The sequence below is a fragment of the Rana temporaria genome, chromosome 12 (genome assembly GCF_905171775.1).
Source record: "Rana temporaria chromosome 12, aRanTem1.1, whole genome shotgun sequence".
In the NCBI taxonomy this organism is placed as follows: domain Eukaryota; kingdom Metazoa; phylum Chordata; class Amphibia; order Anura; family Ranidae; genus Rana; species Rana temporaria.
The window spans coordinates 129582372-129654460 of record NC_053500.1 but is presented as its reverse complement, the minus strand read 5'-3'; the positions used below and the strand labels follow the sequence as shown (position 1 = coordinate 129654460).

Below are 72089 nucleotides of genomic sequence, written 5' to 3'. Positions count from 1 at the left end.
ATGCGGCCGGAGGACGGATTCGTGGTCATAGAGTATTGTCATAGAGTAAGCTGAAGTCAGCAACTGTGAAGTCAGACAAGAAGCAAAGCAGCAGGAAGAGTCGTGGTTGGGAAATAGTTCACATCAGAAAGGCAGATAGGCTGAAACCATGGTCAGGGGCTAGCTGCATTTTAACAGAATATAAATCCTTGGTCTTCAATTAACAGAGAATGATGAACGTCGGTCACTACTCTCTGCTCTGCCCCTCTGGCACTCACTGGCGCGCTTTGGGCTGTGGAGGGAGTGGGAGCGGCTTGCTCAGGCTATCAGCAGCTCACTGAGAGGCTGAGCCAGCTGCCGGCCAGCTGTCTGGGTGGATTCTGACTTTAAAGCCTGACTTCTAACGATATGGTTCCTCTTGATGTAATCCCCCGTGGATTTTGAGGTGTGTTTTGGATCATTATCCATTTGTAGAAGCCATCCTCTCTTTAACTTCAGCTTTTTCACAGATGGCATCAAGTTACCATCCAAAATTTGATGAAAATGTATTGAATCCATTTTTCCTTCTACTCGTGAAATGTTCCCTGTGCCACTGGCTGCAATACAACCCCAAAGCATGATTGTTCCACCCCCATGCTTAACAGTTGGACAGAGGTTCTTTTCATTAAATTCTGTGCCCTTTCTTCTCCAAACGTACCTTTGCTCATCCCGGCCAAAAAGTTATATTTTAACCTCATCGGTCCACAGAACTTGTTTCCAAAATGCATCAGGCTTGTCTATATGTTCATTTGCAAAGTTCAAACGCTGATTTTTGTGGTGAGGACGTAGAAGAGGTTTTCTTCTGATGACTCTTCCATGAAGACCATATTTGTACAAGTATCTCTTTATAGTGGAATAGTGTACCACAACTCCAGTGTCTGCCAGATCTTTCTGGAGGGATTGTGCAGTCAAACGTGGGTTTTGAATTTCTTTTCTCACAATCCTGCGAGCTGTTCTGTCTGATATTTTTCGTGGTTTTCCAGATCTTGCTGTAACTTCCACTGTTCCTGATGACTGCCATTTCTTAATTACATTCCAAACAGAGGATATTGACATCTGAAAACGCTTTGCTATCTTCTTATAGCCTTCTCCAGCTTTGTGAGCGTCAACTATTTTCAGTTTCAGTTTTCTAGACAACTGCTTAGAAGAACCCATGGTGCTGATCAGGGATGGACTGGCCATTGGGACTACAGGGAGTTTCCCGGTGGGCTGATGGCTCAGTGGGCCGGCTTCAGTGACAGCGGACCGCCGCCCCCTCCGTTCCTTTGTCTCTCCCTTCCCGCAGAGCTCACCTCCTCTCCCTCCCCGCAGCGCTCACCTGGGGGGAACAGAGAAGCAGGGGGAGGACCAGAGGAGCATGGGGGGAGGGGACAGACAGCTGACTCAACAGCCATGACCTGGGAGGTTCTCACTTCTGCCTAATCATGTCCCATAAGGGGGAGCACCGAACTGATTCTTTGCCCCGGGTGAAATAATGTTTAGCTTCCCCACTGGTACTGCCTATAAGTACCAGCCGTTCTACTCTAATAAAGTAGAATGGATAGTGGTTAGTGAAAGGGGTGAGGGGGCATGGGTGGCCAGGAGGGGGGGGGTGCGGGAGTTGTCCGGCCACCATGGGAGAGACCTGTCAAAATGGGCCAGTCTGGATGAAGTCCAGGGCCAAATTTCTGTCCCAGTCCAGCCCTGGTGCTGATTGTTGGGGCAAGGTCAGATGAGTCTGGGCATTTAAAACCTTTGAGATTGACATCACCTGGTCTTCCCAGACGATGATTGAGAACAATCCATGACACTGGCAGAGGTCTCAGCTTTGCAAAGGGGGCAGTGCATGCTATAAATTCTGCAGGGTGCCCAAACTTTTGCAGACGCCATTTTTTTGTTTTCTGTCATTTTGAAAGTGTAAATGATGGAAATAAAATCTAACTTTTTTTGACATATTATAAGAATGTCTAATCTGTAATTTGATGCCTTTTGGAGATTTTTCCATCTTTCCTTGGCTTCGTTATGCACATTAATACAAATTTTTACCTGGGGTGCCCAAACTTTCGATCCCCACTGTATGATTCTGCACAGATCGGCCGCCCTGTAGCAGTAAAGCTGCTATAGGGCAGTCGGCAAACTATTTTTTTTTTTAGAAGAGAAAGGAAAGGTAGAATTGCCACCAGCTTTTTATTGCTGTCTGTGTCCCTGTTCCAGGCTTCCTTTTCTTCCTGTCTGGTAAAAACGTTGTCTCCTGGACAAGAAGGGAAAATCTCTCTAAGGAATCTTCAGTTAGTAGAAAAAAAATGCAGCTGGATGTTTAAAGTGGAACTCCAGGCACACTGGACCGCACAGGAGTGTGGTCGGGTTAACAAAAATAAATAAAATTAAAAACTGGCCTTTCCACCCAAATCTTTCTCCATTCTGTCCGAAACTAAAAAATAAATAAAAAATAAATAAAATAAAAATGTTTTGCTTACTGTGGACATACTACTTGTATGTTATATCAGTTATCTTTAGAGAGTGAGTACAGCTGCTTTACAACTTGTTTTACTGCCCTCTAGTGGTTAGAAACAAGTAAGCACCTTCGCCTCTCAAATTGGTCATCCACTTCTTAGACTTGTGAGTCACAGATCTTTGCCGCAGGGAGAACATCTGGAATCACTGTCCAGCAATAAACTCATTTAATAAGAGAAGCCCCTATTTCCTCTCTCAGGTTATCTAAAAACCACTGACGTGATTAAATCATAATTATTATTTATTTAGCAGATGCCTGATAAATGGCCTTTAAAAACACAGCTTAACTGTTCCCGGCTCTCCAAGAGCAAGGTCTGAGCCTCCGGTGCATTTGTATAATCTTTTCAAAGTTGTGGTGTCATTTTTCACCCATATAGTGTAATTACCAGAAGTCTTTCTATAGAGTTGTCCTACTGTATACCAGCAGAAAGTTAAAATTAGACTTGCAGTGGGAGCTATGGACAAAAATGTGTTAGCTTTTGTTTCATTTGTTTTTTGGGTCGATCGTTACGATCGCAATTCATAAATTTGAAAATTCGTAAATGCAAAAATCCGAAAATAAGAAAGAAAATCAGAAAATTTGAAAGAATAACTAACTAACTAATAACTAAATATTAAATTATAGATGATTTCCTTTGAAATTTAGCTGAACGTAATAAATACAAACTTATATGAAATTACGAATTATCCAAAATAAAGAACGCAACATCTAAACAAATGGAACAGAATGAATTAATAAATAATAATAATAGTAAAAAGTTTTTATTATTAATATTATTTTATAATGTATTATTATAAATTTGTTACGTGCCATTCGTTTAAATACGGTATTTGTTATTTTGGATTAATTTTCGTTACTTTCACTAACAGCCAAATCGAAAGAAAAATTCCAATACCTATAATTTAATAGTTAGTAATAGTTAAGTTATAATTGGTTAGTTATTATTTAATATTTTCGAATTTACGAGTTTTCAGGATTTTTGAATTTACGAATATTAGGAAAAATTTGGTAAACGGGTTTTCGATAATTCGGAAATTTCAGAATTAACGAATTTGTTAAAATTTGTTAAAAAGCGAATTCGGGAAACGAAACAAATTGCACATGTCTACTAAGCTACAAATATACCATATAAGTCGGCAGAATGGCACGGCTGGGCACAATTACGTACCTGTACGTGTCTCTTTTAGCGCTCGCGACCCGGTCCTAAGCTCCGTGACCGCGGGACCCGATCGCCGCCGGTGTCCCGCAATCGATCACCGAAGCTGAAGAACGGGGAGAGGTGTGTGTAAACACACTTTCCCTGTTCTTCACTGTGGCAGTGTCATTAATCGTCTGTTCCCTGGTATAGGGAAAGACGATCAATGATGTCACACGTCCAGCCACGCCCCCCTACAGGTCACACTTGCCCCATAGTGGTTAACTCCTAAACTGCAATTGTAATTTTCACAGTAAACAGTGCATTTTTATAGTACTTTTTGCTGTGAAAATGACAATGGTCCCAAAAATGTGTCAAAATTGTCCGATGTGATATTATAGCAAAAAGTAAAAAAAAATAATTTTTTTTCAAAATTGTCGCTCTATTTTTGTTTATAGCGCAAAAAATAAAAACCGCAAAGGTGATCACATACCACCAAAAGAAAGCTCTATTTGTGGGAAAAAAAAGGCCGCCAATTTTGTTTGGGAGACATGACGCACGACCGCTCAATTGTCATTTAAAGCGACGCAGTGCCGAATCACAAAAAGGGGCAAGGTCCTTAACCTGCATAATGGTCCGGGTCTTAAGTGGTTAAATGCAAGTAGTGTACATACCTGAATATGGTTTGATGTAAGACTCCTGTAATCCACTGTACAGTAGAGCTCAGTCTGGGGAGGTAGAAGCATCACAAAGAGACAATCAGTTGGGCTGCAGTGAAAGGAGCATGCTGATAGGAGAAGAAAGAAGATTGGCAAAGAGATCTGAAAATAGCACCACACTGAAATATAATACTTAAAGCGGTGGTTCACCCTCCTTAACAACAGTATAGCATTAAATTCGGCATAGTAGCGCGAGCTACAGTATGCCTGTCTGTATTTTTATATCCCCGTACTCACAGTGCTATTGTACATTGAAGATTCCATCTGCCGCGGGGAATGGGCGTTCCTATGGAGAGGGAGGATGATTGACGGCCGGCTCTGGCACGTCACGCTCCCCGAAGACAGCCGGAGTAGGTCTCGGCTCTTCACGGCGCCTGCGCACAGGCTATGCGCAGGCGCCGTGAAGAGCCAAGCCTATTTCGGCTATTTCCGGAGAAGCGTGACGTGCCAGGGCCGGCCGTCAATCACCTTCCCTCTCCATAGGAACGTCCATTCCCCGGAATCTTCAATGTACAATAGCACAGTGAGTACGGGGATAAAAAAATACAGATAGGCATACTGTAGCTCGCGCTACTATGCCGAATTTAATGCTAGAGGAAAAAAAAAAAAAAATTTTTTTTATATAGGGTGAACCCCCGCTTTAAGGTAGATGTATGAATAGTACCCCAATGATAACAGAAATATAAATACAATGCAATAATACAGCAAAAAGTTAAACTATAGCAAAGAATATAATTATAAAATCTGCCCATGCCTATGCGATCCATCCTGAGTGCAACCTGGCCTTCGTGATTTTATTCAATTTTGGAGGGATGGTAGCGGTGATGTGTGGAAATGTCCATAAAATGTCCCTCTTTCTCCATCCCTCGATAGGACACAACCTCTTTTTATTGTTTTTCATTTGTATATGTGTAGCGGTTAAATTGAACTGAGCTTTGAAGAACTGATGGACTAAGGCCCCGTAGACACGACCGAGTTTCTCGGCAGAATTCAGCCAGAAACTCGGTCGGAGCTGGATTCTGCCGAGAAACTCGGTCGTGTGTACACTTTTCAGCGAGGAACCCGTCGGGCCGAAAAGAGAACATGTTCTCTATTTTCTCGTTAGTCAATGGGAAAAGTCGGCCCGCCGAGTTCCTCGGCGGCTTCCACACTGAACTCGACGAGGAACTCGATGTGTTTGGCACGTCGAGTTCCTTGGTCGTGTGTACGGGGCCTAACATTCACAGTCACTTCCCCAGCCTAACCCATGCAAACTGTTGCTCCTCCTCTGCATCAACTCCTGCAGACTGTTACACCCAGGACTTCTCTCCTCCTGCACTAAACTTCACTGTAACATAGTGTTAGTTTTTCCGCCCCATCATCTTCCTATCACTCTGAATAATCCCAGGTGCTGACTGAATTGCTGAACTTGCTGGCTTGTTAACCCCCTGGCGGTATTCCCGAGCGTGACTCGGTGTGGATTTTTTGTGCTAAAATCGGTAACCCCGAGTCACGCTCAGGGTAGCTATGCAGAGCCTGCAGCGCGCGCTGGCTTACCTTGTTCCTGGATCCAGCGATGCCACCGCGCTGTGTGAGCGAGCGGGACCTCGCTCGATTCACACAGTGTCCTCCTGTGCCGCCGGTCTCCGTTCCCTGCGACGTTACAACGCACAGGGGCTGAGATCGGCGCCAAATTAAAAAAAAGTAAACAAACACATTACATACAGTATCCTGTAATCTTATAGATTACAGTACTGTATGTAAAAAATACACCCCCCTTGTCCCTAGTGGTCTGCCCAGTGCCCTACATGTTCTTTTATATAATAAAAACTATTCTTTCTGCCTGCAAACTGTAGATTGTCCATAGCAACCAAAAGTGTCCCTTTATGTCAAAAATGGTTTTAGAGCAGCTAGAAAACAGCGATAATAAATTATAATCACTTGCAGAATTGTGCGGTAGTGATTTGTGGGGAAATTCGTCATAAAAAAAATAATAATGACAGCAACAATTCTGCAACTGAGCAAATTTCAGTGATTTTGAGTTGATTACATTATTGAATAATTTTTATTAGAATTATATTATTATTTGTTATAATTATTTATTATATTATAATTTATAATTTTGTTTTTAAAAAAATGTCATACCCGGGATGCCTATTAGACTCCTGTTTGGTCAGATTTAAGTGAGTTATTCCTAAGAAATACAGGCCTACAGTATAAAACACCAAATTTCCTTGCAAATAATGGTACCGCTTTCAGCACCTTTTATCTGAAATAATCATACCGCCAGGGAGGTTAATAGGCCAGGGGCCTCCCGTACCCCTGCAGTACCTCTTCTTGTGGCCTCGTAATTAGCAGCTGGAGTTAGTTGGTGGACCACTGATCCCAGCTAGCCCGATTTGCAAATCCTGCGCCTGCAGGCCACATCGAGTTGACACAAAACCCCACAGTCTCTCCTCTCCTCAGAACATTCTCCCTGGAAGCAGGGGAGGCATCCAAGACCTGAAGCACAGGCGGTCACACCCACTGCTACACTAACCACTCCCTGCCCCCCCAGATCAAAACAAGCAGGCCTAGCATGCATCATAAGCCTGCCTAAATTTGCCTGCCTGACAGCTATCACAAAAATCCTCACTCTAGTACCTACCTAAGGTAGAGGGTGCTACATATGTTTTCTCCTTTTTTTTCTTGGTACTACATTGATCTGTGTATATGCTCACTGCTCCCATGTGCCCCTAATGAATCATGCATCTGAATAAGTCATGTTATTCAATCTTCCTAATGCCGTTTTGTAAGGGGTCTTATGATTGGCCAACAAGTGGCTCCAATGCACACAGGTTGTTTCTTCTTGGTTAGAACAGGGACCCACCTAGTAAAAAGTCAGCTGGAAAACCCGAGGGGAAAACCAAGAACCTGCTTGGTAACTTTTTCCCCTTACACAAGACCGTGTTTTCCGACAGGAAAACTGCCATGAGAGCTTTTGGTCGGGAATCCCGGCCGTGTGTATGCTCCATCGCAGTGTTTCCCATAGGAAAACTGCCGGGCTACCGGTGGGAATAAAGAGAGCTGGTTCTCTTTTTTTTCCGGCGGTTTTCCTGTCGGGAAAACTGCGATGGAGCATACACACGGCCGGGATTCCCGACCAAAAGCTCTCATGGCAGTTTTCCTGACTGGAAAACCGGTCGTGTGTACGAGGCTTAAGCCTTCACCATATTGTGTCCAACTACTTACCAGAGGCCTTCCCAAGACATCCTCAGCCATTATCCTTTTTATTCAGAAGAAAGGAATGACCACACAAAAAGAAGAAAGATGTGCCTCTGTGTAAATCCAGGAAGTGAACAGGCAGCAGCTTCAGCTGCCCACAGTTAAAATGACTGCAGCCAGACTCAGTGGAGGGAGATTTCTGCAGCATATTTGGCAAGTACAGAATCACAGTATATATAAAATAATATACAAAGTGGTTGGAGGGAAGCTTCAGAATGGCAAAGATGTTTTTATTATAAATTATGTGAGCAGACTGCAGTTCCTCTTAATTAGCTAGATTCAGGTAGAGTTAGGTCGGCGTATCAGTAGATACGCCGACCTAACTCAGAATCTGCGCCGACCTATGTTTAAGTGTATTCTCAAACAGAGATACGCTTAAACATATCTAAGATACGACGGCTTGCGCCGTCCTATCTTAGGTTGCAATATTTAGGCTGGCCGCTAGGTGGCGCTTCCATTGCGGTCGGCGTAGAATATGTAAATGAGTCGATACGCCGATTCACGAACGTACGCCCGGCCGCCGCAGTACATTTACGGCGTTTACGTAACGCATTAGCAGGTCTAAAGTTATTCCATCAAATAGATGGAATAGTAATGTTAAAGTATGGCCGCCGTTCCCGCTTCGAAATTCGAAAATTTTACGTCGTTTGCGTAAGTCGTCCGTGAATAGGGATTTACGTAGTTTACGTCCACGTCGAAATCAATAGGCACGTGCGGCGGACGTAGCCGCAATGCACACTGGGAAATGTAGGCGCACGGCGCATGCGCAGTTAAAAAAAACGTCAATCACGTCGGGTCAAGCCTCATTATCATAAAACACGCCCCCTCAGACAAATTTGAATTAGGCGCCCTTACGCCCGCCCGATTTAGGCTACGCCGCCGTAACTTAGCAGGCAAGTACATTGTGAATCATGTACTTGCCTCGCTAACTTACGGCGGCGTAGCTTAAATGCCATAAGCTACGCCGCCTTAAAGTTGCGGCCATCTCTGTGGATCTAGCTGTATGAGTTCAGCTTTAGTTTTTGTATAGACTAGACCCGATCAGCAGTTGCAATATACTTGTTATCCACAAGATGGTGCAGAATTCACAGCCATAACTGAAGTATTAAAATAGAAAGAGTAACAAATGGGAAATGGGAACCTGCTGTGTGCAAAAATGTTCTTTTCTTTGTTTCCTTCCTCTTTCCCATCCCTAATTAGAAGGTTTAGTACATTTACAGATATAGTTAAAGATTTCAACCTCTGTAGTGAATATATATATATGTATTGCAGGTTTTCATACTTACAAAGCATTTAGAGGTCTGTAATTTTTATCATATGTACTCTTCAACTGTGAGAGACAGAATCTAAAACAAAAATCCAGAAAAATTACATTGTATGATTTTAAGTAATTCATTTGCATTTTATTGCATGACATAAGTATTTGATACATCAGAAAAGCAGAACCTAATATTTGGTACAGAAACCTTTGTTTGCAATTACGGAGATCATACGTTCAGAGGCGGCTCTTTAATTAGGCAAATTAGGCGGTCGCCTAAGGCCTCGCACTCACAGGGGGCTCGCCTAATTTGCCTCTGCTTACTGTGTGCTAGATCCATGCATCTTTCTGCAGCCATTTTTATTTGCTTGAATTTTTTTACCCATTATGGGCATGAGTGGGGCCCCCTGTCTAAGTTTTGCTTAAGGCCTCACAAAGCCTAGAGCCGCCTCTGTATGCGTTTCCTGTAGTTCTTGACCAGGTTTGCACACACTGCAGCAGGGATTTTGGCCCACTGCTCCATACAGAGCTTCTCCAGATTCTTCAGGTTTTCGGGGCTGTCGCTGGGCAAAACGGACTTTCAACTCCCTCGAAAGATTTTCTATTGGGTTCAGGTCTGGAGACTGTATAGGCCACTCCAGGACCTTGAGATGCTTCTTACTGAGCCACTCCTTAGTTGCCCTGGCTGTGTGTTTCGGGTCGTTGTCATGCTGGAAGACCCAGCCACGACCCCTCTTCAATGCTCTTACTGAGAGAAGGAGGTTTGTCATGAAGATCCTGCCAGAAACAGGCGCCTCAGACTCTCTGAACGTAACCTACGCACAGCCCCATTCACGTACAACTTACGTAAACGACGTAAAAAGATACGCTTGCCGACGTCCATACTTTGCATTACCTACGCCTCATATAGCAGGGGTTACTTTACGCCGGACGTAAGCCTTACGTAAACGGCGTAGCGGCCGCAAGTACGTTCGTTGAATCGGCGTATCTACCTAATTTGCATATTCGACGAGTAAATCTACGGAAGCGCCCCTTGCGGCCAGCGTAAATATTGCACCCAATTTCTTGTGAAAAAAAAAAATATTGCACCCAAGATACGACGGCGTAGGAGACTTACGCCGCTCGTATCTTGGCCAAATCTATGCGGAACTGATTCTAAAAATCAGGCGCATAGATACGATGGCTCACATTCGGACTTACGACGGCGTACGCGGAGATACGCCGTCGTAAGTCCGCTGTGAATCTGGCCCTAAATGTCTAGCAATACACACCAAACTGAGCATGTGCAGCTTGACCCCAAGGCTCTGTGCTATCAGCAGATTGATTGGGGACAGTGGAAGAAGGGGAGGATCAGAGAAGACAGGATCAAACAGCCTTTTTACACAATGCAGAGGATTAACCCCTTAGGTTCCACCGTGAGTATAACAAGCATGCTTTACTGCATATACAGACTGATTTTACTGTTTGTGGGTTTAGTAACACTTTAAGTGGTTTACATGGCAACCTTCGCATCTCCACGATGAACGTAAACCCCTCCAGATGTTACCATGGCGACAAGTTCTCCGTTCAGCCAGTTATCATGACAGCAAGCTTCTCTCCCTTTGACTTCTCAGCTGAAGGGCTGACACACGCTGCTTTGTACAAAACTATCTTAAACCACCCGGCAGATTCAGTACAAAACTCGTCACCCGGAGTCAGAACTATATTAGTATTAATGGGATTCAGATACGGCTCCGAAAGTCATTTCACAATGCCAACTTCTCATGTAACTGACAGCTCAAAGCCCAACTCCGGGAAAGGTAAAGAATTATCCCTTGCAGTGGTACTGCGCCTCCAGCCTGCAACATGTGGCCCTCCAGCTGTTGCAGAACTACAAGTCCCATCATGCCTCTGGGAGTAATTGAAACTGCCAGCCTTGCAATGCCTCATGGGAAATGTAGTTCCACAATAGCTGGAGGGCTACTGGTTACCTACCCCTGGTCTAGGGGTCCTCTGCTCCTCCAGCAGATGGCGCTTCCCCAACTGTCCCTCGGCATCATCACCCTGCATTGGTCTTTATGATGCCAGGACCTTAGACTGCTGCAGTATTAGGGGGGGAGACATTGCAGGGACCAGTCTAGCAGCATGGAGGAGTGGGTATGTAGATCGTCTTTTCCATGTCCCCTAGACCAGTGCTCTCCAACCTTTTTGGCACCGGCTGCCAGTGCCATCAGATGAGGAATGCCACTTGCCACGTCACCTACCAGTGCCATCAGATGAGGAATGCCACGTTGCCTATCAGTGCCATCAGATGAGGAATGCCACTTGCCACGTCACCTACCAGTGCCATCAGATGAGTAATGCCACGTCACCTATCAGTGCCATCAGATGAGGAATGCCACTTGCCACGTCACCTACCAGTGCCATCAGATGAGGAATGCCACTTGCCTCGTCACCTGCCAATGCCATCAGATGAAGAATGCCACTTGCCACGTCACCTACCAGTGCCATCAGATGAGTAATGCCACGTCACCTATCAGTGCCATCAGATGAGGAATGCCACTTGCCACGTCACCTACCAGTGCCATCAGATGAGTAATGCCACGTCACCTATCAGTGCCATCAGATGAGGAATGCCACTTGCCACGTCACCTACCAGTGCCATCAGATGAGGAATGCCACGTCACCTATCAGTGCCATCAGATGAGGAATGCTACTTGCCACGTCACCTACCAGTGCCATCAGATGAGTAATGCCACGTCACCTATCAGTGCCATCAGATGAGGAATGCCACCTGCCACGTCACCTACCAGTGCCATCAGGCCGCTGTGCAGTAGTCATTCTTGAGTGAGAGCAGGAGAGTGGAGATGCGGGGCGGGCGGTGAGAGATGATGTCATCTCTCTGCTCCCTGCCACACCTCCGACATTCCGCATGCTGTGAGGGCGGAAGAGTGGTGATGCTAGGTGGGCGGAGAGAGATGATGTCATCTCTCTGCTCCCCGCCACACCTCCGACATTCCGCATGCTGTGAGGGTGGAAGAGTGGTGATGCTAGGTGGGCGGAGAGAGATGTTGTCATCTCTCTGCTCCCCGCCGCACCTCCGACATTGAGGATGATAAGGCGGAAGAGAAGCGATGCCGGGGGCATCACCCAGTGCTTATATGCCGACTCATGCCACTCGCCCACACCCGCGGCCCAGCTGCAGAAAGACCACGGCCGATATTGGGTCACCGCACGGGGGTTGACGACCCCTGTCTTAGACCAAAATGATTACTGTATGACACTGGGAGGCGTTTCTAACTGTGGGGGGAGTGTAGTCCTGATCACTAGGAACAGCAGATCTCTCTTCTCCCCTGTCAGAATGGGGATCTGTTTGTCTACATAGACAGATACCCATTCTGGCTCTCTGTGGAGTGATTGCAGGTGGCCGGCGGACATCGCGGCTGCCGGCCACATGCATCAGCTCCCCCGCCGTGCAGTGGGCGTGCGTGCGCCTGCTATAGTTCTTAAAGGGACCGCTGTACCAGTACAGCAATTTGCGGGAACGAGTCGAACTGCCGCCGCATAATTACGGCGGCTGGTCGGCAAGCGGTTGAAGTGGAAGTAAACCCCCCTATCGTTTTCAGCCAAGGAAGCTGCCATCTTGGCCTCTGTTAAATCTTCAACTGCCATGATGCTGCACATGTGATCAGTTATGACACCATCCATTGGATGGTTTGACAGTTTGGTTGAGAGCACAACCAATGTGACCAATACATTCCTGGCATGTGACGGAAATGTAACAGTTTTTTACCACTTGCTGCCCGCCATATAGGAAAATGACGTTGGCAAAGTGGTTCTGTTATCCAGACCGTACGTCATATGACAAGCGCGCCCCCAGGGGCCTGCATCGCGCCGATTGGTGGTACGGTATGTCAGTTCAACGGAGACTCTTTACCACGTGATCAGCTGTGTCCAATCACGGCTGATCACCACCACACTGGACCACCAGGTATGCCCCCCTAGACCACCAGGGAATACCAATCTGTGCCCAGGCAGCTGCCAATCAATGTCCATGCAGCTGCCAATAAGTGCCCACCCACAATGCCTACCACTGCCAGTGCCACCAGGGATGCCTATCAGTGCCATCTATCAGTGCCCATCAGTTTCACGTATCAGCGCCCATCATTGCCCAACAGTGCCGCCTAATAGTGCCACCCATAAGTACCCATCAGTGCAGCCTTTCAGTGCCCAGTGTCGCCTATCAGTGCCCACCATGAATGCCCATCAGTGCCGCCTATCAATGCCCATCAGTGCTGCATATCAGTGCCCATCAGTGCCACCTATCAGTGTCTATTGTCAGTGCCTGTTAGTGCCACCTAATTGGTGCCACCTCATCAGTGTCGCCTTATCAGCGCCCTTCAGTGCTGCCTTATCAGTGCCCATCAGTTAAGGAGAAAACACACTTATTTACAAAATATAACATCATTGTTTAGCAAAAAATAAAAACCGCAGAGGTGATCAAATACCACCAAAAGAAAGCTCTATTTGTGGGAACAAAATTATAAAAAATGTTGTTTGGGTACAGTGTAGCATGACCGCGCAATTGTCATTTAACCACTTGCCGACCGCTGCATGTATATGTACATCCACAGAATGGCACGTACAGGCATATGGGCGTACATGTACGTCCCCGCCTTTCCGCGGGTCGGGGGTCTGATCGGGACCCCCCCCCCCCCCCGCGCGCTACATGCGGCGGTCGGATTCCCGCGGGAAGCGATCAGGGACGACGGCGCGGCTATTCGCTTATAGCCACTCCGTCGCGATCGCTCCCCGGAGCTGAAGAACGGGGAGAGCCGTATGTAAACACGGCTTCCCCGTGCTTCACTGTGGCGGCTGCATCGATCGAGTGATCCCTTTTATAGGGAGACTCGATCGATGACGTCAGTCCTACAGCCACACCCCCCTACAGTTGTAAACACACACTAGGTGAACCCTAACTCCTACAGCACCCCCTGTGGATAACTCCCAAACTGCAACTGTCATTTTCACAATAAACGATGCAATTTAAATGCATTTTTTGCTGTGAAAATGACAACGGTCCCAAAAATGTGTCAAAATTGTCCAAAGTGTCCGCCATAATGTCGCAGTCACGAAAAAAATCGCTGATCGCCGCCATTAGTAGTAAAAAAAAAAAAAATTATAAAAATGCAATAAAACTATCCCCTATTTTGTAAACGCTATAAATTTTGCGCAAACCAATCGATAAACGCTTATTGCGATTTTTTTTACCAAAAATAGGTAGAAGAATACGTATCGGCCTAAACTGAGGAAAAAAAATGTATATATGTTTTTGGGGGATATTTATTATAGCAAAAAGTAAAAAATATTGCATTTTTTTCAAAATTGTCGCTCTATTTTTATTTATAGCGCAAAAAATAAAAACCGCAGAGGTGATCAAATACCACCAAAAGAAAGCTCTATTTATGGGGAAAAAAGGACGCCAATTTTGTTTGGGAGCCACGTCGCACGACCGCGCAATTGTCTGTTAAAGCGACGCAGTGCCGAATCGCAAAACCTGGCCTGGGCATTTAGCAACAAAATAGTCCGGGGCTTAAGTGGTTAAACAGCGACAGTGCTGAAAGCTGAAAATTGGCTTGGGCAGGAAGGGGGGGTAAGTGCCTGGTATTGAAGTGGTTAAACTGTTAAATCAATGGGTTTTCTTCTGCTTTTGAAGTTGTCTGGTGGCCCCTGAATAAGGAAAGGTCACGGCTTCTAAATCAACTTTTACCATACCCAAGGAACTTTCAACAACTTTCTTCTAGGTTTGCCAGAACTTTCAACAGGTTTCAATTGCCGGAACATTGAGATGCCATGGCCCCCTTGCCCACAAATTCACCTTGCAGGGTCACCATCCAATCACTCTAAAATAATCAGAAAATTCATGTGGCCAACAATCCCATATTTAATCAGCTTTGACGGGTGATATGACGACGCTTTCGCCGCAATCAGGGAAGTGCATCTCCACCGTTGGTCTTCAAAGGCCGGGATTAAGTTATTAAACTGAGCCGCTTTAATCATGCAGCCTGGAAAATGAGTGTAGAGGATTAAATGTATTTTTACCGCACAATCCTGTGTGTCCATTGCCGTCCATTCACCCGCTGCTCCCTGCTTCCCCTCGGACCACAGGGGTCTCCCAGCAAGCCGTCTTCCTCGCTCCCGGGGGCGGAATATGGGGCCGTAATGGAGTTTTACTTGGAAATCGACCCTGTGACTTTGAACTTAATTATCCTGGTAGCTAGTTATGTCATCCTTCTGCTGGTCTTCCTGGTGTCTTGTGTGCTTTATGACTGTCGGGGCAGGGACCCCAGTAAGGAGTATGCCCCAGAGACCATGCCGGAGAACCGCTCTCCCATCCGCTTGGTGGTAATGCAGCAAAGTGCTACGTGGAGCAAGGCCTATCAGAACAAACCCGATGTTCTAGAGAAGAAAATTACGGTTGTCTAAGGAGATTATCGGGCACCCTATATGACGCAAGCAAGTTGGATCTTCACAATGCTAGCTTTCAGGACCAACAAGTGAGTAGACGAGGCGATTGAGCTTGAGGCATTGCTATGCTGGGCTGACACATGTATAAAGAGGAGCCCCAAAGCTAATTAAAGGCCCATCTTACTTTTTTACGAATCAGTTTATGTAAAGCAAGTTTTAACAACATTTTTTAATGAATGAATTTTAGTTTTAGGAGAATACCAGAACAGATGATGTTTGAACTGAAGATGTTATAGTAGAGGGGGGTGGTATTTTTCAGCACACCATTGGCTTCCTGTCATTGAAGAAATGTATCAGCTGGCATTTTACTTCCTTCCTATCCTGTTAATGCACAGTTGGCATCAGGCCCAGTCTTGTATCTTGGTGATCTGTCCCGATGGTGTTGTGTCCTGCGAGGGCCCAGAAGGAGAACATAATATGTGTGTGCCATGGGCAAAGATGACAGTGTCTAGAGGCAATTAGGTTTGGGGCAGAGGCGTTGCTAGGGGGGGTGCGGTCCGCACCGGGTGACACCCGCTAGAGGGGGTGACACCACCCCTTTTTTTTTTTAGCTGACATGCTCAGCCTGCCCTGTGCAATCCCAGCCTGCCCTGTACCACCCCAGCCTGCTCTGTGCCACCCCAGCCTGCCCTGTACCACCCAGCCTGCCCTGTATCACCCAGCCTGCCCTGTACAATCCCAGCCTGCCCTATACCACCCCAGCCTGCCCTGTACCCCCCCAAACAGCCCTGTACCACCCCAGCCTGCCCTGTACCACCCCAGTCTGCCCTGTACCACCCCAGCCTGCCCTGTACCACCACAGCCTGCCCTGTACCACCCCAGCCTTCCCTGTACCACCCCAAACTTTCCCATGCCACCCCAACTTGCCCTGTGCCACCCTAACTTGCCTGTACCACCCCAATCTGCCCTATGCCACCATAACTTGCCCTATACCACCCCAACCTGCCCAATGCCACCCTAACTTGCCCTGTACCACCCCAACCTTTCCCATGCCATTCCAACTTGCCCTATGCCACACTAACTTGCACTATACCACCCCAACCTGCCCTGTACCACCCTAACTTTCCCTATACCACCCCAACCTGCCCTATGCAACCCTAACTTGCCCTATACCACCCCAAACTACCCTATATCACCCCAACATGCCCTATACCACCTTAACCTGTCCTATACCATCCCACTACACCAACCTGCCACTATACCACTCTATACTACCCTAATCTGCCACTATACTGCCCTATACTATCATTTACAGGGGCTGGTTTGGGGTGCGCCCCGTGCCCGTGCGCTGCCTGCTTGGTGCTGGGCAGCCTAGACAGAGGGGGGGTGACACCATGTTTTACCGCACCGGGTGACACCAACCCTAGTGACACCACTGGTTTGGGGCACCCAGAAACTGAGGCCCAGATTCACAAAGACTTACGACGGCGTATCCCCAGATACGCCGTCGTAAGTCCGAATGAGTGCCGTTGTATGTATGCGCCTGATTCATAGAATCAGTTACGCATACATTCTGCCAAGATACGAGCAGCGTTAGTCTCCTACGCCGTCATATCTTAGGGTGCATATTTACGCTGGCCGCTAGGTGGCGCTTCCGTTGATTTCCGCGTCAAATATGCAAATGAGCTAGATACGCCGATTCACGAACATACGCGCGCCTGTCGCATTTAGTTACGCCGTTTACGTAAGACATACGCCGGCGTAAAGATAAAGCAGGTCTCTAGGTGGCGCAGCCCATGCAAAGTATGGACGTCGGAACAAGCGTATCTTTTTACGTCGTTTGCGTAAGTCGTACGCGAATAGGGCTGTGCGTAATTTACGTTCACGTCGTAGGCAGTGCTCGACGTATCTTAGGTATTCTATCCGACCCATGCGCACTGGGATACGTCCACGGACGGCGCATGCGCCGTTCGTTCAAAACGTCATTTACGTGGGGTCATGCTTTATTTACATAAAACACGCCCACCTCTTCACAATTTGAATTAGGCGCACTTACACCGGCACATCATAAATACGATGGGCTACGCCCGTCCACACTTACGCCGCCCTACGTGAATCTAGGCCTGAGTGTAATCTGGTTGGGGCCACCTAGAAAGTGGACGTGTTTGAGGTCAGACCACCCAGAAGGAATACATAATATGTGTGGGCCGTAGGTCAGGATGAGAGTGTTTTGTGGATTGAGTAGCAAAAAGTTGGTGATCCCCACATAATTTTGGTTGAGGGTGCCCAGAAAGTGGGTGTGATCTGGGTGAGGCCACCAAGAAAGAAGACATGATAAGTGTGGGACTACCCAGAAAGAGGACAAAATATGTGGGGGCCATGGGCAAGAATGTAAGTGTCCAGGGGACTTGGCAGCAACCAAATGGGCAATTCTTGCATAATTAGGGTTGGGGGTGCCCAGAAAGTGAGTGTGATCTGGGTGGGGCCACCAGGAAAGTCTACATGATTGGGGTGGGACCACCAAGAAGGCGCATGTGATATGTGTAGGCCACAGGGCTGTACATTTGCAGCACCAGTAGGGCTGTGCTTCGCAGGTGCAGAAAAAATTAAGCAGCATGATCCATTTGGCAACCGAACTTGGCCGATGCAAGTCAATATGGCCATGCCACAACCACGCCACCACTGTGTGCAATGCATGTGATTGCGACATGGTGGTGCAGCATTTACAATGTTAAAATCAGGCAGTGTGGAGGTGAACTATCTCCTCCTCACTGCCTGTCAAATGCTTCTGAAAAGTGATCTACTCTACTGGAGATTGCTTATCAGAGGGGTGGCAAGGGCTGTGGCACATGTGAGTGAACTCCTAAACCTTAGGCCCCATACACACGATAGAATCTATCCGCAGATAAATCCCATCGAATGGGTTTCAGCGGATAGATTCTATGGTGTGTACACTCCGGCGGATATTTATCCGCGGATATTTCTGAATTCCAGCAGATAAATATTTGTCGACATGCACAGAATATCTATCTGCTGGAATCGGATCCCACGGATGGATCCGCTCGTCTGTACAGACTCACCGGATCCATCCGTCCAAAGGGATTCCCCGCACGCGTCGTAATGATTTGACGCATGCGTGGAATTCCTTATATGACAGCGTCGCACCCGTCGCCGCGTCATAATCGCGGCGACGGCGCGACACGTCATCGCCAGAGGATTTCGGCGCGGATTTCAATGCGATGGTGTGTACACGCCATCGCATAGAAATCTGCTGAAATCCTCGAGAGGATTTATCCGCGGATACGGTCTACGGTCTACTGATACGCCGGCGTACTTTCAGATTTCCCGCGTTGTATCTTTGGTTTAAATCCTTAAAACAAGATACAACGGCATCTGGGTTAGATCCGACAGGCGTACGTCTTCGTACGCCTTCGGATCTTAGATGCAATTCTTCGGCGTCCTCTGGGTGGAGTTCCCGTCGTTTTCCGCGTCGAGTATGCAAATTAGCTATTTCCGACGATCCACGAATGTACGAGCGGCCGTCGCATTCTTTTACGTCGTCTCTAGTCGGCTTTTTCCAGCGTATAGTTAAAGCTGCTGTTTTGTGGCGTATAGTTAAACCTGCTATGTTAAGTATGGCCTTCGTTCCCGCGTTTAATTTGACATTTTTTTTTTTCGTTTGTGTAAGTCGTCGGGATGAATCGGGATGGATGTAATTTACGTCCACATCAAAACAATGACGTCCTTGCGACGTCATTTAGCGCAATGCATGGCGGGTAATTTAGGGACGGAGCATGCACAGTTCGTTCGGTGCGGGGACGCGCTTCATTTAAATTAAACACGCCCCCGTACTCGCCGATTTGAATTAGGCGCTGTTACGCCGCGAGAGTTACACTACGCCGCCGTAACTTACGGCGCAAATTCTTCCAGGATTCAAAACAAAAAAAGTAAGTTACGGCGGCATAGCGTATCTCAGATACGCTGCACCGGGGCAGATCTTTGTGAAGCATAGCATAAAAAAAAGAAGTGTTTTCAATGTAACAGGGGACCATGCATGCCTAATGTGTATTGAAAGGGCCCACTTGAAGCCCATGTGACAAGGTGACAACATCAGGAGCACAACTGGGAGACAGAGAATTGTCACCCTGGTACAGAAACTACCTGAACAAGAACCTCCATGGTGGGGGTCACCAGGTAGTCTGCAAATTTAATCATGTTGAAATAAACTTTTGAAATTGCATTAAAACTTATATGAGGTTTTAGTGATCGGTTTTATATCTACTATAGGTAACTTAAATTCCACTACTATCTTCTCCTAAATACGGCAGATGGTCTGTCAATCCATGGAGAGAGAATGTATCCGGCAGCACTAGTAGGGGCTGGAATGATGGAAATGGAGCAAAAGCACAAACAGGAGAAGAATAATGTGCTCATTAAAGAAGGTCAGGGATCAGAGAGGGGAAAGGAAAGGGCAAACACATGTCTGGCCATCTCATATTCCATCCCTCCAATTTCTTTCTTTCTTTTCTTTTTTCTTTCTTCCTTTATTTTTCCTTTATTTTTATTTATTTTTGCTTTTACTTACCTTTTTCTTTCCTTACTTTATTTTTTCTCTCTTTCTTTTCTTTCTGTTCTATTTTCACTCTTTTTTACTTTCTTTTTTTTCTTTTTTACTTTCTTTCTTTTTTCATTTCTTTTTTATTTTTTTCCCTTATTTTTACTTTTTTTTTCTTCTTTTACTTACCTTTTTCTGTCTTTACTTTATTTATTCTTTCTTTCTTTTATTTCTGTTTTATTTTCACTTTCTTTCACTTTCATTCTTTTTTCTTTTCTTTCTTTTTTACTTTCTTTCTTTTTTCATTTCTTTTTTTTTCTTCCTTTATTTTTCCTTTTTTTTTTTTTCTTTTACTTACCTTTTTCTTTCTTTGCTTTATTTCTTCTTTCTTTCTTTTATTTCTGTTTTATTTTCACTCTTTTTTACTTTCTTTCTTTTTTTCTTTCCTTTTTAAGTTCTTTCTTTTTTCTTTTCTATTTCTATTTCTATTTTTTTTATTGTCAAAGTTTTTTTTATTATAAGAAAACATATTCAGAAATAAGAACATGCATACATGGAAAAGTGCGGACGCAGCCGCCAGTAAAATAATAACAGTATACCAATTATAGTATGCGGAAAAAGTGGAAAGCTTACAATAAAATAGCGGGATGAGTTGTTATACGTATTGTCCAACAATTAGACAAACAATAGCTCATCCAGTGTCACCAAATGTTTATCAATATCTACAAACAATAATAACAAGTAACATCAGGTGTAGATATTATAAATAAAAAAAAAGAGGGTAGTGAACGGATTATATCTGACCATATAAAAAGAGGGGGGGGGAGAAGGAGGAGCCTGCCACAGCTCTGGCAATCAATGGAAATGAATATAATCAACTCAAGAAATACATGGTCGCGTATTTCTGTATTAGTCAGTGGAAACACTTTTTTTTCTTTCTTTTTACTTTTCTTTCTTTTTTTCTTTTCTTTCTTTTCTTTCTTTTTTCCCTTTATTTTACTTTCTTTCTTTTTTCTCTTTTCTTTCCCTTTCTTTCTTTTTCTCTTTTCTTTTTATTTCCTTTCTTTTTCCTTTCTTTCTTCTGTTTATTTTTCTTTCTTTATTTCTTTCCTTTAATATAAATGCTGCAGTAGAATTAAAGTAGGACTAAAGGCAACACGGCTTTATTTTTATTTTGTTTTATTTTTCATTTTGTCACCAGAACTAGCGTCCCCATTGGAAGATTTCACTTTATTTCTGTTCTGGTGACAACCCAAAATGTGAGATTTCCTTTTACTTCTCCTTTAGATGATAACAGTAAACATGACAAATAGAGAGGATGATTCTTCCTAATGGGGGCACAGATAGCAAAGAAAAAAGAAACCGGACAAGGGGTCGATTTACTCTCTTCTCTATCCAATAACTAAAAAATAAAAGTATTTTTCCTTCTTTTTTCCCCTGGTTTTCTTTTTTTTCTTTCTTTCTTCCTTTTTCTTTCTTTTCTTTCTTTCTCTATTCCTTTCTTCTTTCTTTCTTTTTCTTTTCTTTCTTTCTTTTTCCTTCTTTCTTACTTTATTTCTCTCTTTTCTATGCTTTCTTTTTTCTTTTCTCTCTATTTTCTTTTCTTTCTTTGGGAATTGGGAAGATTTACTTTCACTTTCTTTCCCATAGCCAAAACAGGAAATTTAATTACTGTAAATCTCTCTAAGGTGAGGGAAGCCCCGCTTGTCACCAGAACTAGTGTCCTGGTGGAAGATTTCCCTTTATTCCTGTTCTGGCAACGACCTTTAGATGATAACAGTAAACATGACAAATAAAGAGGGTGAATCTTCCTAATGGGGGCACAGATAGCAAAAAAAAAAAAAAATGGACAGGGGGTCTAACTACTCTCTACTATATCCAATAACTAAAAATAAAAGTATTCTTTCCTTCTTTTTTTTTTTCCCTTTTTTTCTTCTTTCTTCCTTTTTTTCTCTTTTACTTTCTTTCTTTTCCTTTTTCCTTTATTCCCTTATTCTTTCTTTCTTTCTTTCTTTTTCTTTTTTCTTACTTTCTTTCTCGCTTTTCTATGCTTTCTTTTTTATTTTATTTCCTTTTTTTTTTTCTTTTCTCTCTTTTCTATTTTATTCTTTTCTTTCTTTCTTCGGGGATTGGTGAGATTTACTTTTACTTTCTTTCCCATAGCCAAAACAGGAAATTAAAGGAATTCTGTTTAGGGTGAGGGAATCCCTGCTTGTCACCAGAACTAGTTGGAAGATTTCCCCTTTATTCCTGTTCTGGTGACAACCCAAAATGTGAGATTCCCTTTTACTTTCCCTTTAGATGAAGACAGTAAATATGATAAATAGAGAGGGTGAATCTTCCTAAAGATTCAACCCCCTCTCCACTCTATCCAATAACTAAAAACAAAAGTACATTGCTCCGTTGAAAAATGCACCAAAAACAAATATTTTCCGTGCATTTTTTGGTTGCCTGACTCCCAGTATGCATCTGTGAAACATGGACATGCGGCTCAAAAACATATTTTGATGCATTTTTGACATGTTTTCTATCCGATTCAACGGGGAAGGGCTGCATTTTTGGGGTGGTTTTGAAGAGTGCACCAAGCATGCAGGACTTTTAAAAATGTAACCAAAACGCATACCATGTTTTACATTGGATTCACACTGTTAGACCCCATTCACATAGGACCATTAGCTTCATTCCCTGTGCAGGGCAGTCTTTTACCAGCACAGGGTTGTACAGGTGTGTATCCCCATGCTGGCATCCCATTTTAGTCTATTGGGGACACTCATCCCCATGCTGGCATCCCATTTTAGTCTATTGGGGACACTCATCCCCATGCTGGCATCCCGTTTTAGTCTATTGGGGATACTCAGCTGCATGGACACAGCCGCTGTTTCCCTTTATGACATGTAGGTACAGGTCCCCGAAGACACACAGAGTGAGTTCAGGGGACCCGTACCCGCATGCACTTGCAGTTTATATAGGGACACAGCGACTATGTATAGAATAGAATATAGGATGCCAGCATTGGGTTGGACGCAGCACGATATTGTACATATCACCACCAACACATGCCGGAATGAGAACACTAATGCCAGGGACAATATTCACACATAAAGTGTTACCAAACCCAGGACCCTGCATTCACTATATCTGATCTCCCACAGTACACAGAACATGGAGATGTAATTATTTTAGTAAATATAAACTGCTAAATACATTTTCTCATCAGCAGTATATAGCAGTCTTGTGATTTCTATCAGTTTCTGGTTAAAGCTTGTAGGAGGAGTCTTCATTCTCCTCTGATTGTCTTATGAGGCTGCATGACCCCTGACCCTCTGTCTGGACAGTCCTGATTGGCCCTGTGCTGATCACATGCTCGCTGGAAGCTAAAAAAAAAAGCTATAAAAAACGCCAGTAGCCTTGCAGGGAGCCTTTCAAAGTTTTTTAGCGTTTGTGCAATAGCGTTTATTACCGTATTTCAGTGTAGCTTTTTTTTTTTCAAAGGATAAAAAAACGTGAAAAAACGCAAATTTCTGGCTTTCAGAAAATAGCCCATAAACTCCACTGCTCATTAGCACTAAAAAACGTCAATGTGTGCATGGACACATAGGAGTGCATAGAGTGGAGCTTATGGGCATTAAAAAAAAAAGCCAAAACGCCAATAAACTGCAGTTTATCAGCTTCTGTGTGCATGGAGCCTAATGCCGCGTACACACCATCACTTTATGTGATGAAAAAAAACGTAATTTTTAAAAACGTCAATTTAAATGACCGTGTGTGGGGGAAAACGTCGTTTTATGTCCTGTGAAAAACGACAAAAAAATATTGAAACATGCTTCAATTTTATGTGTCGTTTTTCAAAACGTTGTTTTTTGTTTCACAGAAATTGACCGTGTGTAGCAAATACGACGTTTAAAACGACATTTTTAAACCCGCGCATGCCCAAAAGCTAGTTATGAAGCGAGCTTCAATGGAAAAAAGTGGTGAACGTAACCTCGCTTTGCTAGAGCATTGTGAAAAAACGATGGTGTGTAGGCAACGTAGTTTTTGAAAATTTAAGTTTCAAAAACTTTGTTTTTTACTTCACAGAAAATGTAGTTTTTTTCCATCACATAAAGTGATGGTGTGTACGCGGCATAACACTTTAAAACTTTCTAGGCTGGACGCATCTTACTTTTCACCTAAGGGTAGTGTACTCTCAATCTATTCCTGATGGTGGCGCTGATCAGCTGTAAGAGGAAGTACCATTAGACTCAGAAGATGTTACCCATTGGGCTTCTGCAATGATTTCCATATAGAGATTGTGTCTGATATTTCTCAAGGAAAACCTGATGTCTGTGTGATAGGGCTGAATATTAACCACTTAAGCCCCGGACCATTTGTCTGGTTAAAGACCGGGCCACTTTTTGCGATTCGGCACTGCGTCGCTTTAACTGACAATTGCGCGGTCGTGCGACGTGGCTCCCAAACAAAATTGACGTCCTTTTTTTCCCACAAATAGAGCTTTCTTTTGGTGGTATTTGATCACCTCTGCGGTTTTTATTTTTTGCGCTATAAACAAAAATAGAGCGACAATTTTGAAAAAAACACAATATTTTTTACTTTTTGCTATAATAAATATCCCCCAAAAATATACCAAATTTTTTTTTTCATCAGTTTAGGCCGATACGTATTCTTCTACATATTTTTGGGGAAAAAACTCGCAATAAGCGTTTATTGATCGGTTTGCGCAAAAGTTATAGCATCTACAAAATAGGGGATATTTTTATGGCATTTTTATTAATAATTTTTTACTAGTAATGGCGGCGATCAGCGATTTTTATCATGACTGTGACACATCGGCCACTTTTGACACATTTTTGGGACCATTGTCATTTTTACAGCGATCAGTGCTATTAAAAAAAAACTGATTAATGTGAAAATGACACTGGCAGGGAAGGAGTTAACCACTTGGTGGCGCTGTAGGGGTTAAGTGTGCCCTATGGAGTGCTTCTTACTGTAAGGGGGATGAGCTGTGTGTGACAAGATAGTGATCACCGCTTCCGATTACAGGAAGCGGTGATCACTGTCATTGGGCAGAGCGGGGAGATGCTTGTTTACATCAGCATCTCCCCGTTCTTCCTCACCGCGAGACGATCGCGGGTAACCCCAGGCTCACGGAGCTCGCAGCGGGCGCGCGCGTCCACAATGTCGCTTCCTTTAAGGGGACGTACAGGTATGTCCTTTTGCCCAGGAGTGCCGTGCTGTCGACCTATAAGTGCGTGCGGCGGTCGGCCAGCAGTTAATTTGCTATTGCCACACAAGTGGGTGGGCTTATTGCGCTCTGATTAGATTAGAATTAGAGCTTCAGTCTCTTAAAAAAAAGACTCATAGAAATCCATACGTTCGGTGCCCTGTATATAGATTAGGGGGGCGGCGCCCCCTGCACCCCTAATGGAGCGGCCCGCCACTGCTCAGTAGACTCTAAGGCCCAGATTCTCAAAGGAGGTACGACGGCGTATCTCCAGATATGCCGTCGTATCTCTGAGTCTGAGGCGTTGTATCTTGGCGCCTGATTCAAAGAATCAGATACGCCAGAATTTGTATAAGATGCGACCAGCGTAAGTCTCCTACGCCGTCATATCTTAACTGCATAATTACGCTGGCCGCTAGGGGCGTGTACGCTGATTTACGCCTAGAAATATGTAAATCAGCTAGATACACCAATTCACGAACGTACGCCCGGCCGACGCAGTACAGATACGCCGTTTACGTTAGGCTTTTCCCGGCGTAAAGTTACCCCTGCTATATGAGGCGTAGCAATGTTAAGTATGGACGTCGGAACAACGTCGAATGTCATTCGCTAATAGGGCTGTGCATCATTTACGTTCACGTCGAAAGCACTGGCTTCTTGCGGGTTAATTTGGAGCATGCGCACTGGGATACTTTCACGGACGGCGCATGCGCCGTTCGTAAAAAGCGTCATTTACGTGGGGTCGCATTAAATTTACATAACACACCCCCACATCTTCCACATTTGAATTAGGCGGGCTTACGCCGGCCTATTTACGCTACGCCGCCGCAACTTTGGTTTGAGAATACAGCACTTGCCTGACAAAGTTGCGGAGCCGTAACGTAAATAGGATACGTTACGCCCGCACAAAGATGCGTGCTTCTATGTGAATCCGGGCCTATATTCTTAGATGGGTGTGTTTTTACCATCCCCCAGCCGCCCGTTGGAAAGAGCCCTTTTCTCCTGATCTTAGTAATATCGACTGCTCAAGCCCTAAAGAAAGGAGAGGCTTGTTTCACCTGAAACGTGTTTGATATATTTAATGCTCTTAAACAATAAAGCAGTACTAAGCCAAAATGGAAACATTTATTACATTGCGACTTACCCATTCTTAGGCTGAATTGGTTTTCTTCTTTAGGCTTTCTTTCTTCTATTTTCACCTGATGATCCAGCCAGTAAGTTTGTTGTTTTACGAAAGAACAAGCTGTCCTGAATGATGGGTGCAGCTACAGGCATCATTCAGGTATCAGCTTTTACAGGCGGTGATTCCCTACACCAGGGGTGGCCAACCAGTGGTCCGGGGGCCACATGTGGCCCGCGAAGCCCTCTGATGTGGCCCGCGACCTCCTGCTCTGGAATGGCGGGTTGGCAAGCCCAGATCGCAGGTTGTCGACCTGCCATACCACAGCATCAGTGTTGTGAATGAAGCTGGTGGTAGAGGAAGAAAGCGGCTGCAGAGCAGAACCCCACAAGCCGATGCTTCCTCTACAGCGCTGGCTTTTGCCACAGGAGGAGTCTACGGCAAAGTTCAGCTAACCCGCAGGATAGACACAGGTGCACTACGCTGTGGGTAAAGAGCAGCACATCAGTGTGAAAGCAGTCTTGGGCCCTTTTCACACGATCGGCCCGACCAAATGGGGACCCTTAATTCACCTCTATAGAGCAACTGATGTCCGTTTACGCCCGCCTACCTCCAATCCGAAAAACAAAAGAGAATTCACCCCCTTTCATCTGGGCGGATCGGAGGGCCTATAGAGTAGCCGCGACCTGGCATCCGCCCGCTCCACTCATTGTGGCCCTCGACTGGTTACCAAGTTGCTTAAGTGGCCCTCGCTCTTCAAAAGGTTGGGCACCCCTGCCCTACACCATAAGAACGATCATAGTGGCTGCTTCGCCGCTTGATCATTCTTACGGGTGGCGAGAGGGGACTTTCCCCCTCCCGCCGCCCTCCGGTGCTCATTGAGTCGGAGAACGAACCCGCCAGCCTCGGATGTTGACCATAGAGATTTCTGGCAGACCAGATTGTCGCCAGAGTCTCTATGATCGTCAGAGGCCTCTGCATTCAAACTAATGGCGCCACCTAGGCTGGGAAGCCAAAATCGTTTATTTTTTATTTTTATTCCCAGCCCAGAGGTGAGATGTGTGGTCTTATGCCACGTACACACGATCGGTTCATCCGATGAAAACGGACCGATGGATTTTTCCGTCAGATATCCGATGAAGCTGACTTTCATCAGTCGTGTCTACACACCATCAGTTAAAAATCCGATCGTGTCAGAACGCGGTGACGTAAAACACTACAACGTGCTGAGAAAAATGAAGTTCAATGCTTCCGAGCATGCGTCGACTTGATTCTGAGCATGCGTGGATTTTTAACCGATGGACGTACCCACAGACGATCATTTTTTCTATCGTTTTTTTAATCATCAGAAAATGTTAAAACAGGTTCTATTTTTTTTCACCGATGGGGAAAAAACTATGGGGGCCACACACGATCGGTTCGTCCGATGAAAACAGTCCATCGGACCGTTTTCATCAGACGAACCGATCGTGTGTACAGGGCATTACTGACCCCCATATCTCACTGTAAAGAGGACCTGTCATGCCATATTCCTATTACAAGGAATGTTTACATTCCTTGTAATAAGAATAAAAGTGATACATTTTGTTAAAGTGTCAAACAAAAACAAAAAAGTTAAATTAACAATACTTTTTTATTTTTTTAAACCTGAGTGAGGTGTCGCCATGAACGCTAGAGCGAGAGCAATAATTCTAGCCCTAGACCTCCTCTGTTACTCAAAACATGTAACCAGTAAAAAAGTGTCGCCTATGGGGATTTTTAAGTACCGAAATTTGGCGCCATTCCATGAGCATGTGCAATTTCGAAGCGTGACATGTTAGGTATCTATTTACTCGGCATAACTTATATATTTCACATTTTCACATTTACTTTTTTTTTTTAAAGCATAAAACGTGTTCGAAAAATTGCTGCGCAACTACCGTGCAAGATAAAAAGTTGCAACAACTGCCATTGTATTCTCTAGGGGCAGGGGTGTCAAACTCAATTTCATCGTGGGTCGCATCAGCATTAGGATTGCCCTCAAAAGGGCCAGTTGTATCTGTAATATTAGATGTCCAGTGCATCCCCTCCCCTCCCTCTTACATTAGATGTCAATAGCCCCCCCACAATCAGAAGTTGAGTCCCCCACTCTCCCTTACATCACAGTGCACCCCCTTTCCCTATGCTGCTGCTGAGAAGAAGCTGGATGCATTGCTTGAAAGCAGAAAGTAAGGGTCTAGAGTAGGAATGGAGGAGGGCTGGAGCTCTCCTGCTGCTGCAGGAGAGGTGTGAGGGCCACATAAAATGGTCTGGAGGGCCGAATTCGGCCTGAAGGTCTTGTGTTTGCCACCTCTGCTCTAGGGTCTCTGCTAAAAAAATATATATATAATCTTTGGGGGTTCTATGTAATTTTCTAGCAAAATAAATGATGGATTTTACATGTAGGAGAGAAATGTCCGAATTTGCCTGGGTGGCAAGTGATTAAACAGCTAAGGGGAGGAGTCACCTGGTGACGTCATCAGGTGGACCCACCCCCTTGAGACATCACCTGCCAGGAGAATTCACATGGTCGCTCCAGATTCTGATAAGTCCCCGACCGGCAGACCCCTACAACCACTGCCCAGGGTTGTGGGGAAGAGGCCCTTGTCTTCATCAACATGGGGACAAGGTGCTTTGGGGCCAGTAAGGGGGACCCCCTATGTTGAGATTATGTGGCCTGGTATGGTTCAGGACAGGGAAGGGTGCTCGCTCATCCATTCTCTTTCCTGTCCTGCCCTGCTGCATGCTCAGATAACGGCCTGGTATACATGAAGGGGGACACCCCAATGCCATTGCAGAAAATAAATTTGCACCGTGTATGGCCTGCCTAACACTTGAAGTGAAATTAACTTTTGTACCAGGCGCTCCTCCATACACTTCCAAGAATTTCTTAAAGAAAAGCAAGGATGAGACATGAAGACAGAATGGTGGAGCCCATTAGCCAGCAAAGTGAACCATCATAATCAGGGCCGATCCGCTCTATAGGCTCACTATGCAAGTTGCTTAGGGTCCCCCAAAGCTGCGGAGGGCCCCCCAAATTGCTAGAGGCCCGGCCTGGTGAGAAGTCATTTTCGGCCCCTCACCCCGCTTCTCAGCTTCTCAACTCGCTGGCTGCAGGGGAGAAGAGGAGAAAAGTCAACACCCCCCGCTTCTCAACTTTAATGTGACATGTGATGTTCGGCAGCCCCCCCCCCCCCCCCCGCTTCTCAACTGCTTGCTTAGGGCCCCAGGGAGGTCAGGATCGGCACTGATCATAATGCTCTTTTTGCAGGAATTCAACAAGTTATTTTTCTGCCCAGGATTATATAGACGAGTTATTCATTGCTATGGATGCCTAAAAAAACAAATGTTACACACAAACTTTTCTCTAAGGGCCATGCTCTCCCTTATTATACCGGAGTCTTTGTGCGGCCTACAGATCCACTGAGCGAAAGTACATTGCGTGGAGGTTCAACGGCTTTCTAATGTCGCCTTCACCACAACACTTGTTTTGTCTCCGTTTCTAAGCTGGCATTCTAAGCAGAGAGTTATTGTACACAAGTTCCATTCACATAATGCCAATACTTTATCCCTGAGAATTTCCTAGCTTCAACTAAATAAAAAAAAAAGGAAATTTTGTGCATTATAAAAAAAAAAAAAAAGTAGCTCAATGCGTTCAGTACTTGTCCTTCGTTTCTAGGGTAATGGCAAAGAAACCGCGACAGCATTCTCACACTCTTGCTGCATAATTCGTATTTTTTTTAAATAGTTTTCTCAAAAAACAAAAAAGGCTTTCAAAATTAGTTAAATCGGAGGTTCACCTTAAAAACATATATTTAACATTCCATTTAGCATAATTCCAACATTTACACTATGCCGTTTTTTTTTTTGGCTGTACATACCGTCTTATTGTTATTTTCCACCCGGCTTCCGGGTTCTCACTCCCGCTGGAGTAGGTGTTCCTATGTAGAGCCTAGATGATTTACGCCTTGTGAAAAACTCCCCCCCGGCGCATAAGGCGCGTCACCAGTTTTCCGAAAGTAGCCGAACTGCTAGTCGGCTCTATACGGCCCTATACGGCGCCTACCGTGTAGAGCTGACTGCGCAGGCACCGCATAGAGCCGGCTACTTTTGGAAAACTGGTGACGCGCCTTATGCGCCGGGGGCAAGTTTTTCACAAGGCGTCAATCATCTAGCCTCTGCATAGGAACGCCTACTCCCGCGGGAGTGAGAACCCGGAAGCCGGGTGGAAAATAACAATAAGACGGTATGTACAGCAAAAAAAAAAACGGCATAGTGTAAATGTTGGAATTATGCAGAATGGAATGTTAAATACATGTTTTTAGGGTGAACCTCCGCTTTAAAGTACAGTGCTTTGAAAAAGTATTCATACCCTGAAATGTTGCATATTTTGTCATCTGTTAGATTGTAACCTCTTCTGAAGAGGGCCCTCTTAATTCTCTTGTATTTTATTGTATTGTAACTGTATTGTCTCCCTTTTATACTGTAAAGCGATGCGTAAACTGTTGGCGCCATTTAAATCCTGTATAATAATAATAATAATAATGTTACAACCAAAAAACGTAAATTTATTTTATTGGGATTTTATGTGAGAGATCAACACAAAGTGGCACATAGAAAAACGAAAACCGCGCTACTACCCTCCCAACCTCTATACTACAGGCAGCAGCTGGCGTGCGATACACAAATTGGCAAATAAAAACAGAAAAAGCCGCGCCACAAAATAAAAGTCTATTGAAATCAGCAGTCTCTGAAAGTGTGATATTTGAATCCGTAATTGAATAGATTGTCAGTTATATGTCCATGGGGTATGGAGATTAAATCCTTGCAGAGATACTTCCTACGTTCCACACCACCAAGTGACACATAAAACAAAAGTGCACCCTCCACCGGAAAAAAGAGCCGCTTACCAGAAGGCAAGCAATACGGGCAGATGGCTATAACCCGGCCTTTCAATCCTTGAAAGTTTCCAAATGGGAGCAGACTATCTCTGGAACGTGATGACTGACAGCTCCAATCGGTTCAGGTAAAACAAGAAAGAGAGGTGCACATAGCATAACTCTGTAAACTTTAGCTTTTATTTAAAAAGATATAACATACTCACAAACAAGCACTTGAAAACAGCATAAATATAATATTGCCGGCCGGCATACAGGAGCCCTCCTCCTCGGCGTGGTGACGTCACTGCGTAACCTCCCAGACACGTTTCGTCACTAATAGGACGTTATCTATTAGATTTTAGTTAGGGGTATCAGAGTAAAGGGGGCTGAATACAAATGTACACCACACTTTTCACATATTTGTAAAAAAAAATTAAAACCGTGTATCATTTTCCTTCCATCCCACAATTTTGTCCTGCTTTGTGTTGGTCTATCACATAAAATCCCAGTCAAATAAATTTACCTTTTTGGTTGTTACATGACAAAATGTGGAACAATTCAAGGGGTATGAATACTTTTTCAAGGCACTGTGTATATATATATATATGTGTGTGTGTGTAAATAAAATAATTTACTGTGCATCGCCAATGATGATTCGTTTTGTATAGTGTGCCCCCATTTCAACCCCCCCCCCCCATTCCAACCCCCCCCCCCTTCATTGACGTTTGCAGTTGGTACCAGTTATTTTCCAGCTGCCTGTTCCTCTAATGAGATTACAATGCTGTCTCCAGGCCTTAGGGAGTTTATTTATCATCTATAATCTGCTTTGATGTCTATGACACACAATAACAAAAGGGAATAGTGATTCATCTGGGATGGCTGCATTATGATTACCGGCTAATTGCAGCCCAGGCAGTTAGCAGACTGAACAGACACAATACACCTTTAGTACGAAGCTCCTATTAATGCCATTATTTACAAGCTAGGCTGAGTCAGGCATCTAAGTCTCATGGCGGTAGGATGAAGGCTGCATGCATGGTATCATGAAGTAACAATGTGGCAAAATTTATAGGATGTGTAAGTCTGTTTGAATTTTGAGTAAAATACACGACACTATGGCCCGGATTCACATACATCGGCGCATATTTATGCCGGCGTAGCGTATCGAATATACGCTACGCTGACGCAGCGCAGAGAGGCAAGCACAGTATTCACAAAGCACTTGCTCCCACTCGCTCTTAAATCTACGCTGGGTTTCCCCGTATGTGGAAGTGGGCGTGAGCCATGCTAATGAGGCGTGGCCCCATGCAAATGATGGGCCAAGCGCCATAGAAGTACTTAAAACGAACAGCACATGCGCCGTCCCGTGGACGTATCCCAGTGCGCATGCTCAGAATCACGTCGGATCAACTGCCTAAGATACGTCGAATCACTGCCTACGACGTGAACGTAACCTACGCCTAGCCATATTCACGCAATACGTATAACGGGAATAACTTTACGCCGGGCGTACGACTTACGCAAACCGTGTATATTATGCGCCAGGCGCAAGTACGTTCTCGAATCGACGTATCTCCCTCATTTCCATATTTGAATAGGAAATCAATGGGAGCGCCACTTGCGGCCAGCGTAAATATGCGCCCACGATACGCCGGCGTAGGGAAGTTACGTCGGTCGGATGAAGCCTATTTTCAGGCGTATCTTTTTTTTTACAGAAAGGTGTTTTTATTCACAAAACAGCATTACAAGATATGCATTAGTCGACAATCAGATTTGCAGAGAAATGGTGAGGCCTCGTACACAAGACCGAACATGTCCGCTGAAACTGGTCCGCGGACCAGTTTCCGCGGACATGTCCGACAGGTTTCCAGCGGACAAAAGTTTCTTAGCATGCTAAGAAACTTGTCCGGTGGAAACCTGTCCGTCGGACATGTCCGATGGTTAGTACGACTCATCGGACATGTCCGCTGGTTATGACGTATAACCAGCGGCCCGAAATCCCGCGCATGCGTCTAATTGATTCGACGCATGCGTGGGGGCATTGAACTTCCATGTTAGAGAACGTCGGTGTCGTCTACGTACACACATCAGACCAAAAGCTCCCAGCAGACATGTCCGATGATTACGGTCCGCGGACCGTTTTCATCGGACATGTCTGCTCGCGTGTACAGGGCCTGACAGTCAAACAAGCATTTTCAGCGTTTGCAGATAATAAAACAAAGGAAAATCAAAAAAGGTTCAGGCGTATCTTAGTTCTGTGAGCACGGCGCACAGATACGACGGCGCATAGTTACACTTACGCGGCGTATCTCAAGATACGTCGGCGTAAGTGCTTTGTGAATCCGGGCCTATGTTACCAAAAGTATTGGGACGCCTGCCTTTACACACACGCAAACTTTAATGGCATCCAAGTCTTAGTCCGTAGGGTTCAATATTGAGTTGGCCCGCCCTTTGCAGCTATAACAGCTTCAACTCTTCTGGGAAGACTGTCCACAAGGTTTAGGAGTGTCTATGGGAATGTTTGACCATTCTTCCAGAAGCGCATTTGTGAGGTCAGGCACTGACAGGGGAGGGCTGGCAGCCTTAGGCCTGGGGGGCAAGTCCAGTCACGTGGCCCATTGAACCACCGAATTGGCTCACTATCCATCTACACCACATTCCCCCGAGAGAGAGAGGGGGAGACTGCTCCATATTGTCCCCGAAAGAGAGAGACCATTTGACACTGCTTGCCCAGAGAGAGAGAGAGACTGCTTGACACTGCCTGCACAGAGAGAGAGAGAGAGAGAGAGACCGCTTGACACTGCCTGCACAGAGAGAGAGAGAGACCGCTTGACACTGCCTGCACAGAGAGAGAGAGAGAGAGAGAGACCGCTTGACACTGCCTGCACAGAGAGAGAGACCGCTTGACACTGCCTGCACAGAGAGAGAGAGACCGCTTGACACTGCCTGCACAGAGAGAGAGAGACCGCTTGACACTGCCTGCACAGAGAGAGAGACCGCTTGACACTGCCTGCACAGAGAGAGAGACCGCTTGACACTGCCTGCACAGAGAGAGAGAGAGACCGCTTGACACTGCCTGCACAGAGAGAGAGACCGCTTGACACTGCCTGCACAGAGAGAGAGAGAGAGACCGCTTGACACTTCCTGCACAGAGAGAGAGAGACCGCTTGACACTGCCTGCACAGAGAGAGAGAGACCGCTTGACACTTCCTGCAGAGAGAGAGAGACCGCTTGACACTTCCTGCAGAGAGAGAGAGACCGCTTGACACTTCCTGCAGAGAGAGAGAGAGACCGCTTGACACTGCCTGCACAGAGAGAGAGAGACCGCTTGACACTGCCTGCACAGAGAGAGAGAGACCGCTTGACACTGCCTGCACAGAGAGAGAGAGACCGCTTGACACTGCCTGCACAGAGAGAGAGACCGCTTGACACTGCCTGCACAGAGAGAGAGAGAGACCGCTTGACACTGCCTGCACAGAGAGAGAGACCTCTTGACACTGCCTGCACAGAGAGAGAGAGAGAGAGAGACCGCTTGACACTGCCTGCACAGAGAGAGAGACCGCTTGACACTGCCTGCACAGAGAGAGAGAGACCGCTTGACACTTCCTGCACAGAGAGAGAGAGACCGCTTGACACTTCCTGCACAGAGAGAGAGACTGCTCCACATTGCCCGCAGTGCAAAGGGGTCACTCTCTGCGGGGGCAGTGCAAAGGGGTCACTCTCTGTGGGGGCAGTGCAAAGGGGTCACTCTCTGTGGGGGCAGTGCAAAGGGGTCACTCTCTGTGGGGGCAGTGCAAAGGGGTCACTCTCTGTGGGGGCAGTGCAAAGGGGTCACTCTCTGCGGGGGCAGTGCAAAGGGGTCACTCTCTGCGGGGGCAGTGCAAAGGGGTCACTCTCTGCGGGGGCAGTGCAAAGGGGTCACTCTCTGCGGGGGCAGTGCAAAGGGGTCACTGTCTGTGGGGTTGAAAGTTTTCCAGCCATCAGAATACAGTGATCACTGCTGGCAGCTATAGCAGCCAGCAGTGATTGCCAAAAAAAAAAAAAAAGACACGCTGGTTGTACTGAAGTCAATTGATAGATTGAATTCTGTACAACCACATTCTGCACATAGATAGATTGAACTTTCTGCTGAACCAGCAGAATTTCAATCTGTCTATGGTGGCCTAGGTCAACCAGCCTTTGGGTTTAATAATACCCTCAAATCTTGAGAAAGAAATGCTCCACTTGGGTGTAGAAATTCATTTTTTACTTCACCTTATTTCCAGAACTCTTAAGGTATTAGATGTGCAAACAATAAGGTGAGAGCACATCTAATACCTACTGAGAGTAATGGAAACCAGGTGGAGTTCAAAAGTGAACCATGCCATTACCTGGAGGAATTGGCATTTAGGGGGTTAAAACAGGCAGGGAGGAAATGTGATATCACCTTTTCAGTGAAGTGGCAGTGCCTGCTGCAAGTGAATACAAGTTTTTGGGCTCACACTGGGGTACTGCCAGTTTTCCACAGTCATAGTCCCCCAGGTTGCACATTTGTGCTGCATTTTCTGGAATTGCACCAAAGATGCAGCATTCAGGACATTTTGTGCACTTTCAGAACATGCAGTAAAAATGTGCAACCTCTATATGGGAATAGGGGAAACATGCAGGAAGACAAACTGCAGGATACCAGTGTGAGCCCACATCATAACACCTGGGTAGTGTCTGTCACAGGCTGCTAGAAAAAAAAACAAAAAAAAACGTTTTAGCTGCAGAGAGGGGGAGGGTGAAGAAGCTCACTTACTTTACTTGTATGGTCCCAGGAAACTCACTGCATTCGAGCCGACTGCTCAGATTGAACTTCCCGCCCACACATCTTCTTCCCAGTCAGCACACAGGCTGCCCATAGTGTGGGCGGGGAAAGAGAGAGCAGCCTCTGCCAGCCAATTGTGTGTGGAGGAGGGGCTGGGCTCTGTAACACAGACTGTCGGCTGTGAGACAGAAGACATCGCTGCTCACAGTGCTGGATATAGCTGCCGCACTCAGCCAGCTCAAATACTGCGCATGTGCGGTCCCGAGCTGGCGACAAGGCAGCCTTTGCAGAGCATATCAGAGCAGCCCAGGGGGAAAACGCATCCTTGTCCCCTGGCCCAGTCCGCCCCTGGGCACTGATGTTAGACGAGAAGGCCTGGCTCCCAGTCTCCGCTCTTATTTCTCCCAAACGTGTTCTATCGGGTTGAGGTCAAGACTCTGTGCAGGCCAGCCAAGTTCCTGCACCCCAAACTCGCTCATCCATGTCTTTATGGACCTTTTTTTGTGCACTGGTGGGCAGTCATGTTGGAACAGGAAGGGGCCGTCCCCAAACTATTCCCACAAAGTTGGGAGCACAAAATTATCAAAAGTGTCTTGGTATGCTGATGCCTTAGGAGTTCCTGGGCCAAGCCCAATCCCTGAAAAACAACCCCACACCACCCCCCCTTCCACCAAAAGATTTGGACCAGTGCAGTTCTTTTTCCCCAGCATAACGAATGGCCGATTTCTGTCGGACCGGCTGCCATACACACAGGTTGAATGGAGGCCAGTTTTTATTGATTCGGCCCATGTCTACTAGGCTTGATGGTGTGATGGGCAGCAGCTCACTAGGGAAGGACAGTGCTGCGAGGTTGGGGCGATAGGAGATCCAGTAACTCATGCCACCTTAGGCCCCCTGCACATGGGTGCCTCCGCTAGGCGGAATCCGCTTGCTCATCTGAGATTTCCTCCAAAGTAGATAAGGAGAAGACTAAACATACCGAGGGGAGGGGGTTCTGCTGAGTCAACAAATAGATACATATATTATATGAACACCACTACTGTGGTTTAATGACAGCCTGATAGGTTTGTGTCCATACCACCACTCCCCTCCACTCCCCTCTTTTTTGTTTTTTTGGTATGTTTAGTCTTCTACTTATCTAGGAATGCTATAGCACTAATATACTTGGAAAATAAGCCCCTTGACTTATACTCGAGTCACCTTTTTGCGCCTGATCTCCCGGATTTTGGGGACCCGGTACTGGCTGGCTGTAGGTCCCCTGGACCCCACATGCACACATGTAGCCCCACTCTTCCTCTACAAGTGTGCAAAGTTTGTTGTCTGGGGGACCTACGGCCGGGGAGCACAGATTTTTCAAAGCCGGGCTCCCCTTCCATAGACTCCCATGTTAAACTGTAATTTTTCCGGTGAATTTGGGGACCCGGTACCGGCCGGTCGTAGGTTCCCTTGACCTGGAACTTGGCACACTTGTAGCCCCACTTTTCCTCTGAAAGTGTACAAAGTTTGTTGTCTGAGGCACCTACGGCCGGGGAGCCCCGATTTTTCAAAGCCGGGCACCCCTTCTATAGACTCCAATGTTAAATGGTAATTTTTCCGGTGAATTTGGGGACCCGTTACTGGCCGATCGTAGGTCCCCTGGACCCGGAACTTGGCACACATGTAGCCCCATTTCTACTCTACAAGTGTGTAAAGTTTGTTGTCTGGGGAGACCTACGGCTGGGGAGCACCTATTTTTCAAACCTGGGCACCCCTTCCATAGACTCCCATGTTAAACGTCAGTGTAGTCATGGACACAGTGAGGCATGGGCACAGTGAGGCATGGGCACAGTGAGGCATGGGCACAGTGAGGCATGGGCACTGTGAGGCATGGGCACTGTGAGGCATGGACACAGTGAGGCAAAGTGAGCCACCGTGAGGCATGCACATGGACACAGTGAGGCAAAGTGAGGCACAGTGAGGCATGCACATGGGTACAGTGAGGCATGGTCACAGTGAGGCAAAGTGAGGCACAGTGAGGCATGCAGATGGACACCCTAGGCTTATACTCGAGTCAATAAGTTTTCCAATTTGTTTGTGGTAAAATTAGGTGCCTCGGCTTATATTCGAGACGGTTTATACTCGAGTGTATACGGTACTTGGAGTGATCTTTTGGCTAGTGAGTATATCTATGTGGTTTGCATTTCTTATTTAAAATATCATTAGATCAAATACATGATGGTAATATGCACGGTTATGTAAATCATTCCAGCTTACTCCTGGTCACATGTATTTGAACACTATGGCCCAGATTCTCAAAGGGCTTACGACGGCGCAACTCAATGTACGCCGTCGTAAGTCCTAATCTGGGCCGTCGTATCTATGCGACTGATTCTTAGAATCAGTTACGCATAGATAACCATTAGATCCGACAGGTGTAAGGCTCTTACGCTGTCGGATCTTAAATGCACATTTTTTTTTGCCGCTAGGTGTCGCCTCCGTCGTTTTCCCCATCGAGTATGCAAAATAGCAAAATCCGCGAATTCCCGAACGTACGCGCGGTCGACGCAGTGAAGATACAACGTTTACGTTAGATTTGCGACACATAAATTTGGATTTACAGGGGCAACCAATGTTAAGTATGGCCGTCGTTCCCGCGTCAAAATTTCTTAAATTTACCTTGTTTGCGTAAGTCGTCCGTGAATGGGGTTGGACGCCATTTACGTTCACGTCGAAACCAATGACGTCCTTGCGACGTCATTTAGCGCAATGCACGTCGGGAATTTTTAGGGACGGCGCATGCGCAGTACGTTCGGCGCGGGAACGCGCCTAATTTAAATGCTCCACGCCCCCTACCCGGATCATTTGAATTAGGCGGGCTTGTGCCGGGGGATTTACGCTACGCTGCCGCAACTTTACAGGCAAGTTCTTTGTGAATAAAGCACTTGCCTGTAAAACTTGCGGCGGCGTAAAGTAAATGACATACGTTACGCCGCCACAGTTTTGCGCGATTCTACGAGAATCTGGGCCTATATATGGTGTTGCTTGATACTTGGTGGACTCCTTTGTGAACTCTGCTGATAAGGTAGTTGCATTTGTGCTATGCATGTCACCAGGATATGTTGATGTTTCATGTTTTATATGTTTTTTATATTTGTGACTATTACACAAAGTCTTATTCATGTGTTTTATTCTAGATAGTGAGACCCGCTTTTTCCAACAACCCCTGAATGTGTCCTGAAGAAGCAAAACAGCGAAACGCGTTGACGCACAGGGGCTCACTATTGTTCATGTGGTGCAGATTTTCATTTGTTGCACCATATTGTCTCATCCATTATATGATATGTATTTTTAACTCTTTTCTTCTTTTTTTTGTTCTATTGAATTGTTATCAATAAAAATATATTTTTTATACTTTAAACTCTCGTCCAAAAGTACCTTTAAATTACGACCTTGAGGCAGTTTCTGCCCTTTTCTCCCTTTATATTTACAAGTAATAAACATATTTATTTTTAACAAACCAAATGTACAGTGCATATATAAAAAAATCTCTTTGTTGTTCTGTTATATTCTGTGGCTCAGTTTTTTCTTTTTACTAATGTAAAAGCCTAAGTTTAGGTAAAACTTAAAAAATATAATAATCAACACAAGGGACAGTACTTACATCTAAACTAAAGTGTCCCTTGTGTTGCTGGTACCAGCTGTCTAGTTGAAATCCTCTGTCCTCTGTACCCCCCAATACCCCCGTGCCCCCCCCCCCCTCATAAGCGCCTGGTGCTGTGGGGGTTTGAGCTAAGTAAAATTAGTAAAATTAGTAGCGGCTGGTGCTTAATTTTTTTTTGGGGGGGTGGCAAACTGATGACTGTATTAGTGTCACTGGGGCCCAAAAATAATCAAAAGTGTCAGTTAGTGTCCGATTTGTCCGCTGCAATAAGTAATAAGTCACTGATCGCCGCCATTACTTGTAAAAAAAATACATAAATAAAAACTCCATAAGTATAACCCATAGTTTGTAGACGCTAAAACTTTTGGCGCAAACCAATCAATATATACGCTTATTGGGATTTTTTTTCCCCAAAAATATGTAGCAGAATACATATTGGCCTAAATTGATGAAGAAATTCAATCTTTTACATTCATTTTTCAAAAAAAAAATTGTTATATTTTATAGTGCAAAAAATAAAAAATAGCCTGGTCGTAAAGGGGGTTAAATCTTCCGGAGCTGAAGTGGTTAAACAATATGGATGCATTATTTTATTTATCTGATTGCAAAAGGTGGACTTTAAGAGAATGGCGGAGGACAGACAAAGCCAGGAAGAAAGGAACAATGGGAAAAATAAGACAGGAAAAAAAAAGGTAATCCAAGAGTATCAGAGAGGATAATGGTATTAAAGGAAACCAAGAAAAAAAAATACACACGACCATTTTCCGGGATGTAAAAAATTACATTTTTTTTTAATGTCTTTAAAAACGATTGTGTGTGGGCTCCAGAGCATTTTTCACAACGTGAAAAATGGGCATTAAAAATTTAGAACATGCTCTAATTTTTCACGTCGTTTTTAACGTTGTAAAAATGGTCGTGTGTGGACTTTAACGACGTGAAAAAAACATGCATGCTCAGAAGCAAGTTATGAGACGGGAGCGTTCGCTCTGGTAAAACTAGCGTTTGTAATGGAAATAGCACATTCGTCACGCTGTAACAGACTGAAAAGCGCGAATCGTCTCTCACCAAGGTTTTACTAACATGAAATCAGCAAAAGCAGCCCCAAGGGTGGCGCCATCCGAACGGAACTTCCCCTTTATAGTGCCGTCGTACGTGTTGTACGCCACCGCGCTTTGTTAGCGCATTTTTTTTTTTCACGATCGTGTGTAGGCAAGGCCGGTTTAACAATAATCGGGTTGAAAAAAAGTTTTTTTCTAGACCATTAAAAATGGTCGTGTGTTCGCGGCATAATTTCTTCAGTGCTGTCACATGAAAATATATAATAAAACATTTACAAAAATGTGAGGGGTGTACTAACTTTTGTGAGATACTATCTTATAGTATTTTATGTACCGTGTTTACCCAAAAATAAGCCCTACCCCGAATATAAGACCTATTGTGATTATTGGGGAAGGCTGCAATATAAGCCCTACCCGAAAATAAGCCCTAGTAAAGTACATGAAAAAACTGTGGTCTGTTTTGTAGGACGATCGTACTGGTATGAAGTGCAGTGTGTCTCCCCTTGTGATTGTATTATAAAATACTTTATTAGTAACCGCCGCTGTCCCGCCGGAGGTTTTCTTCTCTCCTCCTGGCTGACATCTGCGGCCCCTCCCTCTTCAGTGCACGGAGCGGGCTGACATCAGCTGGGATCTCGGGTCTTCCCCTTCTCTTCTCCTTCCAGCTGTCGTCTGTGGCCCCTCCCTCTTCAGTGCACGGAGCGGGCTGACATCAGAATGGATCTCGGGTCTTCCCCCTTCTCTTCTCCTCCCAGCTGTCATCTGTGGCCCCTCCCTCTTCAGTGCACGGAGCGGGCTGGGGTCCCTTTCTTCATCAGCGAAAGTCTCCGCGAGGTGCACAGCCTCGACCCGACTGGCCATGAGGATGGGGCCCGTGGATGCGCGCACCCTAAAGGTGGATGCCGCACCTGGAACTCGGGCCCCGCAGACTACCCAAAAAAATGGCCGGTGCTCCAGATATACCCCCCGCCAGCATGCCCAAAGAGGGGAACTCCTCCGATTGGCTGCTGGGGAAGGATGGCTCCATCAGAACCCCTATAGCGCCAACTGTCGCCCAGGGGTGGGAGCGCACCCCTGGACACACAGACTGACCCAAGAGGCAGTTCTGAACTGGCACCAGCTCAAACTAACAATTAGTGAATGGGAGAAAGTAAAGTCTCCCATTCCCCACTAACTATAGCGTAACGCCCCAGTAACTAAAAGGGGGGGGCGCTACATATAATTAAAGGGGAGGTTCACCCTTTAAAAAATTTCTAACACTACATCCAGCCCAGTTCTGCATATAAAATTACACTGACCTTTTTTTTTTTGCCGTAGATAGCGTTTAGCCTTAGAATTCACCGCGGCTTCCGGGTAGGGAATCCCGCGGGAGTGGGTGTTCCTATTGACAAGCTCGGGTCGGCTCGGCTCTATTCGGCGCCTGCGCACCGGCGCCGAATAGAGCCGAGCCGACCCGAGCTTCTTTCGGGAAGTCGTGACGCGCTGTGTGCGCCGTCGTTTAGCATGTCAATCAATTGGCATGTCGATAGGAACGCCCACTCCCGCGGGATTCCCTACCCGGAAGCCGCGGTGAATTCTAAGGCTAAACGCTATCTACGAAGAAAAAAAAAAAGGTCAGTGTAATTTTATTTGCAGAACTGGGCTGGATGTAGTGTTAGAATTTTTTTATAGGGTGAACCTACCCTTTAAGCCCTACCCCGAAAATAAGCCCTAGTGTGTTTTTTGTAGACAAAATTAATATAAGACCAGGTCTTATTTTCGGGGGAAACACGGTATACAATTTTGTTACTAAAAGGACTGCTTTTGCCATTAAAAACTCAAATTCTGTGTCACGTGTGTCACTTGGGTAAGGTAGGAGGAGAGTGTTGGTCAAGCAGTCAAAGGTCAATCATCTTATATAACCCGGTCATGGGCCCTACCGGAAACAATGGATTTTCCCATATCTGTTTGTTTGCCTGAATTGCAGTATAATTCATTTGCAGGAATAAGCCCATATCGTCACTTGTTTTACCGAACCCGCATGCTGGTTGCAAGTCACAGTATACATGGCTTATATAGAATTGTGACATTTTTGTTGTGACAAGTGGTGATTGATGAGGCGCCTTTGTGTTGCTGGTGTGACAAGAAAACACTTGTAACATAAATACATTGATGATCATTCAGCGCAATGTGGGAAAATGGCCAGATAGCGTGTTTTAAATTGCTTACGTTACAAGGTCATGTTTGTGTTGTTTTAATCTTATGTACTACATTACCGAATTGAATAATCAGATTACATTATCCTCGGTACAGTTCAGTAAGCTAGGGTGCCACATGTCACGGGTAAAGTCCACAGTCTATTGCCGTGTACAATGTATAATTCATTGCTGTGCAATAAAGGAGATGAACACAATCCCGTCATATAAGATTGGCAGAGGCATTTTCTTTTGCCATGTAGGATCAATTGTAGATGAAAATGACGTCATTTTTTTGGGGGGAACAGAGCACAACCGCGCAATTGTCAGTTAAATCGCAAAAATTGGCCTGGTCATTAACCACTTAAGACCCGGACCAAAATGCAGGTAAAGGATCCGGACAGTTTTTGCGATTCGTCACTGCGTCATTTTAACTGACAATTACGCGGTCGTGCGACGTGGCTCCCAAACAAAATTGGCGTCCTTATTTCCCCACAAATAGAGCTTTCCTTTGGTGGTATTTGATCACCTCTGCGGTTTTTATTTTTTGCGCTATAAACAAAAATAGAGCGACAATTTCGAAAAAAATGCAATATTTTTTCCTTTTTGCTATAATAAATATCCCACAAAAATATATATAAAAAACATATTTTTTCCTCAGTTTAGGCCGATACGTATTCTTCTACATATTTTTGTTAAAAAACATCTTTTTTAAGATGGTTTATCGATTGGTTTGCGCAACATTTATAGTGGCCCAGATTCAGGTAGGGGCGCGCACTGCTACGGCGGCGCAGCGTACCATTTTTACGATACGCCTTAAAAATCGCAACGCGGGAACGACGTCCATACTTACCATTGGCTGCGCCTCCTAATAGCAGGATCAGCCTTACGACAAAAGCGACAAACGCAAATGACGTAAAACACGACCGCCGGGCGCGCGTACGTTTGTGAATCGGCGTGAGTATGCAATTTGCATACTCTACGCTGACAACTACGGGAACGCCACCTAGCGGCCAGTGGCAGAATGCACCCTAAGATACGACGGCATAAGAGCCTTATGCCAGTGGTATCTTAGGCTACAGTCGGCGTATCTAGCTTACTGAATACAGAAAGTCGATACGCCGGCGCTACTTAGCAATTACGCTGCGTATCTATGGATACGCAGGCGTAATTGCTTGCTGAATCTACCCCAGTGTTTACAAAATAGGGGATAGTTTTATTGCATTTTTATTAATCTTTTTTTTTTTACTACTAATGTCGGCGATCAGCGATTTTTTTTCGTGACCGTGACATTATGGCGGACACATCGGACAATTTTGACACATTTTTGGGACCATTGTCATTTTCACAGCAAAAAATGCTATAAAAATGCATTGTTTACTGTGAAAATTACAATTGCAGTTTGAGAGTTAACCACTAGGGGGCGCTGAAGGGGTTAAGTGTGACCTCATCCGTGTTTCTAACTGTAGGGGGGCGGGGCTGGACGTGTGATGTCATTGTCTTTCCCTATATCAGGGAACACACGATCGATGACGCCACCACGGTAAAGAACGGGGAAGCTGTGTTTACACACAGCTCTCCCCGTTCTTCAGCTCCGGGGACCGATCGCGGGACTCCAGCCGCGATCGGGTCCCGCGGCCGCGGTCACGGAGCTTCGGGCCGGGCGACCCACAGCTGGGCACTTAAAGAGGACGTACAGGTACGTGCTTGTGCCCAGCCGTGCCATTCTGCCGACGTATATGTGCAGGAGGCGGTCCTTAAGTGGTTAATGACTTGCGAATTTGAGCGATCGCAACGGCTCAAATTCGCAAAAGAATTCGCAGCAGTGTGAACCCAGCCTAAGAGGGAATTGACCTCACTTTGAGGAATTTTTTTCTCACTTCCTGTTGTGTTTACTTGACAGGAAGTGAAGAGAAATCTCTTGATGTAGACATAGGGCCAGATCCACAAACGAATTACGCCGGCGTATCTATGGATACGCCGCGTCATTTTTAAAATGCCCCGTCGTATCTCTGTTTTGTATCCACAAAACAAGATACGACTGAATCTGGGCTCGATCCGACAGGCGTACGTCTTAGTACGCCGTCGGATCGTAGGTGCATATTTACGCTGGCCGCTAGGTGGCGTTTCTGTCGAATTACGCGTCGAGTATGCAAATTAGCTAGATACAGCGATCCACGAACGTACGTCCGGCCGGCGCATTTTTTTACGTAGTTTCCGTAAGGCTTTTTTCGGCGTATAGTTACCCCTGCTGTATGAGGCATATCCTATGTTAAGTATGGCCCACGTTCCCGCGTCGAATTTTGAAAATGTTACGTCGTTTGCGTAAGTCGTTCGCGAATAGGGATTTGCGTAGAATGACGTCACCGTCGTAAGCATTGGCTTGTTCCGGTTTAATTTCGAGCATGCGCACTGGGATACCCCCACAGACGGCGCATGCGCCGTTCAAAAAAGAAACGTCATTTACGTCGGGTCACGACGTATTAACATAAAACACGCCCCCATCACATACATTTGAATTGCGCGCCCTTACGCCGAAACAGTTACACTACGCCGCCGTAACTTACGGCGGGAATTCTTTGAGGATACAAAAAAAAAAGATGTAAGTTACGGCGGCGTAGCGTATCAGAGATACACTACGCCGGACGGAGAGAAGCGCCGCGCTTCGTGGATCTGGCCCATATTTGCCAGAAAAAAAAATGATTCCCCATTCTAGTCAACAATTAAAAAAAAAAATGTCATTCTGCCCTGGTTCACACTGGGTACGATTTGGAACGATTTGAGATGCGATTTGACATGTCAAATCGCATCTCAAATCGGCGGCAATTGTCGGCAATGGCACTGTCCTAATCAGTGCGACGCCGCATCTGCGATTTCAAAAAGTAGTTCCTGTACTACTTTTTGCGATTTCGGGCCGCGATTTACATTAAATTGCGGCCGAAATCGCGGCAAAATCGCAGCCGCGAAATCGCGGTAAAATCGCGCATTTTACCGCGATTTTGAATTCGCAGCAGTGTGAACCTAGGCTCAATCTTAATGCCACACCGGTCCCATCCACCTGTTATTATTTGCATGGCCAATAACTCTGGTTATCCCTAATTCACATCTAGTGATGCCCCGATTTTACCACCTGCAGCTCGCGCCAATTAAATACTGGATTAAGAGCCTCAGAGCCTAATTTTTAAAGCGGTCGGTTACAGCTGGGTCAGGCGGTGCAATCCAGCATCTGCATTCAGCAGCTCCTCAAGTAATTATAACATTGGCAGAGACTCCATGTCCCCCGCTGCTACAGATTAAAGCTCCCCTGTGCTGGCCAAAGACACGGAGTTAAGCAATTTTGTACTTTCTGCTCAAGTCTCACAGTGAGCATGGAAATACGATTATATTCGTAAATGATATGAATAGATTTTGTTTCTTTAACCACTTCAGCCCCGGAAGAATTTACCCCCTTCCTGTCCAGAGCACTTTTTTGCGATTCGGCACTGCATCGCTTTAACTGACAATTGCGCGGTCGTGCGACGTGGCTCCCAAACAAAATTGACGTCCTTTTTTCCCCACAAATAGAGCTTTCTTTTGGTGGTATTTGATCACCTCTGCCGTTTTTATTTTTTACGCTATAAACAAAAATAGAGCGACAATTTTGAAAAAAAAAAAACAATATTTTAAACTTTTTGTTATAATAAATATCCCCCAAAAATTTATAAAAAAAACAAACTTCTTTCTCATTTTAGGCCGATACGTATTCTTCTACATATTTTTGGTAAAAAAAAAAAAAAAATCGCAATAAGCGTTTATTGATTGATTTGTGCAAAAGTTTTAGCGTTTACAAAATAGGGGATAGTTTTATAGCATTTTTATTATAATTTTTTTTATTAGTAATGGCGGCAATCAGCAATTTTTATCATGACTGCGACATTATGGCGGACACATCGCACACTTTTGGCGCTATTTTGGGACCATTGTCATTTATACAGCGATCAGTGCTATAAAAATGCTAACACTAGGCGGCGAGGAAGGGGTTAAATGTGTCCTAGGGAGTGATTCTAACTGTGGGGGGGGGGCTGGGCTACAAGTGACATGACAGTGATCACTGCTCCCGATGATAGGGAGCAGAAGATCAGTGTCCTGTCACTAGGCAGAACAGGGAAATGCCTTGTTTACATAGGCACCTCCCCGTTCTGCAGCTCCGTGACACGATCGCAGGACACCAGCAGACATCGAGTCCATGGGTTCTGCGGGCACGGTCACGGGGCTCGAGACGGGCGTGCGCGCGCGCGCACGGCAGCAATTTTGGGAAATATATATATTTCTCAGAGGAGAGGCAGAACAGGGAGATGCCTATGTAAACAAGGCATGTCCCTGTTCTGCCTAGCAACATGACAGGAATCTACTGCTCCCTGTCATTCGGGAGCACTGATCTCTGTCATGTTGTAGTGAGCCCATCCCCCCACAGTTAGCACACATCCAGGGAACACACTTAACCCCTTTCCTGCCAGTGACATTTATACAGTAATAAGCGGCTATTTTTAGCTTGCTGTATAAATGTCAATGGTCCCAAAATAGTGTCAAAAGTGACCCATCTGTCCTCCGCAATGTCGCAGTCACAATTAAAATCGCAGAACGCCGCCATTACTTGTAAAAAATAAATAATAAAAATGCCATAAATCTATCCCCTATTTTGTAGACGCTATGGCCCAGATTCTCATACGAGTTACGCCGGCGTATCTCCAGATACGCCGTCGTAACTCTGAGTTTGAGGCGTCGTATCTATGCGCCTGATTCTTAGAATCAGTTACGCATAGATTTGTATTGGATTCGACCGGCGTAAGTCTGTTACGCCGTCGTATCTTAACTGCATATTTACGCTGGCCGCTAGGGGCGTGTACGCTGATTTACGCCTAGAAATATGTAAATCAGCTAGATACGCCGATTCACGAACGTACGCCCGGCCGTCGCAGTCCAGATACGCCGTTTACGCAAGGCTTTTTACGGCGTAAAGTTACCCCTGCTCTATGAGGCGTAGATGATGCGTACCAATGTTAGGTATGGACGTCGGAACAGCGTCAAATTTTTCACGTTTTACGTCGTTTGCGTAAGTCGTTCGTTCACGTCGAAAGCATTGACTATTGCGGCGTAATTTGGAGCATGCGCACTGGGATACTTTCACGGACGGTGCATGCGCCGTTCGGAGAAAGCGTAATTTACGTGGGGTCACAATACATTTACATAACACACGCCCACATCTTCCACATTTGAATTAGGCGGGCTTACGCCGGCCTATTTACGATACGCCGCCGCAACTTTGCTTTGAGAATACTGCAGTTGCCTGACAAAGTTGCGGCGGCGTAACGTAAATAGGATACGTTACGCCCGCACAAAGATGCGCTCTTCTACGTGAATCCGGGCCAATAACTTTTGCGCAAACCAATCAGTATACACTTATTGCGATTTTTTTTTTACTAAAAATATGTAGAAGAATACACATCGGCCTAAAGTGATGAAGAATTTTTTTTATATATATATTTTTTTTGGGGGGGATATTTATTATAGCAAAAAGTAAAAAAGATTGCTTTTTTTTTTTTTAATTGTCGCTCTTTTTCCCCTTTTTTTATTTATAGCGCAAAAAATAAAAACCGCAGAGATGATCAAATACCGCCAAAAGAAATCTCTATTTGTGGTGGAAAAAAAGACCAGTTCCACCAAATGTGGGAGAAATGTTCCCTATAGACAACTATGAAAACCTGACAGAGGTTCTAACCCTACTTCGTTTAAAACAAACGTTTTGTCTGAAGCCGTTAGCTCCCTTTAGAATAAACATAGACAGGCAAAGCAAATGTACATTGTACTTTTCCCTCTCTCATCAGCTGTTCTTATCTCTTATCTTGTACAAATTAGTCCATAAGAGAACAAACAAGCTTCTGGAAAGATGCCACGCTGATTGACTTACATTCATGTCACACGAGGTTCCACTCTTGTTTGCTCCTTATGTAAACCGCGTATGGTCCTGTATGGTCAGGGGCAGCAATGTATTCAAAGTATTCATACCCCTTGAAATTGTGAATTGGAAGGAATATAATAAAAGTTTTTTATTTATTTTTTACAAATATGTGAAAAGTGTGGGGGGGTACATTCAGGGCCGGTGCTACCACTAGGCAAACTAGCCAGCTGCCTAGGGCGCCCGACCACTGGTGTTCCTACTCTCTTCTCTCTGCAGCAAGCAACTAAGTCTCAGCATCAGCAGGCAGCCACTGCTCCATTTCCACATAGTGTCAGAGGCGCAGCGACGGTGGAGGACTGACTGAATGGAAGCAAGCAAACATTCATTGATGGGCACTGGTAGGCTGCATTGATGGGCACTGGTGAGGCTGCATTTGAAGGGCGCTGGTGAAGCTGCATTTGAAGGGCGCTGGTGAAGCTGCATTTGATGGGTGCTGGTAAGGCTGCATTTGATGGGCACTGGTGAGGCTGCATTGATGGGCGCTGGTGAGGCTGCATTTGATGGGCGCTGGTGAGGCTGCATTGATGGGTGCTGGTGAGGCTGCATTGATGGGCGCTGGTGAGGCTGCATTGATGGGTGCTGGTGAGGCTGCATTGATGGGCGCTTCATTAAAAAGGTAGGCTTTACATGGGCAGGGAAAAGGGGGTGGAGCAAAGGGGGCGGCAAAATGAGGTTTCGCCTAGGGTGGCGAAAATCATTGCACCAGCCCTGGGTACATTTGTATGGCGCTCCCCGGAGTCAATACTTTGTAGAACCCACCTATCTCTGCAATTACAGCTGCAAATATTTTTTAATAAAAATGCAACAAAACTATCCCCTATTTTGTAAACGCTATAGATTTTGCGCAAACCAATCGATAAACGCTTATTTTTTTACCAAAAATAGGTAGAAGAATACGTATCGGCCTAAACTGAGGGAAAAAAAGTTTTTTTATATATTTTTGGGGGATATTTATTATAGCAAAAAGGACAAAATATTGCAATTTTTTTTTCTTTTTTTTTACCAAAAATATGTAGAAGAATATGTATCGGCCTAAAATGAGAAAGAAGTTTGTTTTTTTATAAATTTTGGGGTATATTTATTACAGCAAAAAGTAAAAAATATATATATATATTTTTTTTAAATTGACACTCTATTTTTGTTTATAGCGCAAAAAATAAAAACCGCAGAGGTGATCAAATACCACCAAAAGAAATCTCTATTTGTGGGGAAAAAAGGCGCCAATTTTGTTTGGGAGGCACGTCGCACGATCGTGCAATTGTCAGTTAAAGCGACGCAGTGCCGAATCGCAAAAACTGGCCTGGGCATTTACCTGCATTTTGGTCCGGGTCTTAAGTGGTTAAAGTGATTTTTTTGCAAAAATAAACATAAATATTTAATTTTCGCCTAATTAAAGAAAAAAATTGAATACATATTTGTTTAAAAGAGCACAAATAAGGACAATAGAAACAATACCATGATGCATTCCCTTTTACAATGTGAGCAGACAAGGCAGACACAAATTGTAAATATTGTACAATGGTGCAGCCCCGGGCACAGGCCTAGGATTGCTCTTATGAATAGTAAATACAGCCTTCCTTCCTTCCGTATTATCACCAGATGCAATAACACGCGGCCCGAGACTGGAAGATCCAAGTGCTTTCTGCCTTGTGGTCTCCAGATTAACAGCAGCCACCTCCCTGCCTCAAGCCATAGATTTTTCCAAATGCAATTACTTGCAGAGCCATACACATCCAACAAATGACCATCTGACAGCAGAGACATTCATTGTTCCCCATCAGTGATTTATTTAAATATTTCTCAGAGACTGTAAAAAAAAAAAACTAAGCTTGGTACTTAAAGTGGTATTGAACCCAAAAACAAAGATTTATTATATTGCAGCTAATAGATGTGAGGCTTCCTTTCCTTTATTTTTAACCGGTGTTTTGGCCAGTAAGTCTGTTGTTTTTTTTATTTATTTTTAACCACTTAAGGACCAGGCCTATTTTTCAAACTTGTTGTTTACAAGTTGCAAATCATTTTTTATTTTTTTTGCTAGAAAATTACTTAGAACCCCCAAACATTATGGCCCAGATTCTCAAAGGCGTTACGACGGCGCAACACCATTAGCGCCGTCGTAACACCTCATCTGGCCCCGGGTATCTATGCGACTGATTCTCAGAATCAGTTTCGCATAGGTACCCATTAGATCTGACAAGCGTAAGGCTGTTACGCTGTCAGATCTTAAAAGTAATTTTTTTTTCCGCCGCTAGGTGTCGCATCGTCGCTTTTCCCCGTCGTCTATGCAAATGAGGTAAGTACGGCGATTCCCGAACATACGCGAGGTCGACGCAGCGAATTAACGTCGTTTGCGTAGCGTACCCGACGCGTAAGGTTGCCCCTGCTAATTAGCAGGCGCAACCAATGTTAACTATGGCCGTCGTTCCCGCGTCGAATTGAATAAAAATTACGTTGTTTGCGTAAGACGTCCGTGAATGGCGCTGGACGCCATTTACGTATACATCTAGGCAAATGACGTCGGGGCGACGTCATTTAGCGCAATGCACGTCGGGTAATTTACCCGACGGAGCATGCGCAGTACGCTCGGCGCGGGAGCGCGCCTAATTTAAATGGTGCCCGCCCCATTTGAATTGGGCGGGCTTGCGCCGAGCAATCTAACGCTACACCGCCGCAAGTTTACAGGTAAGTGTTCTGAGAATCAGGATTTAAACCTGTAGACCTGCGGCGGTGTAACGTAGAGCTCATACATTACGCTGCCCAGGAGCAGCGCGGATGTATGAGAATCTGGGCCTATATATATTTTTTTCAGACACCCTAGAGCAGGGGTCTTCAAACTACGGCCCTCCAGTGGTTCAGGAACTACAATTCCCATCATGCCTAGTCATGTCCGTGAATGTCAGAGTTTTGCAATGCCTCATGGGATTTGTAGTTCTGCAACAGCTGGAGGGCCGTAGTTTAAGGATCCCTGCCCTAGAGAATAAAATGGCAGTCGTTGTAATACTTTTTGTCACAGCGTATTTGCGCAGCGGTCATACAAACACATTTTTGGGGGGGGGGAATACACGGGGCTAGATTCAGGTAGCCGGGCGCATTGTTACGGCGGCGTAGCGTATCGTATTTACACTACGCCGCCGTAAATCAGAGAGGCAAGTGCTGTATTCACAAAGCACTTGCCTCCTTAGTTACGGCGGCGTAGCGTAAATGCGTGCCTAATTCAAATGAGTATGAGGGGGGCGTGTTTTATGTAAATGGGTGGTGACCTGACGTGATTGATTGGGCCACAAAAGATATCATCTAGGCGGACAATCGCTGCGTTTTGTCGCCGCAAATCGCGGTACAAAACGCCGATATTTGTCGCCCGAAATTCGTGGGACAAAACGCCGCGATTTTGTCCGCCTAGATGTGAATGCAGCCTTATAGCCAGATTCAAGTAGGTCGCCACATCTTTAAGGCGGCGTAGCGTATCGCATTTACGCTACGCCGCCTTAAGTCAGAGAGGCAAGTACTGTAATCACAAAGTACTTGCCTCCTAACTTACGGCGGCGTAGCGTAAATAGGGCCGGCGTAAACGTGCCTAATTCAAATGAGGATGGGGGGGCGTGTTTTATGTTAATGTTTGGTGACCCGACGTGATTGCGCCGTCCGTGTACATATCCCAGTGTGCATTGCTCCAAAGTAGGCCGCAAGGACGTATTGGTTTCGACGTGAACGTAAATTACGTCCAGCCCTATTCACGGACGACTTACGCAAACGATGTAAAATTTTCAAATTTCGACGCGGGAACGACGGCCATACTTAACATTGACTAGGCCAGCTATTTGATGGAATAACCTTACGCCGGAAAACGCCTTACGTAAACGGCGTATCTTTACTGCGACGGGCGCACGTACGTTCGTGAATCGGTGTATCTAGTCATTTACATATTCTACGCGGAACTCAACGGAAGCGCCACCTAGCGGCCAGCCTAAATATTGCACCCTAAGATACGACGGCGCAGGCCGTCGTATCTTAGCTTGGTTTAAGTGTATCTCAGTTTGAGAATACACTTAAACTTACGACGGCGCAGATTCAGAGTTACGTCGGCGTATCTACTGATACGCCGGCGTAACTCTCTCTGAATCTGGCTATTAGACCGAATTTTAATGGTTCAGAAAAAAAAAGGCAAAATGGTCGGCCCTCAGACATCAAATCTGGCCCTCTTTAAAAAAAAGTTTGGACACCACTGGACTAGAGATAATAAAACACTTTCAATGGTATATATAACAGACCAAAAAAGAGCAAATAAGGGAAGTTGATTGTTTGAGTATAGATAACATGTAAGTCCCTCTGTTGGCTAGCAGGGGCAGGATCTGGGCAATGTGTCTTCTTATGCACATGCCAATAGGGACTGATCTATACCAGGGATCGTGGCACGCACATGCCACATGGGGCAGAAGCAATCATGAATGGAGGCCATTGTTTTGCTTATTTAGAAGCCAGAGTCACAGCTGATCACTAATGAGCGTCTTTGAATTATTGACGCACTTTTCCATTCAGAGTCTCATTTATCGCCTGGTTCCTAAAAACCCGATTCTGTGAAGTTATTTACAGCTTCCAATGATTAACACAGGATGATTAGATCAGCAACATGCATCTTTATACTTAAGACAGGGGAAGATTATATAAGTTCAAGGTTCCAAAGGGAATATTCGAGGCCAAAGGTGACATATGCGCATTCACTAAGAGATTATATTACCGCTAACTGCAATAAAACGGTAGTCGTCCGACCTTGTAAGACCTTTCTCCTCCAATCAGAACCCAGGAACATGGACAGGGACATCATGTGTGTTACCAGACCCTGTCACCTTCTCCATGCAAGGCAATGAGACAGCGTCTCTGCAAAGGAGCCACCCCAAACCAAATATACTCACCTTGGGCCAGATCCACGAAGCAGTTACGCTGGCGTATCTATTGATACGCCGCGTAACTGCTAGGTTGCTCCGGCGTATCTTTGTTTTGTATCCACAAAACAAGATACGCCTGAAGCTGGGCTAGATCCGACTGACGTACGTCTTAGTATCTTAGTATCGGATCTAAGGTGCATATTTACGCTGGCCGCTAGGTGGCGCTTCCGTCGATTTCCGCGTTGAGTATGCAAATTAGCTAGATACGCCAATCCACAAACGTACGTCCGGCCGGCGCATTTTTTTACGTTGTTTCCGTAAGGCTTTTTTCGGCGTAAAGTTACCCCTGCTATATGAGGCGTAGCCAATTTTAAGTATGGCCGTCGGGCCAGCGTCCAATTTTCCGTCGTTTGCGTAAAACGTTTGCGAAAAGGGCTTTGCGTAGAATGACGTTCACGTCGAAAGCATTGGCTTGTTGCGGGTTAATTTGGAGCATGCGCACTGGGACACCCCCACGGACGGCGCATGCGCCGTTCAGAAAAAACGTCATTTACGTCGGGTCAAGACGTATGAGCATAAAACACGCCCCCATCTCATCCATTTGAATTGCGCGCCCTTACGCCGACACAGTTACACTACGCCGCCGTAACTTACGGCGCAAATTCTTTGTGGATACGGGAAATACGCTGTAAGTTACGGCGGCGTAATGTATCTGAGATACACTACGCCGGACGTAAAGAAGCGCCACGCTACGTGGATCTGGCCCCTTGTCTGCAGTCCCTCATCTTTCCTTTCCTCATTACAGCTGACACGATAATTCCTAGAGCTTGATTTTTACAGAATTTGCATACCAATTTACCCAGCGAAAGTGCATGTACAATTGTTCTGTGCGAATGGGAAAACATTTATGTAAATAGGCTATATCCTGTGTTTGGATGTCAAATTGTTGATTTAAAATGGAAAATACTGCACTTGGTCACCATATAAAGTTAAAGTGTTACTAAACCCATAACAGTAAAACCAGTGTGTATATGCAGCATAGTATGCTTGTTATACTCACTGTGGAACTTAAGGGGTTAATCCTTTGCATTCTGTAAAAAGGCTCTTTGACGCTATATGGACAGAGCCTTCCCTCCTGCACTGTCTATCTTGGCAAGGCCATAAAATACAGTGAGGGTAGCCATCCTGCACATGCTCAGTTTAGTCTCTATTGCTGGAGAGAACATTTCCTGTTTTAGTTGAACTGTTCAGGTCACATGATATTGACATCACACATGTGGGCGTGTATACAGGCAGTAGTGGAAATCTCCTCCTACCTGAAACCTTAGCACTGGACAAACTGTGCAGTTTATCCCTGACCGTGGTATACAGATCAGCAAAAAAGGTATATAGTGGCAGTATTTTAATGTAAAAAGAAGATTTATAAGCTGTGTACACTGTGGAGGGGCAGAGGAACTATTTTTATATTACTGGGTTTAGTAACACTTTAAATATCATAAGAAAAAAAGGTAAATTTAAAAATTGTGGAAAGTTCTCCTATCAGATGCAGTCACTGTTCAGGTATTTAGACAGCCGCGGGTTTGAATACAATAGCTGGCAGTGGAGATAACTCCTTCCTTGCTGCTTAGCCTGAATCAAGAAAAATGTAAGTGCATATCTAGCCTAAGGAAGAAGTACAGTACAGTAATCGGAGGTAGACTAAGCCAGTTGTTCCCAACCAATGGGCCATGGCCCACTGCCGCCATCCTACACTCTCATGTTCAATCTCTCCCAGTGGCGGTGCGTCGATAGTGGGTGCAGAAGCGCCGCCCCCTCTCTTTCCTGCACCGCCACTGAAGTCAACAATACTTAGATTCATGCATTGCATGAATCTATGTATTGTCGCCGGCACCGCTGCCGCCAACTATTTAGATGGCCGGCCTCCTGGTGAGCGCCGGCCATCTGAATAACAGCAGTTTGTTGGCTTTGGAAGTGTCTATCAGAGCCAGCGGCCTGTGGGCTGTAATCGGCTTCCAAATAGTTAACCAGGGGACGCACAGGGTGTGCGTTCCCTGGTTAACACTGACACGCGTCTCAGCCAATCAGGTTCACCGGGTCTGGTTACCGGTAACCTGATTGGCTGAAGCGACGTCGAGGGCGGGAGAAGACATCGAGGGACACTGGAGGGAGGATGGCTGACCCGAGAAAGGGGGGCAATCTGGCAGCATTTTACAGGGCAAACTGGCGGTTTTGGAGGGGGCAAACTGGCAGCAATTGAGGGGCACAGTGGCGACAATTGATGGCATGGCACAGTGGCAACAATTGATGGGCACAGTGGCAACAATTGATGGGTACAGTGGCGACAATTGATGGCACAGTGGCTGCATTTGATGGCATGGCACAGTGGCGACAATTGATGGGCACAGTGGCAACAATTGATGGCACAGTAGCTGCATTTGATGGCATGGCACAGTGGCAACAATTGATGGACACAGTGGTGACAATTGATGGGCACAGTAGCTGCGTTTGATGGGTACAGTGAGGCTGCAATTGATTTGTTTTTGTTTTTTTCGTTTGTTTGCGCCTCCCAAAAATTTGGAGCACCAGCCGCCACTGATCTCTCCCTCTCTTTTGGCATATTCTCCAACTCTCTAAATTAAAACATGCACTAGTCACCCCGATACTTAAAGTAAACTTCCTCTGAAAATGTTTACCTATAGGTAAGCCTATAAAAATACTTTCCTATAGGTATTAAAAATATCTCCTAAACTTGTACAGTTTAGGAGATATTTCCAGTGCATGCATCCAGTGACATCACTGGCGCATGCACTCTGAAGGAATAGTTCATGGGTGCCGTTCCTTCCAAACCCGTGCCGTGAATGCCCGCTCCAGCGAACCCGGAAGAAGCTCCAGGAAAGATGTCAGCCGTGACAGACGTATGCGGGGAACGCTGCAACATCTTTGTTTTAAAGCGGAGGTTCACCCTAAATATCAACTTCGCATGACTAATACCACCACCCATCGTTAATGTACAATCCATCGTTTTTTTTTTTTTTTATGTCATTGTTTACCTTGTTTCTGCAGGATTTATTGTGGCTTCCTGGTTCCTTTCCCCGCGGGAGTGGGCGTGCCTTTAGATTTCCCCGTCTGAGTGCTATGTCTCCTGGGAGTGATGTGTCGAGACTCCCAGGAGACGGCCGTTGTGATGGCAACTGTGTAGTGTTGACGGCGAAGCTCGCCGTCAACACTGCACATGCGCGGGATAGAGCAGTGAATGCTGGGACGTCAGCATTCACCGTATCCCGGAAGGAAATCCTGGTGGGCTTCAGAGTGCCCACAGTCAAGATGGAAACGTCCATCTATGAATTTTATAAAATATATTTTGCTGGACAAAGACAATCCAGGCGGCTAGAAGATTTAGGACACATGAGCAGCAGATTAACAAAGGTAAGAGCGCCAGAACGATCTAAAAAAAAAAAGAATACCCGCGGAACCCTCGCTTTAAGGTAAGTATTTTAAAATGAGCTAGTATGCGATGCATGGAAATTTGTGGAAGAATTTACTGGACCCTGTTCTCAGAAAGGTTGGGAACCACTGCACTAAGCAGTAGTAGGATTAGCCCTGATTGGCTGCAGGAAGGTAGGGGGAACTTTGCACGTACTTCTCACGCTAGCTTTATTGTCCGAGCCCAACTGTTTACCATGACTCAACTCTAACTGTAAGATGTATTAAGTTATCCACCTTCAATATATAATTATTTGTGGTTTAACACTCCAGTATCTTGCAATCCTGCCTTCGTGTATAAACAGGATATTTTCACCGTTTTCTGCTCTTAGGTACACTTCCCTGTATACAGACTGTACAGTCGTTTGGAACTGAAATACTACTGAAACTTCTAATGTTACAGGGGCTCCCAGGAGTGATTTGTTGAAAGTGGTCCGTCTAGATTCTTGGAACACGGCTCATTTTTCGAGATTGTTTTTCAAGTTGTGCTAAGAGGAGCCAATGTTACGAATGTTAACTACTTCAGGCCTTCTGGTCACACCTGCACATCCTGACGGCGTAGCAGATATATTGAAAGCTACCTACAGGAAATATCTTTAGAAAGGACAGTCGTTGTTGGTTGTTAACCACTTGCTTACTGGGCACATTAACCCCCTTCGTGCCCAGGCGAAATTTCAGCTTCCGGCACTGCGTCGCTTTAACTGACATTTACGCGGTCGTGCAACGTGGCTCCCAAACAAAATTGACGTCCTTTTTCCCCCACAAATAGAGCTTTCTTTTGGTGGTATTTGTTCACCTCTGCGGTTTTTATTTTTTGCGCTATAAACAAAAAAAGAGCGACAATTTTAAAAATATATATATTTTTTTTACGTGTTGCTATAATAAATATCCCAATTTTTGTTTTAAAAAAACTATTTTTTTTCTCAGTTAAGGCCGATACGTATTTTTCGACGTATTTTTGTAAAAAAAAAAAAAATCGCAATAAGCGACTGGTTTGCGCAAAGTTATAGCGCCTACAAAATAGGGGACAGAATTATGATTTTTTTTTTATTATTTTTTTTTTTTTACTAGTAATGGCGGCGATCTGCAATTTTTATTGGGACTGCGATATTGCGACGGACGTATCGGACACTTTTGACACACATTTGGGACCATTCACATTTATACAGCGACCAGTGCTATAAAAATGCACTAATTACTGTATAAATGTGACTGTCAGTGAAGGGGTTAACACTAGGGGGTGAGGAAGGAGTTAAATGTGTATCCTGGGTGTGTTCTAACTGTGTGGGGGGAGGGGGGTGACTGGGGGAGGTGACCGATGCTGTGTCCCTATGTACAAGGGACACAGATCGGTCTCCTCTCCTCTGACAGCACGTGGAGCTCTGTGTTTACACACAGAGCTCCATGTCCCTGCTGTGTTCCCGATGATCGCGTGTACCCGGCGGACATCGCGGCTGCCAGGTACACGCATCGGCTTCCCAGCGATGTGCCGGGACAGTGTTTACCCGCTGCGTGCCCCTCAGAGGCGCGCGTGGGTAATGCACTTTAAATGACGTCCAAAGACGTCCAGTTGGCACCTGAGAGCCGCGCTGTTGATGTCTTTTGTCAATAGCGCGGGTCTCAAGTGCTTAATTACCGCCGTGGCCAAAAGTTTTGAGAATGACACAAATATACATTTTCACAAAGTCTGCTGCCTCAGTTTTTATGATGGCCATTTGCATCTACACCAGGATGTTATGAAGAGTGATCAGATGAATTGCAATTAATTGTAAAGTCCCTCTTTGCCATGAAAATAAACTTATTCCCATTAAAAAAAAAAAAACATTTTCACTGCATTTGTGAAGAAGGCTTCAGGGCGCCCCAGAAAGTCCAGCAAGTGCCAGGGCCGTCTCCTACAGTTGATTCAGCTGCTGTATCGGGGCAACACCAGTGCAGAGCTTGCTCAGGATGGCAGCAGCCAGGTGTGAGTACATCTGTAGGAACAGTGAGAAGAAGATTTTTGCAGGGTGGCCTGGTGTCAAGAAGGGCAGCAAAGAGGTCACTTTTCTCCAAGAAAAACATCAGAGACAGCCTGATATTCTGCAAAAGGTACAGGGATTGGACTACTGAGGACTGGGTAATTTTCTCTGATGAATCCCCTTTTCTATTGTTTGGTGCATCTGGAAAAAAACCTTGTCCAGAGAAGAAAGGGTGAACGCTACCATCAGTCCTTTGTCATGCCAACAGTTACCCTTCTCCTAGGATAGGTAGAGGATGGCTCTGCAGTCCTTGTAATTGAGGAATTTTGCGATAAATACCCAAGGTGCCGCTTCCACGGTGTCGTTTGCGAAAAGTCCTCGTGCCCATATGTTGCAATCAGCAGCTCCTCCAAAAAGGTGGCCGGGTTATTACCTGGCTTCAGTGCCCTCAGGGAGGCAGATGAATCGCAAGTTGTTCCTCTTCATACTGTTCTCGAGGTCGTCCTGCTTTAGTTGGAGTTGTGCAATGAGGCAATTTGCTTGATCCAACGACTCCTGCAGCGGGGGGAGAGCGCCTTCCACCCGGCCCAAACGCTGCTCTGATTCCCCGACTCTGTCCCACAGCTGCTGCATGTCTTGCCGGAGGAGAGATATATCAACCTTCACCTCCATTATTCTAGTGGTGAGGGAGGTTTGACATGCCGCGATCGCATCCAGGATCTCACTCTGACTTTAGCAACTCGCAGCAGGAGAGAGAAGAGAAGACTTGACTTGACTTTGTTTTGTTAGTCAGCAGTAACCCCCCCCCCCCCCCCCATCCCGCTTATCATCTTGCGGCAGGAGATAGAAGAGAAGAGATGACACTTTTGTTACCACAACCCCCCCCCCGCTTATCATCTCGCAGGAGGAGAGAGGAGGGCCCCCCCCGGTTCTCTGCTCCAGGGGGCCCTGCCCATTGCTGTGTAAGGGGCCCCAAAATTTGTGATGGCTGCTCTGATAGGAGGACCAGTGGTACCCCATTATCCACGACCCTGATGATAACCTCCAGCCAAATCCTCCAGCAAGTGGCAGGGTAAGCAATAACCCCCAGCATTGGTATTCAGTAGTTTTATTAACCAAGGCAACCACTCCAGAAAAAAAGCCTCTTGCCTGTGCTCCTGCTACTGTAGAACTATCATGTATCTATCAGGCAGGGGATCACTTTGTCCAAAACAGCAAAGCAATTGCAAGCTGTGTGTTGGAAAGCATAGAGTCAGCTCAAACCTGATAATAGCTAGTAATAAATAAAAAATAAAGTAATAAAAAATTTAAAGGAGATAAATAGACAATGAATGATTTCAGTTTTCTTCATTCCTTCTTGGAACACCCAAAGGACATGGAGCTGGGGGTCCTCCAAGAGGGATAGCAGAAAATGTAAACTATTCTTTGTATATTTAGGTTAAGTAAAAACTAAAGCAAACACGGGCATTCAGATAAGTGGAAGGCTCTGCTCCAGAAATTGTATCTCGCACATGATACTTAAACTAAGCATTGCGTGTTTACCCTGAGTGAATGAACTGTGTACACGCCGGTCTCAGCAAACATTTCTACATTATAAGCATATCACCTTCCTTTATCTGTTACAATTTCCTCTACAGCACAGGAGCCCCGACGTCAACGTACTGTTATTTTCTGTTACAATTTTGCTGGTGAGCAGGTGCATCGAATCCATTGTTTGCATTGGTGTTCTTGTATAGCGATCAGAGAATAATGGAAAGTCCATTACTAATATTGAATATTTGCCCAGTGCTGGGTTTTCTTTTAGTAGGAACGTAGGGGAATGCAGTCCCGGCACCTCCAGCACTGAATGCATGGCTCCCAACTGTCCCTGATTTCGAGGGACTGTCCCTGATTTGGAGCCCCTCTGTCCCACCTTCCTCCTCATTCGTCCCTCATTTTGGTCTGATCTATATAGATGTATATAGAATTCACTTTTATCAAAAAGTGTTTCCCAGGACTAAACCTTTCATCTGAGGTGGATTCACAGAGAGTTAGGCCGGCGTATCAGTAGATACGCCGACCTAACTCGGAATCTGCACCGTCCTAAGTTTAGGTGTATGCTCAAACTGAGATACACTTAAACCTATCTAAGATACGACGGCTCTCTACTGATACGCCGGCGTAATTTCAAAATTTCCGCGTCGTATCTTTGTTTTGAATCCTCAAAACAAGATACAACGGCATCTCGGTTAGATCCGACAGGCATACGTCTTCGTACGCCGTCGGATCTAAGATGCAATTTTTCGGCGGCCGCTAGGTGGTGTTCCCGTCGTAATCTGCGTCGAGTATGCAAATGAGCTATTTACGGCGATCCACAAACGTACGTCGGCCCGTCGCTTTTTTTCCCCTCGTTTGCGTTCGGCTTTTTCCGGCGTATAGTTAAAGCTGCTATACTGAGGCGTACTCAATGTTAAGTATGGTCGTCCTTCCCACGTACAATTTTGAATTTTTTACGTCGTTTGCGTAAGTTGTTCGCGAATAGAAATTTGCGTAGAATGACGTCACCGTCGTAAGCATTGGCGGGTTCCAGTTTAATTTCGAGCATGCGCACTGGGATACCCCCAGGGACGGCGCATGCGCAGTTCCAAAAAAACGTTGTTTACGTCAAGTCACGACGTATTAACATAAAACACCCCCCCATTAGATCCATTTGAATTCCGCGCCCTTACGCCGCGAGAGATACACTACGCCGCCGTAACTTACGACGCAAATTCGTTGAGGATTCAAACCAAAGCAAAGTAAGTTACAGCAGCGTAGCGTATCTTACATACGCTGCGCCCGGCGCAGATGTATGTGGATCTGCCCCGTGTGTGTATCTATAAAACATGTGGTGGCGGATATCATTCTTAGATTTCTGGTGATTTGATTGTTGTCCTGCAAGCCACAAAATCACGGATAAGGGTGATGCTGAGAGTGTGTAATGGTATACAGTATATACTGAGAATTGGGACGCCTGCCTTTACACGCACATTAACTTTATTGGAATCCCAGTCTTAGTCTGTAGGGTTCAATATTGAGTTGGCCCCGCCCTTTGCAGCTATAACAGCTTCAACTCTTCTGGGAAGGCTGTCCACAAGGTTTAGGAGTGTCTATGGGAATGTTTGACCATTCTTCCAGAAGCACATTTCTGAAGTCAGGAACTGATGTTGGACGATAAAAAGGCCTGGCTTGTAGTGTCCGCTATAATTCATCCCAAAGAGCATGAAAATGTCTTGGTATGCTGACACCTTAATAGTTCCATTCACTGGAACTAAGGGGCCAAGCCCAACCCCTGAAAAACAACCCCACACCATAATCCCCCCTCCACCAAATGATTTGGACCAGTGCACAAACAAGGTCCATAAAGACATGGATGAGGGAGTTTGGGGTGGAGGAACATGACTGGCCTGCACAGAGTCCTGACCTCAACCCGATAGAACACCTTTGGGATGAATTAGAGCGGAGACCGTGAGACAGACCTTCTCAAATGTGCTTCTGTCATAATAAGCCAATAAAGTTAATGTGCGTGTAAAGGCAGACATCCCAATGCTTTTGGTAATATAGGGCCAAATCCACAAAAGAGATACGCAGGCGGAACTGCTGTTCCGCCTGCGTATCTCTGTGCCTAACTTTGGGAGCGATCCTCAAAAGGATTTTTCCCAAGTTAGGCAGAAGATCCGACATCCGTAATTTAGTTACGCTGTTGAATCTTCGGATGCAGTACCGCATCCGCCGCTGGGGGCATTTCGAGTCGAAATCCCTCCTTGCGTATGCAAATTAGTACTTACGGAGATCCACAAAGCTTTAGGCATTGTGTGATTTGCGCAAAACTAAGGTTGGTTTTATATGGACTAACTTTAGTAGACCATGCAAAACCATACCTTTTTTTCGATCGCCGCGTTTTTTTTTTTAAATTTGATTTTTTTTCCCCGTCGCGTAACTTTTTTTTTTCCCGTCGCAACTTTACGAACCCGTCGCTATCCACAAAGCCCGACGTAAACTACGTATGCGCGATGCACGTCGGGAAAAATGACGTCACACGCATGCGCAGTCCGTCCGCCGCGGGAGCGCGCCCTAATTTAAATGGGAATCGCCCATTTTAATTAGGGATCGCTTAAGATGCAAGGAGATCAGCTACACTGGCGCAATTTTAGAGGTAAGTGCTCTGTGGATCGCTACCTAAAATACTAAAATTGCGCCAGTGTAACCTTTCTGCCTAAAACTAAGATCCGCAATTTCTTTGTGGATTTGGCCCATAGTGTGTATGTGTATATTATATATATAAATATTATTACAAACATATATATGTAGCAATGTGGACTACAGTCATAACATGGTACAATTCCCCATCATTCTTTACTTCTAGACATATCCCTCTAGTGCTGGACGCCTGTCATCACATCTGTGAGCCCGACCAGAAGGATTGTGGGATTACTAGTTCTTCAGACCGGTGTTTCCTTTGCGTGATATGAAATCTGGACTACACATCTCAGGGATCCTTGCTAAACCCGAAGAGACTCCTGGAAGGAGCCATAAAATGGTCCAGAGATCCACGCCATGCTCTCTTCCTCCTGGGCCTTTCTGTGCGCACATCTCCCTGTGCGGGAGGGGGAGAGGCTGCAGCCTACCACGCGGTGAACGAGTGATACCAGCCCGGCTCCAGAGGGCCTAAGCCTGCCTGCTATTCATCAGACATCCACGCGGCACCTACCCAGCAGATCTACACTACAGTCGCCTGCATCCATCAGCTGTGGGTCATCGCCTGTCATTTGCTGAAGGACGTCTCTTCTAGGATCGCTGTCTGCAAGGTGTAAGCCGGTCTGGTCGTTGGTGAGAGGGTAATTGACCCTTCTTTGCAACCCTTCTTTGCTACTATACCTGAACACTGTGTATAGACACCTTTACCTTGGGAACACTTTATTGCATTACTGTTTGGAACACTGTACGTAGACATCTTAACTTAGAACCACTTCAAGGAGTATCACTAGCTTGTTTAAGCCCCTCGGCTATTACCGCACCACTGTGCCTTATCGGATACAATCTAATGAGCTCCAACTGCCGGTGAAGACTATCAGGCCTGCATCTTGGACACTGCTGTTATTACCATACAGAGGGCCTGATTCCATCCCCAATTTCGTCTGATCTCTCATTAGGATATAAAGGTTGAATAGACTGGCCTGGGCATCCCGTTTAGTGTGATACTGCCTGTCCTAGATAACTAACGTTTTACTGCCTTTACAGGTTACGCTTCAAGTGGTAATTTATTGTACATATATGTGAATTGTGTTTTGTGCTGTTGTACTGTTTTAAGCTGCCTTTAGGGGAGTCTGGGCTGTTATCCAGCACTCAGCTGACCAATTCCCCTTTTCTGTGTATCAATACCACATCCCTTACTTCAGTAAAAGTGTATATACTATAAACATATTTGACTTGTGTGACGTGTCATTTAAAGGTGTTGCGGAAGATGTCTGAACCCAGAGTGTCAGGTGGGTTGGAATGTTTACAGGGTCATGGCGATACAGAAGAACAGGTAAAACCAAGCAGTCCCCAAGGGGGCCATGCGACATATAAAAGGTGTATCTCCTAGAACAGGGGGTCTCCAAACTGTGGCCCGAGGGCCAGATGTGGCCCTTTGCTAGCCTTTATCCGGCCCTTGGGGCACTATTCCTACCACTGACACCAAAAAAATGGGGCACTATTTCTTCCACAGATACCAATGATTAGATACTATTTCTCCTACTAATATGGGCACCATTCCTCCTCTTTTTTACCACCAATCCTGAGGCCATATTTATTGTCACTGATGTTTGGCCTGGGACATTTTCTGCCCCTGCTGGCCACAATCCGGCCCTCCTAAAGTCTGAAGGACAATACACTGGCCCTTTGTTTGAAAAGTTTGGAGACCTCTGTCCTAGAACCTTGTCATAATAGACCTATATATCATAATGATAATTCTTCCCCAAACAGAAGGCAAGAGGCAACGTGAGAGATGGAGGCATCCCACTTCTAAGTACAAAAAACTATGACCGGTCTCCCCCCCCCCCAAAAAAAGTATAGCCCCTAATGCAGCGTACACACGATCGGATTCTCCGGTGAAAAAAGTCAGATGGACTTGTTTCATCAGAAATTCTGATCGTGTGTAGGCCCCATCTGACTTTTTTCCATCGGAGTAAAAAAATAGAACATGTTTTAAAAAAACAATAGGAAATTCCTATCGTCTGTGTGCAACTCCGACGGAGAAAAAAAAACACACATGCTCAGAATCAAGTTGACGCATGCTCGCAAGCATTGAAATTAATTTTTCTCGGCTCATCGTAGTGTTTTACGTCACCGCTTTTTGGACAGTTGGAATTCTGACAGTGTGTATGCAAGACAGCTTGAACGGAATTCCGATGAAAAAATCCATCGGATTTTAGACCATCAGAGAATCCGATCGTGTGTACACGGCATAAGGGTTACCAAGGTTTTCTACCTAATCCTTGCACCCCCATGTCCCCCACCTCCCCATTCCCCTGTCCAGGGCCGCGATCAGGAATTATGGGGCCGCTTACACAGCTTCAGGCATGGGCCCCCTGGAGCAGAGAACCGGGGGAGGGGGGGTGCTGCCGCCTGAAATTGAGAAGCGGGAGGGGGCTGCCGCGAATTGATAAGCGGGGGTGGGGCCCTTTACAAAAAAGGAGTAATAAAGAAAAATAAAAATATATATAAAAAAGGGGGGTAACCATCTGGGGCCCTGGGGACCTCTGGGCCCTTTAATAAAATAAGAAAAAGAAACCTCTGGGCCCTTATATATTTATATATATAAAAAAGAAACATTTATAAAAAAAGGGGGGTTGCCATCCAGGGCCCTGTGGACCTCTGGGCCCTTTAATAAAAAAAATATATATAAACAAAAATAAAAAAATAAACATTTATAAAAAAAAAAAAAGGTGGTTTGCCACATGGGGCCCTGGGGACCTCTGAGCCCTTTAATAAAAAATGTATGTCTATATATATATATATATATATATATATATATATATATATATATATATATATAAAAAAAATAAAAATAAAGAAAAAAAAAATAAATAAAAAAATAATATAAAAAAAAAAAAAAATTTATAAATAAAAGGGGGGTTGCCATCCGGGGCCCTGGGGACCTCTGGGCCCTTTGATAATAATAATAATAATAATAATAATATATATATATATATATATATATATATATATATATATATATATATATAACATTTTTAACTTTTGTTTCAGTATGTATAAAAATAAATATAATGAATATAATGGGGAAAACTCAGGTAATTTTTCTGTTTCTATTTAAAAATACATTTACTGTACAATTTTGTATGCAGTAGTAAATTATAAAAGAATTAATGAAAAAAAAATAACTTGTCTAATAACTTTTAATTCTTCTTTGCATTAAATTCTTTTCATCTCAACAGCTAAAATTTTAACTCATGTTGGCAACAAGGGTACCTGAACCCATAAAAATTCATAGACGTATAATGAGACCAGGGATGGTGTAAACAACAGACAATTTAGTGCATTACTACACAGGAAGGGAAGCGCATACAGGATGTTTAATGAGCAAATATGACTTCTCCTGTTCATTTATAAAATGACAAGCTACTGTATAAACATGTGTGCTTATAAAATATACACACAATAGATATTTTATTTTTTTTATAATTTAATTAGGCTGATCACATCTTAGTAAATATGTTAATATATATATATATTGGAACTATATCTTTAGAATATATTGTAACATAATCTGCTGAATACGGAAAATACATTTCTTCTTCTACGATGATTCAGATGCCCTGAAGTACAGGAGTCTCATAGTTTTCTGTTTTTTGACACGATCGTCAGAGTGAGAGAAATAATTCTAGCACTAGACTTCCTCTGTAACTCTAACCTGGTAACCGTAAAAAAAAAAAAAAATTAAGTGTCGCCTATGGAGATTTTTAGGTATCGTAGTTTGTCGCCATTCCACGAGTGCGTGCAATTGTAAAGCGTGACATGTTTGGTATCTATTTACTCAGCGTAACATCATCTTTCACACTATACAAAAAAATTGGGCTAACTTTACTGTTTCATTTTTATTTTTATTTTTTTTATTTATGAAAGTGTCTTTTTCCATAAAAAGTTGCGTTTAATACCGTGTGACATAAAATATTGCAACAATCGCCATTTTATTCTCTAGAGTCTCTGCTAAAGATATATATATACATAAAATGTTTGGGGGTTCTAAGTAGTTTTCTAGGAAACAATACGGATTTTAACCTCTTCCATACAGGGCAGTTATACACACCTCAATACCGGGCCTATGCTGGCACTTCTCTCCTACATGTACAAATCATAATTTTTTTGCTAGAAAATTACTCAGAACCCCCAAACATTATATATGTTTTTTTAGCAGACACCCTAGGGAATAAAACGGCGGTCATTGCAACGTTTTATCTTGTACGGTATTTGCGCAATAATTTTTCAAACGCCTTTTTTGGGGAAAAAAATTGTTTCATGAATTAAAAAATCACAAAACAGTAAAGTTAGCCCAATTTCTTTGTAAAATATGAAAGATTAGGTTACACCGAGTAAATAGATACCTAACATTTCACGCTTTAAAATTGCGCACACTCATGGAATGGTGCCAAACTTCGGTACTTAAAATTCTCCATAGGCAAGGCATTGAAATTTTTTACAGGTTACCAGTTTAGATTTACAGAGGAGATCTAGTGCTAGAATTGTTGCTGCCACTCTAACGCACGCGGCGATACCTCACATATGTGGTTTAAATGGCGTTTACATATGTCGGCGGGACTTGCGTATGCGTTCGCTTCTGCGCGCGAGCTACCGGGGACAGGGGCGTTTTAATTTTTTTTTATTATTATTATTTATTTATTTTACATATTTATTTATTTTTTTACACTTTTTTTTTTTATTTTTTATTTTTTTATTCCTATTACAAGGAATGTAAACATCCCTTGTAATAGGAATGTGTATGACAGGTCCTCTTTATGGAGAGATGCGGGGTCAATAAGACCCCACATCTCTCCTCCAGGCTGGAAACCATGAGATCGGTGAAAAAAATTCACTGATCTCATGAATACTGTGGCTTACAGCCGCAATCGCGGCTTTGTTTACTTACGGGACCCGGGCGTGACGTCATCACATCGCGCCCGGGTCCTCCGACGGTCATAGAGATGACTGGTGACCATCTGAAGGGGGTAAAATCTTTTAGGGGGTTAAACTGAGAAAATGTACCTCCGGGGTCTTGGGCACACACCCAAACATACCAATAGGTTATTTAGCTTCATATCGTAGACTTTGATTGACTGTTTGGGAAGCAACCTTATATTTCTGGTGCCATTATTCCATCTGGAAGAAGAATGGTTGTATTTTATCTGTGATAGCAAAAGTCAAGCTAAAATCCTTTTCGCCTCTTTGGGTCGTATGCATCACGGCAAAGCTTGAATGACTTCCAGTTGACACGCACAATGTGTAAGGAAAAAATAAAAAGTCATGCGTTGGAGCAGTTAAAAACAGTTGCCATGGAAATACTGTGTTTGCTGAATACTTGAAATTCCAGTTGCTATCACCACTAAACATAAAATCAGTTCCTGAAAATGTTATCGTTTCTCACATTAGGCCTAGAGTGACCACGTGTCCCGGGTTGCCCGGGACAGTCCCGCATTTTGCAGGTCTGTCCCGGGCACATTCATTCCAGGACAATACAGTGTCCCGGAATGAAACTGACACAGCCACCCCACGGGCCAATATGATGCCCCCAAAAAAGGCCGCCACATCACCGCCTTACTCACTGACAGTACTTGTCCTGGCCGGGAATGCCTGGAGGAGCACAATCCCGCCCCCTGCTTGTGATTGGAGAAATCATAAATCCCGCCTCTTGTGTCCAATCACTGTGCTGTGATTCGTTACAGCACAAGCTGATTTTTGGGAAGGGAGGGTGTCCCTGAATGGTAGTTTGGAAATGTGGTCACCCTAATTAGGCCCCTTTCACACTGCCGGACCGTTCAGTTTATTGGGCGGACCTGAACGGGCGATCCATGCTTGTCTATAGAGCATCGGATGTCAGCGGTGACTATCCGATACGCTAAAATCAGACGGATGGCCAGGGGCGGACTGACATCTCATGGGGCCCCCGGGCAATAGGAGATTATGGGGCCCCCGGGCAATAGGAGATTATGGGGCCCCCAGGCAATAGGAGATTATGGGGCCCCCAGGCAATAGGAGATTATGGGGCCCCCAGGCAATAGGAGATTATGGGGCCCCCAGGCAATAGATTATGGGGCCCCACAGTTTATACACATACAGTATACACACACAGTATACATACACACAGAATACACATACAGACACACAGTATACACACAGTATACATACACACAGAATACACATACAGACACACAGTATACACACAGTGGGCCAGATTCTCAAAGATTCTGCGTTGGCGTAGTGTAAGCCGTTTACACTACGCCACCGCAACTTACTGGAGCAAGTGCCGTATTCTCCAAGCACTTGCTCCGTAATTTGCAGCGGCGTAGTGTAAATGGCCCGGCGTATGGCCGCGTAATTCAAAGGGGGCGGCCTGTATTCAAATTAAGCGCCCCCCCGCGCCGATCGAACTGCGCATGCGCCGGGCGGAAAAATAGCCCAGTGCGCATGCTCCAGCTCACGACGGAAAACGTCAATGACGCCGACGTGAGCTACGACTTAGTAAAACGACGTAACCGAAAGAAAAAGACGACGCTGACCCGACGCCATACTTAACATGGCATACGGCGGACTGGCGTAAGGTTACCCCTCATATAGCAGGGGTAACCTTACGCTTATGGAAACAACGTAAATGACGACGCGGCGCCAATTCGTTCGGGAATCGGCGTATCAGGCTCATTTGCATAGTCAAATGAGAATTGAACGTAAACGCCACCTAGCGGCCAGCGTCGAATTACATCTAAGATCTGACGGTGTAAGTGACTTACACCTGTCCGATCTTGGCCGTATCTATGCGAAAATGATTCTAGGAATCACTTGCATAGATACCCGGGGCCAAAAACAGAGATACGACGGTGCTTCCTGAGATACACCGTCGTAACTCTGCTGAGAATCTGGCCTAGTATACATACACTGTGAAGGTACTGGAGAGGCGGGGCAGCTATAATCTTGGGATTTTTAGACCAAAAGGATGTCGGTAAGGGACATTTCAGGTACAGATGTAAAAAAAACACAGATTTTAACATACTGTCCCTCGTTTTACTAAGGCTGGCAACCCTCATGGGGCCCCCAGTAGTGGCATGGGGCCCCCGGGCAGTGCCCGAATGGTCAGTCCGCCCCTGCGGATGGCGATACGTCGCCATCCGACCTGGCGGATCGGATCGGGTGAGATCTGATGAAAACGAACATGCTGTCTGTTTTCATCAGATCTCTCCATAGACAAGCAGCGGCGCCCGACAAGCTCCTCCCCGCTCAGTGAGCAGAGAGGGACCTATCATCCCCCGGCTCAGCAGAGATCAACGGAGAGACCTCCCACTGAGCTGGCAGGCGCCGCTGATGGATTCGCCCCGTGTGGAAGGGAACTTATATTTATTGTAGGAAATTCATATCTCGGCATCTGTGCAGGCTGTGCAACCCCCACCCCCCCCCCCCCCCCCCCGCCAAAACACACCAGTCAGCACTCCCAGCCATTGGTTGCCAGCACTGATCAGATGTCAGTCGGCAGACCTTTTCTGGTCATACCCCTTCGACAGGGGTACACACAACCGTTTTTCTGGTTGTTTATTAAGATCTATAAAAACTAAGTTTTTTTCAACCCGATCGTTAAAACGGCCTTGCCTACACACGATCATGAAAAAAAAATTCTCTAGCAAAGCGCAGTGACGTACAACACGTACGACGGCACTATAAAGGGGGAAGTTCCATGCGGATGGCGCCACCCTTGGGGCTGCTTTAGCTGATTTTGTGTTAGTAAAAGACGATTCGCGCTTTTCAGTCTGTTACAGCGTGATGAATGTGCTTACTCCATTATGAACGGTAGTTTTACCAGAACGAGCGCTGCCGTCTCATAACTTGCTTCTGAGCATGCACGTTTTTTTCACGTCGTTAAAGCCCACACACGACCATTTTTTACAACGTTAAAAATGTGGAATTCAAAAGGAAAATATGGACGGCCGCACACTAAAAAGACTTAAAAAGGTAGCCTTTAGTGGTGAAAAAGGGGAAACAGCACTACAAAGCACAGCAAGCAGTGGGGTATATAGCTAAAACGTTGTGAAAAATTAGAGCACGTTCGAAATTTTTAATGCCCATTTTTTACATCGTAAAAAATGCTCTGCAGCCCACACACGATCGTTTTTAATTACATAAAAAAAACGTAATTTTTTTACAACCCGAAAAACGGTCGTGTGTACGCGGCATTAAACTTTCAACTAAAATGCCATTTTAGGGCTAGATCTCAGATACGCTACGCCGCCGTAACTTAGTGAGGCTGGGGCTGGATTCACAAAGAACCTGCGCCCTAAGTTACGGCGGCGTAGCGTAAATCTGTCGGCGTAAGCGCTCCAAATTCAAATTGAGAAGAGGTGGGCGTGTTTTATGTAAATAAAACATGACCCCACGTAAATGACGTCTCTAACGAACGGCGCATTGCGCCGTCCGTGAACGTATCCCAGTGCGCATGCTCCTAATCACGTCGCAAATAGTCAATGCTTTCGACGTGAACGTAATTTACGCAAAGCCCTATTCGTGAACGACTGTCCCGACGTCCATACTTAACATTGGCTATGCCTCATATAGCAGGAGCAACGTTACACCGGAAAAAGCCCTACGCAAACGACGTAAAAAAATTCACTGGGCGCACGTACGTTTCTGAATCGGCGTATCCAGCTCATTTGCATATTCTACGCTGCAATCGGCGGAAGCGCCACCTAACGGCCAGCGTAAATATGCAACTAAGATACGAC

At 45.2% G+C, this 72089-nt stretch overlaps 1 long non-coding RNA gene across 1 annotated transcript; it reads left to right on the top strand.

Annotated features, from left to right (window-relative positions):
• The first annotated feature begins 14964 nt into the window (after positions 1-14964).
• On the top strand, positions 14965-64533 carry LOC120918844. The gene is made up of 2 exons (XR_005744478.1): positions 14965-15403; positions 63476-64533. It is a non-coding gene; the product is annotated as an uncharacterized LOC120918844 (long non-coding RNA).
• Positions 64534-72089: the final 7556 nt, after the last annotated feature.